This window comes from Martes martes (genome assembly GCF_963455335.1).
Source record: "Martes martes genome assembly, chromosome: X".
NCBI lineage: Eukaryota > Metazoa > Chordata > Mammalia > Carnivora > Mustelidae > Martes > Martes martes.
In genome coordinates, this window is record NC_137897.1 from 8,694,156 (window position 1) to 8,764,910 (window position 70,755).

General features: G+C 47.4%; 2 protein-coding genes across 3 annotated transcripts in view; both read left to right on the forward strand.

Annotated features, from left to right (window-relative positions):
- Window positions 1–3,326: 3,326 nt before the first annotated feature.
- Window positions 3,327–39,365, forward strand: PRPS2 (phosphoribosyl pyrophosphate synthetase 2). 2 transcript variants are annotated; one of them, XM_080831318.1, is made up of 7 exons: window positions 3,327–3,505; window positions 11,399–11,582; window positions 27,161–27,259; window positions 27,980–28,104; window positions 34,047–34,220; window positions 35,137–35,296; window positions 36,978–39,365. In XM_080831318.1, the coding sequence occupies exons 1-7, from the start codon at window positions 3,384–3,386 to the stop codon at window positions 37,068–37,070; spliced, it is 957 nt and encodes a 318-aa protein (XP_080687444.1). In that variant the 5' UTR covers window positions 3,327–3,383; the 3' UTR covers window positions 37,071–39,365. The 2 variants fall into 2 exon arrangements, with proteins under 2 accessions (XP_080687444.1, XP_080687445.1); XM_080831319.1 differs by lacking the exon at window positions 3,327–3,505 and adding an exon at window positions 4,112–4,128.
- Window positions 39,366–69,671: 30,306 nt separating this feature from the next.
- TLR7 (toll like receptor 7) overlaps window positions 69,672–70,755 on the forward strand; it is a gene marked incomplete at its 3' end in the record, with an annotated part of 3,144 nt that continues 2,060 nt past the window's right edge. The window contains exon 1 of the mRNA XM_080831317.1: window positions 69,672–70,755. This exon is cut by the window's right edge and continues 2,060 nt beyond it. Coding sequence (XP_080687443.1) covers window positions 69,675–70,755 — 1,081 coding nt within the window. The 5' untranslated portion in view covers window positions 69,672–69,674.

Here is a 70,755-nt window from a genome sequence, read left to right on the forward strand (position 1 = left end):
TATGTGGCTTGAATTATACTACTTTTGGGCATCACTGTTCTGGAGAGAAAGGACTGAGTTCAAAGGCCTGCATTCTGATTCCCTTGCTGCCTTTTACTAGCCATGTAACTTTGGGCCATTTCTTCCATTTCTCAGCCCTAGGGTAGTTGGGACTAAATTCATTCTGCAAATGTTGAGAACTCTTACTATATACAAAGATCTTGGCTAAATGATGTGGGGACTATACAACGTGAAACTGTTCATGAACTCAAATCAGTGTTTCTCATAGTAGTCCTGTTGATGAGTCAGTGAAGTGAGAAGCCAACAGTGGAAATATCTTATTTTTTCCACTAACATTTTGTCTTAAAATAATGATTATTTTACAATATGGCCAAAATCTGAGATCACATATACACATGGCATATGTTCTCTCCATCCTGAGTCTTGAGTCTTTCTTTGTATGTGTGGTCCATTTTCCTGGAGGCTCTCTCAACTCCACATTCCGTCCAAGAAGCGCGCTGTGGTAGACCTCTGGTGGACTAGCAGACCTGGTTTCGATGCCCGTATGTGGCCACATACCATCCTGATGCTGGTTTTGCCACATAACTTGCTTTGACCAGTGGGACATTGGCAAATTTGATAATACCAGAGGCTCGATAAGTATTTGCTCATCTGAGTGGAGGAAAGGGACAGGAGTGCGTTCAGACAAGTGGTTATCAAGCTGGTGGGATTTTACTCCTTGGGGGATATTTGGCAATGTCTGCAGAGACCCGATTGTCATAGCGGGTCGGAAGGTGCTATTGGCATCTCGTGGGTAGAGGCCAAGGATGTTGCTAAACATCCTCCGATGAACAGGACAGCACCATCGCAAGGAATTACCTAGCCCAAATGTGGGTAGTGCCAAGGCTGAGAAACCTGCTCTAGACCAGGGTTTTGTCACCACAACCTGGGTCATTTGGGTCAAAGATAAAGGGCTTTGGAGAGAAAATGTCTGCTCTTGAATGAACTCACCTACAGTGGTTCTTTAAAGCCTGCATATATATATATATATATATATATATATATATATATATATATATACCAAGGACAGGTTTCTGGGCAGTCTGCTACTAGTGATGATTTGATTTGATTTGATTTTTTTTAAGATTTTTTATTTTTTTATTTGACAGAGAGAGATATCACAGGCAGAGAGGCAGGCAGAGAGAGAGGGGAAGCAGGCTCCCTGCCGAGCAGAGAGCTCGATGTGGGGCTCGATCCCAGGACCCTGAGATCATGACCTGAGTCAAAGGCAGAGGCTTAACCCACTGAGCCACCCAGGCGCCCCTCTCATGATGATTTTGGATGATCCCAGTTGACCCTCAGCGTTCAAGCCTAGTACCTCATCAAAGTGTTGAACCAACAACCATTTGGTAAGTTTCCCCCACCTACATCTTGCTTCTCCTTGGTAGTATTGACATCATGGTTTGTGAGGATTCAACCCTAGCTTCCCAACCCCTGACCATTAACATACTCAGAGGCCAGGGGCTTTAACTTCTACTGTAAGGTAGAGTCCGTCAGTTTTGTTACCCAATTACCATGGCCTGCATGCTATCCAGAAGCCACTTTCCCCCTGAAAAGAACATGTATATAGCTTGTCTATGAGAAAAATTTTAAGGACATAAAAATTACAGTAAATATTATTAGTAGAAAATTTTATTAGGAGAGTTTAAAAATAATTACATTAGCAGACTCATTCAATAAAAATTTTAGACATATGGTTGAGTATCAGTATAAATCTCATTGCTATGGTAATTAACCGTAAAACACATAGGTAATAAATCATTGCAAGTAGTGTTGTGTTTTTTTTTTTCTTTTTTAATAATAGAGCACATACATGTCCCCAGGAAGAATGAAACAGGGCAGAAATGCTGCCAGAATTGGTGATTTGGGACAGCTTTTTGGTAAGCAGACAGATTCAGGAGTTTAAAGAAATACTCAATGTGCTAGGTGTCAAATTTGAAAAGTGCATGGACCCAGACGAAAAGTCCCAATTACATGAATAATCCCAGGAATCCCCCAAATCCCAGTTATACGAAATCAGTTACAGTGGGCTACAACCCGCCCTCAGGAGGACTTCGGTGTGGATGGAGGGCCAGCTCTTGGCCACGGTAGGTAAAAACTAGCCATTTATCTGGCCTGTTTAATCCGTTGTCATTGAGAAGCATGAAACTCTCCAGCATCACTAACATGCGGGTCCTCTGTTCCCACGTAATACGTTCCTTTCCCCTACATTTGATTTGTGCACAGGGCTTGGCTCCAGGACTGCATCTGCTTGAGAAAACCTTTTTTGGTCCAGTATGCAGGGAGGGAGGGAAAGGCAGCAGACTCCAGGGCTATGGAGAGCCCTGGCAGGGGTGGGGAGGGGGGGTGACATGACACCACCTGGTGGGACTGGGGCCGCTGGGGGTGAGGTTCCCGGGGTCAGGCAAGAAGTTGCAAAACTGGCCTGATTACCTAAAAATGAGGAATCTGGGCCTTGATTTGATCAAGTGTCACCATCACCATGGAGAGCAACCTTGCCCCTCCATCTGCGGTCAGGGCTCAGAGGGCCATGGGTTTCACGGCTTTTTCAAGGACACAGGGCCGTTCTGTAATTTAGGCATCAGCGAATTTTGATTAAGGACTAGATAGTCAATAATTTAGGTTTTGTGGGCCACCAAGCAAAATGGAGAGGTTATTATGTAGGTCCTTACAGAACGGGAGAAAACAAATTTTCACAATATTTTTATTGACAAAATATAAGAATTTAGTACAACATTTTGTAGTACACACAACTAATTAGAGGAAAGGGTTTTTTTTTGTTGTTTTGTTTTTTTGAAGGGGATACTATTTTTCTTAGTTGAGTTGCGAACGTGGTACAGCTGTAGATGACACAGATTGCAAATGCTCACGTGTAAGAACAATGTTTAGGTCTCTGGTACAAACAGCACCGTGGATGTGACCCGCGGGCCACAGTTTTAGAGACCCTCGTAGTGGCACACCAGTCGTCTGCAGTGGGGGAGGGGGGGCTGCTCCTGGTTGCTAGGCACGTCCGTCGCCTCTTCCTGCACCCTCCCTCGGTGCCCAGTTAAGCTGGTACATCGGCCCTCCCTCTCCAGGCAGGGCAGAAAGGTCAAAAACGGGGCCCAGAGCGCTCCCTCTTCAGCCCCTCCTCCCCCGACTCCGCCCCCTCCGGCTCCTCCTCCTCCCGGTCTCGCCGCGGCGCTTTCCCGCGCCTCCGCCCCCTCAGCTCCGCCCCGCCCCGCCCCCTCGAGCCCCGCCCCGACTCCGCCCCCTGCAGCTCCCTTCCACTCCGCTCCTCCTTTGGTCGACAGCCGCGCTTTCCCGCTCGCGTCGCAGCCTCCGGTGCCACCGCCGCCTCCGCCATGCCCAACATCGTGCTCTTCAGCGGCAGCTCGCACCAGGACCTGTCCCAGCGCGTGGCCGACCGGCTGGGCCTGGAGCTGGGCAAGGTGGTCACGAAGAAGTTCAGCAACCAGGAGACCAGGTGGGGGCCGCGCCGGCGGCCGGGCCGGGCCGGGGAAGACGCCGGGCGCGCGGCTGCGGGGCCGGGCGGGGACCGTCGCCCGCCCGGGACCACTCCGCGGCCGCCCGCTCCCCCTTCCGGGGCGGGACGGCCACGACGCGGCCTCCGCGCCACCGCTGCGGCGCCCGGGAGACGCGGAGGAGGGCGGCCCCTGGCCCGGAAGGGCGACCTCGGGGCGGTCACAGCGTCGAGGAGAGGTGGGCGCAGGCCGGCGGGAACCGCCTCGGTGCCGGGCACGCGGCGAGGGACGGCCCCGGCTGTGCCCGTCCGGTTTCCCCGTCCCCTCCAGGCTGGTCCCAAACCCCGGGCGTGCGAGGGGCGGCTCCGCCCACGTCCCCAGTCCCGGCTGCGCCCTGCCTTCACCTGGGGTCGTTCGGAAAGCCGCTTCCCCTGCCCGGCCCGCAGCTCCGGAGCCCCACGGCTGGGTGGGAGTCTGCGTTCTCAGAAGCTCGCAGGTGACTCCCCAGCAGCCCGGGCGCCGACCTCTGGGTTGAGCCGAGGGGCTGTTTGTGCGGAGGGTTTCAAGAGCGCCCGAGCGCACGTGCTGGTTCCCGTGGGCTTCCTCTCATTTTTCTGCCTCAAAGGTGATAGACTTTTGGTCGTGTTCGTAATTGTGGGACTCTGCTGTGTCCAGCGGCAAGGCCCTGGCCCCGCGTAACCGCTACCCGTGTCTCAGGTCCAGGCGCCGTGGTCGCCTCGGTTCAGTGAGGTCAGACCGGTGCCCCCCCCCCCGCCGCCCCGCTCTCACCCCCCGCTCCCCTCCCCCACCACGAAACGGACAGGGGCTCCGTTTTCCACCTGCCTGAGTCCACAAAGCTCTTTGACCGGTTTCAAGTGGGTCTCCTTTTTAGCTCTCTCCCTCCAGCGTCCAGCACTGTACGCAGTTACTGATCATTTTTGTGTCTGGCAGAGGTCCAAAGCAACCAACACTTTGAACAAGTGGTGAGGGAACAATTGGTGTGAGCTGCCAAAACGCAGCAAACAACATCTCTACTTTCCACCATTTCAGAAATGAACTTGAAATGGATCGTGGACCTAAATGTGAAGCCTAGAACGAAAGATTTGTAGAAGAAAACCTGGGTGACTTTTGGATTAGTCAAAAATGTCTCAGATGCTAAGGAATTAGAGTCAGAAATATGGGGACGGTGGTGTTTGTGGAGTCAGCTTTATAGGATCTGGGAAACCCTTCTTTCCAGTGGGAAATCACTATACATACATAGTCCCGTTGATAATGTAAGTGAAGAAACGTTTGCGAACGAGTAACAGGTGCTCTACCTGCCGGGAGTCCTTGATCCCAACGTTTCCGCTTTGCGGAGTTTAGTAGAGAAGTCTGGAAGCATGGTGGCGGGCTCAGGAAAAGGCTAGTGTAGAGGGGCTTCAATGTTGTAATATCTTGCCAGTCCTATTCAAGTTTCAGTAGCCGTAGGAAGAGTGGGCTACTAGTTTTGGTTCAGGAGGTGGCGTCGTGTAAGTAAAGGAGAAATTTCTGCGTGAAGTGGATTTTGAAAGCAAATACGTTGTTGCCCTTCCCGGTTCTCTCCGTGCAGCGCCCTCCTTTGTTGCTGGAGCATAGTTAATCTCAGAAGTCCATTGCAAAGTCATTGTTGGATTTCTGCTCAAAATACTGTGTGTACCTTTGAGGGAAACTCATTCGGACCTTGAAGTACGATTGTATGTTTAACTCAGTTTTATTTGGTTTTTGAGTATTTTATAACGACCACCTGCTAACTAGAAATCATGAGGTCTCAGAAACCACTCAACGTGACGTCTGGGAATTGCTTGTATAGTTATATTATGTATTTTTAAAATTTTGTGTTTGCTTTTTTTGTTTTTTAACCATTCACTCTTCAAAGATTTTATTTATTTAGTTATTTAGAGAGAGCAAGGCCGTGCTCCAGAGCTCACGTGAGCAGGGGGAGGGGCAGAAGGAGAAAGAATCTCAAGCCGACTCTGAGCTGAGCCCAGAGCCCGACGCGGGGCTCGATCCCCGTTCCCTGAGATGGGGACCTGAGCCGAAATTAAGGGTCAGACGCTTAAGTGACTGAGCCACCCGGGCGGCCCTATTTTGTTTTTTAAGTAATCTCTGTGCCCAAGGTAGGGCTTGAACTCACAACCCTGAGATCAAGACTCAAATGCTCCCGACTGAGCCAGCCAGGTGCCCCAACATTATATATATATATATATATATATTTTTTTTTAAAGACTTTATTTATTTGACAAAGAGATACAGCAAGAGAGGGAACACAAGCAGGGGGAGAGGGAGAGGGAGAAGCAGGCTTCCTGCTGAGCGGGGAGCCCGGTGTGGGGCTCCATCCCAGGACCCTGGGCTCATGACCTGAGCTGAAAGCAGGCACTTAACGACGGAGCCACCCCAGCGCCCCTGTATGTTTTTATTTTTGGAATATAACAGGTTAGCTTCCTGACTTTTTTCTCTTTCCCATGAACTGTGTAGGTCCAGAGGTTGATTTTTACAAACAGTCCTCTCTGTACTAGGTATTGTACTAGTGATCCGGTTTTTACTGTGTGGTCCTAGAGATGAGAAACGGGGTAAAAGGAAGAGAAAATTGATTTAGTTCGAGTAAAGCTTCCTGAACCTCTCCCCAGAGCCAGGACGAGAAATGTGCTTTAATGTCTCCTGGTCATCACTCCTTCCATTCCCCACTTTTTTGTTTTTTAAGTTTTGATTTTTTTTTGTAATCTCTATACCCAATGTGGGGCTCAAACTGAGAACTCCAAGAATCAAAAGTAGCACGCTTATCCAACTGAGCCAGCCAGGCACCTCTTCCCCGTTGTTCCCCACTTTTTAAAAAAAATGTTTTATGTATTTATTTAGGGGCACCTGGGTGGCTCAGTGGGTTAAAGCCTCTGCCTTCTGCTCAGGTCATGATCCCCGGGTCCTGGGATTGAGCCCCGCATCGGGATCTCTGCTCGTCGGGGAGCCTGCCTCCTCTTCTCTCTCTGCCTGCTTCTCTGCCTACCTGTGATCTCTGTCTGTCAAATTAATAAATAAATAATCGTTTTAAAAATGTTTTGTGTATTTATTTATTTGTCAGAGAGAGAGAGAGCGAGAAAGCACAAGCAGGGAGGCAGACTCACGCCCCCCCCCCCCCCCCCCCCCCCCCCGCCATGCAAGGAGCTGATTGCAGGATTCAATCCCAGGACCCTGGGACCATGACCTGAGCTGAAGTCAGATGCTTAACCGCCTGATCCACCCAAGTGTCCCTCTTTCCCCACCTTTAAAACACCACTTAATCAGACACAGGGGGTCCTGAGTTTCCCTTCTCATCTCTGAATCACTTTATTGGTTTTTTTGTTTATTTTTAAAGATGGTATTTATTCGTTTGAGAGAGGGAGCGTGAGTGAGCATGAGTAGGGGGAGAGGGACAAGTAGACTCATCTCTGAGCATGGAACCCAGCACAGGGCCCCATCCCGGGACCCTGAGATCATGACCTGAGCCACCCAGGAGCCCCTCTGAATCATTTGAAATATGCAGAGAGATGTTTCTGCACGGGCTTCCGTAGAGACGGCTGAACTTCCACAAGAAAGGTGTCTGAAGGTCTGTTGTAACATTTTATCCTGGTCAGTTAAGCTGCCCACAGAGTGGTTAGCCGTACTGAAAGACCCAAAGTTTTGGTTTTCTGTTGTGTAACGAATCACCCCAGAATTTAACCGCTTAAAACAGCGATTGTGTATTTGACTCGCAAACGTGCAGTTCGGGCAGTGCCCTGTGTGATGGCGTCTGGGACGGTCACCTGGGGCTGGAGGGTCTCCTTCGAAGGTGGGCCGCTCACATGGCCGGTAAGTCGGTGCTGGCTCCTGCCCGGCAGCTTGGTCAGGAACCTCAGGACCTCCCCGCCCCCGGGCTGCTTGAGCTTCCTTATAGCGTGGAAGACAGGCAGTGGCCCTGCTGGTCTGGTAAGCTCTGGGCCCTGAAGTTGGGGCGTTGTCACTACAGAGTCTTCCCAAATCCGAGGGAAGGGGAACATGGACTCCACTTTTTATTTTTTCTATTTAGAGAGCGTGTGTGCATGCAAGGTGAGTGTGGAAGCAAGGGAAGGGGAGAGGCAAAGGGCGAGAGCATCTCAAGCAGACTTCCTCCTGAGTGTGGAGCCCGACGTGGGGCTTGATCTCACAACTCTGAGATCATGATCTGAGCTGAAACCAAGAGTTGGATGCTTAACTGACTGAGCCACCCAGGTGCCCCTAGACCCCACTACTTTTTTTTTTTTTTTTATGATTTTATTTATTTACCTGAGAGAGAACGCACGTGAAGGAGGAGAGGGAGAAGCAGGCTACGTGCTGAGCAGGGAACCCGATGCGGGGCTCGATCCCATGATCCTGGGATCATGACCTGAGCCAAAGGCAGATGCTTAACCGCCTGAGCCACCCAGGCGCCCCTAGACTCCACTTCTTGGTGGGAAAGTTTTTAAAGCATCTGCAGCCATCTTTTAATCACCACACCCATTCATTGTTGAGTCAGATAAACTCACCTGCCTTCTTATTTCGGAATCTGTGACGATTCTTCATCTGAACAGCAAAAGGATGCTGCCTTCTGGCCACAATTTTTAAAAGACCCTACAAGAAAGATCAGTCGTGATCATCTTTATGAGTAGAAGCAGGAATAGCTTTGGGGAGAAGAGTTGCCATGGTGATAGGACTTTCCATCCTCTGCTGGACTGCTAATCACAAGGGGACAGAAGTTCCTGAAGAAAAATAGGCCAGAGAAGCAGGTCTTAGGGGATAAACAGTCCTGACACCAGACGCTGGCAGGTTTGTTCTGTAACAGGCCAGGTAGTAAATACTTTGGGCTTGGCAGGCCCGTGTCCCCTCTGTCCCCGCTGCATCTCGTGGCTGTGTAGGTTGGAAGTCTGTTACAGGTTGCTGCATTCCCTTCTGGAGGCTCTAGGGGAGAAGCCATTCGCTTGCCTTTCTCAGCCTGGAGAGGCCGCCAGCAGCCCTTGGTCTCTTCCGTCTTCAGAGCCAACCATGCAGCACCTTTCTCCCCCTGCCTCAGACCTCCTCTCTCTCTAACCTTTCTGTCTTCCTGTCCCATTTAAAGGACCCTTGTGATTACATTGTGCCAACTTGAATAATCTCCGGGAAATCTCCCTGTTTTAAGGTCAGCTGGTCAATAACCTTCATTCTAGCTCTGCGATTCCGCAATTTCCAAATTGGCCTTATTCTGCAGGTGACAGGATGTTCACAAGGGAATCGCGGTTAGCTCCTTAGAACTCAAAATAGGAGGGGGCATATAGAATTCTGTCTCTCTCTTCATCCTCTTTCCATTCATAGCAGAGAACGTAGAAAAACAGGACCCCCCGTTACCAGAACTCACTTGCAGATCAGTTCGACTCGAAAGACTTCATTTTTGTGTTCCAGTTAATTCTAGTTGAAGTCGGGTAGAAGCGTTTGTGGATTCAGCATACTGCTGCATGGCGTCCGAAATGTCGACTCATTTTAAAAGTTGTTTTAGAAATAGTTGGCTCTGTTGATAAAGCAGTATCATTGGGTATAATTGGCTTCTGATAGTAGAAGAGATAAGGGTAATTATTTATGTGCCTCACTTGTAATTTTAAAGTCAGAGTCACTCTATTTCTTCTCAGGGTGAGCCCATTTGCAGTCTGTCTCACTGTACTGTGACGTGCTTTCCTAACCATCATGCCAGGCAAAATCATACAGTAAAAAGCACAGGGTTTATGGGAAAATTGGGGTTGGGGGACCAGCACTCAAACTTCTTCCGTAACTTGCTTTAAGAAGATGGGAATACAATAGAAAGGGTGAAAACGCTACACATACTGAAGGTTTAAACAATAGTGGGGCACCTGGGTGGCTCAGTTGGTTAAGCGTCTGCCTTTGGCTCAGGTCATGATCCCAGGGTCTGGGGATCCAGGCCCACATCAGGCTCCCTGCTCAGCAGGAAGCCTGCTTCTCCCTCTCCCTCTGCCCCTCCCCCCTGGCCGTGCTTCCCCCCCCCCAATAAATAATTCTTTAAAAAAAAATACATAAACACTGTAGTGAGTATGACACGTTCCACTGAAAAAGACCTACAGCTTCCTCGTGGAAGCGGGTCTCGGAAGGGCCATAGCTTTGGGGTTCTTGTGAGGCGATGGGAGGAGGGTGATCCGAAGGCATGTGGGGAATGGTGATACCAGATGTGGATGGGTGTGGCTGTGGTCCTCGTGGGGAGGGTGCGCGCACGCGCATGCGCCAAGTATTTCTCAGTGGTTCCATTCAGCTGGGGGCAGTGCAGTTTTCTGCCTTCTCATCTCAGGATGAAAGCTGGTGTGGAAGCAAATGCAGAATTTGTATTATGCTCCAGGTATCGATTGTGGAAAAACGTAGCACAGCCGAGGGTCTCCTTGGTTCCTGGCACTGCTCTGGGAAGGACCCGCCCCAGCACACAGCAATATTTCCCTTTTCTTCCCACGGGAAGGCACGTGCCAGGGATGAGCTGGCTCGCTGTCGTCTTGAACACTCATCATTCTCTGCCCGAAACACAGGTTTTCCAACGTGCAGTTTTCAGAGACTTTTGAAGCTCCTCTTTACTCTTTCTCCAGAAGCTACTGGAGGATGCCAACCAGCCAAACGAAGAAGTACAGCAAGAAAGAGGATACAGGAAGTGGGGAATTGAGTGTGGGGGGAGGGATGGTGGGATTCCCCGCACTACCCCGGGGGCGGCACCTGTGCAGAGGCGGAAGGAGAACCCGAGGCAGCCAGTGGTGGGAGAAGACGCGGCAGGACAGTGAGCTGGAGATGGTGGGAACGTAGATGGTCAGGCCACTGTTTCCACTGGAATTTGTCTTCACTACTTAGAAAACTTAGCAGGTGAAAATGTAGGGCGATAGACTACAGGGAAGACAGATCACCGAAAGCTATGTGTAAGGGAAATCTAACCTTGGATTGAAGTTTGCTTTATGGCTCAACTGGGAATAGCCCTTACAGAGTTCCAAGTAGCTGTCCTGTTTGGTTCGAAGGTTGCTCTGCGTCGGGATGGTGGTGAGACCCGAGCGCTGCCGGGGCTGCGGGTGATGCGGGTGCGGGGTGTATGGGGGTTAGTTCGCTCCTCATCTTCATAGCTAGACGTCAACACGCGATGCCGGAAATGCAAACTCAAGATGAAGCCAGAGAAACGAACTGATGGAGACTTGACGATAAATGCCCGAGAGGTGCAGCCAGAGTTGACGTGGGTTGCCTCTGAGATGTTTGCTACAAGCCTTACAGAATGACGAGAACTTTTTAAGTAGTGCGTTTATGTAACTTTAATAAAAGCAAAGCTCAGTATACTATTTAGCAGAAAGAGGTTAATATGGCAGGACTGAGATGTATTTCCGACGAGAGTAGACGATCCCCTCCTATATGAGAAAGCGCGGCTTGCCAGGGGGTCCTCAGCAGGCCTTTGGGAACCTTGTTTTTGCCAGGGTTCCCGCCCTTCCCAGATAGGAGCAGCTCGCTCTGCCTAACTGTGCGAGCGATGTGTTTAATGTGGAACCCCTGGGGGTCTGGGATCTTGGTCCGGGCCAGGCAGATGGAGCCCATGGGACCCCCCAGCTGCACCCCCCCCGCCCCTCCCCCCGGTATGAGCCTGGGCACTGATAAGCTTCCGTGGTGGACAGCACTTCGGGCATATTGTCACCGCGCGTGGCTGGGGGGGTGAAGCTTGCACCTGTTTGCCCGCAGAGTTTGATCCTCGCCCCTTTCCCTTTTCCCTTTGCCCATTTTGTTCTGCATCTTTTGGCCGTGGGAGGTCCTAGCCACGGGTGCCACTGTACGGCGAATCCTTGCCCCACAGTCGTGCTCCAGGGGACCTCCGAGAAGCAAGCCTGCTTCACCATTAGCGCTTTTTCTTTTCCCAGTGTCGAGATTGGTGAAAGCGTGAGGGGTGAAGATGTCTACATCATCCAGAGTGGCTGTGGGGAGATCAATGACAACCTCATGGAGCTCCTCATCATGATCAACGCGTGCAAGATCGCCTCGTCGTCCAGGGTGACCGCCGTGATCCCGTGTTTTCCGTACGCCCGACAGGATAAAAAGGACAAGGTAGGAGGCTTGCGTCCCGTTGGCAGAACCTATTCTGGGGTAACATCTACGTTTTCTCCCCCTTACGTATTACCTTAGAACATCTGGGAAGATGTTTGCTTTCTCTTTTAATGATCGAGTAAATAAGCCTTCTCATCTGGGCTTTTCAAAGGTCTGTCTTTGAACCAGCCATCATGTTCATATTTACAGATAGAGATACAGACAAGGCATGTGTTTCCAGGCGTTATGATAGCATATAGCCCTGGTGATGAAATTGTTGTGTATCTTTAATGGTGGTGGATGGAACTGGACCCCCACCCCCCCGACCCCTGCGTGAGTACGTTAAACTGGGGAAGTGGAATCCGATTACTGGGCTGAATCAATGCTAGTATTTTGGTTGGGATTCTGTACTCTAGTTTTGCATATGTTGCTATGGGGAGAAAATGGGTAAAGGGCCCAACCAGATCTCTGAATTGTTTCTTACAATTGCATATGAATCTACAGGTCTTCGAAAAGAAAAACATTCATTTAAAAAATACACTGCTTTTTGCGGGGTTGGGGGGGCACCTGGGTGGCTCAGTGGGTTAAGCCTCTGCCTTCGGCTCAGGTCATGATCTCAAGGTCCTGGGATCGAGCCCCACATCGGACTCTGTGCTTGGCGGGGAGCCTGCTTCTCCTTCTCTCTCTGCCTGCCTCTCTTGTCTACTTGTGATCTCTCTCTCTCTCTGTCAAATAAATGAATAAAATCTTAAAAAAAAAATAAAATAAAAAATACACCTCTTTTTAACCTTTCACGAAGAACGAAGTTAGTATTGTTGACTTTTTCTTTTAGCAACATTAGCACTATAGAAGGCTGTGTGAGTTTCTAGGAGAAATTAAAATAGTCTTTGCCTTGGGGCGCCTGGGTGGCTCAGTGGGTTAAAGCCTCTGCCTTCGGCTCAGGTCATGATCCCAGTGTCCTGGGATCGAGCTCCGCATCGGGCTTTCTGCTCAGCGGGGGGCCTGCTTCCTCCTCTCTCTCTGCCTGCCTCTCTGCCTACTTGTGATCTCTGTCTGTCAAATAAATAAATAAAATCTTTAAAAAATAAAAAAAATTAAAAAAATAAAAAAATAAAATAGTCTTTGCCTTCGCAAAAAATCAGAGAAGTTGGGATTGGAGGGGCACTTTGGAGGGGATTATATTGGTTTGCCAGGGCTGGTGCAGCAAATCACCATAAACTGGGTGGCCTAAAACAACAGAAGCCTGTTCCGTCACAATTTGGGGGCCAGGCATCAGAAAACAGGGTGGCATCAGGGTTGCACTCCTTGTGAAGACTCTGGCGGGGGTGAGGGGAACCTTCTTTGCTTCTTCTGGTTTCTGGTGGCTCCTGGCATTCCTTGGCTTCTGGTAGCATCACTCCCATCTCGGCAACTTTCTTCCCTGTTTCTGTATGCCCTTCCCTCTTTTTTAAAAGGATGGTCATTGGATTAGGACCCACCCTAATCTGGAGTAATCTCATTTTGATCTTTACTCTCTAGTCCTATCTGTAGGCACCCTCTTTTTAAATGAGGTCATATTCCAAGGTTCTGGGTGGATGTGTTTTTGGGGGCTATCACTCAAACCGCGATAGCCATCTTAAACTGTTAACGTGCTTTCTGTCTTACGGATGGCTAGAGGCTCATCAGGTTCTCCACGAATCCTTCCAATGGACAAGACACATGGCTGTTCTGTGATGTGACTAATCATGCCAGACGTTTCCCCCAATACACCCCTGTTTATCTCCCTAATTCATTTTATGAAGCAACACACATTTCCAAACAGCACACAAGATTCCCTCCTATACGGAAAAAAAAAATCCCTTTATAAATTTGAATTCCTGTACCAAGATCCCCCTAAAATTTAATGCCTCTTCCAGTGTGGTTCCCATACCCCATGCTGAACACAGCTGTCAGCTAATTTCTCCCTAGAAATTGGTCTCCAGAACTCCATTCTGCAATTAAGTTATGATTTACCCTGCATGGATTAGACCGGGTCGGCAAACTTTCTGTAAAGGGGTGTACGGTCTCTGTGGCAGCAGCTGAACTCTGGTGTATCTCAGAGACACAGGTGATATATAAATAGTGGGTGTGGCTGTATTCCAATGAAACTTTTATGTGGGGACAGTGAAACATGAATTTCATGTAATTGACACGTGCCGTGAAATGTTCTTTTGATTATTTTTCCCCCTGGCTGTTCAGTCATGTAAAAACCATTATTGGCTCATGAGCAGTATGCGCATGAGCGTGTGACTTTGTGACTGTGTGTATGTATCACTCGGTGATGGAGCTTTAGCTAAGGGCCCCCAAAACCTTTAGGTCACATAAGTTGCCGTGAAGCACATAACCTCCCCCTTGTTATTCAGGAAGCATTTTTTATTCTAACTTGGTTGGAAAGTTTTCTGTGCATTTTTATCTCCAGAATTTCTATTGATTTTTGTCCCATCAGCACAGTCTGTTGTTCCGTTTGTGTATGTCGTAGCCTTGTAGTACATCTTCACTTCTGTCCATGTCCTAAAGGAGCCAGTGATACTCTGCGCTTTCTCTTTCGTGTAGCAAGAGGCTTAGCGAGTTCTGTATTCTGTCATTTGCCATCAGGTTCTCCTTTCACTTCTAGTGACTTTGGCATTTGGTGCTCAGATAGGGGATTGTATCTTCTTGAGTAACTGATTCCTTTTATGGTTCCATGGCCCCGGTTCCGGGCCCACTGCCCCGGGGAGGGGAGCCCTAACTTCTCCTTAGCCGATACCAGTGGACACTCTTATGGTTTTTGTTTGTAGGTATCCAGTCTGTTTCCAGGGTGGCATTTTCAAACTTTGTTGCTCATGTTTTTTCCTAATGAAGTCTTTGTCCTGCAGAGAAACTAGCCCTGCTTGGCCCTGGCCCTTGATGGGGACCTGTCTCCCGCCTTAGGGGGAATGTGGCCACTGCTGGCCAGCACTGTCCCCTGCCACCCTACGCAGCTCCCCCACGAGCCGGCCGTGCAGCCGCGGCTTCTCACCAGCTCTTTGTCCTGGTTCCCACTGGCCATCATTGGGGCGGGTATTCCTTTCAGGGCCCTTTTGAACACCTGTCTTTCTTTCCTTTCCCTCTTTGTGAATCATTTTGCTCTAAGTGTGTTTCTTGGAAACAACCTGGTAGCTGTTTTTGTGTTTAACCCGCATCAGACAGTTCCAGACTTCCGAGCTTAACTGCTGATGGAGGAGATAAGACGTTCATTGTCAACCACGCAGGGAGGTGGACGCAGGGTTGAGAGGCCACACAGATAGCAGCAGAGGGAGCCCTGAGGGCAGAAATTGTGTGGCTTATTGTCAGAGAAAACTGGTGAGGAGAGAAGGAATGGTGGAGGGCTGTGTTCAGTTTGTGTCATTGTAGTAAATGACTAAATGGGGGGTGGGGTAGGGTGGGGGGGCACTTAGAACGACGGAAACGTTGTCTCACCATTCTGGGGGCCAGAGGTCAAAACTCACGGTGTGGCAGAGCCAGGTGTGTCTGGAGGCCTGGGGGGGGATCCTCCTGGCCTCTGCCGCTTGGAGAGGCTGCCGGGTTCCTTCGCTTGAGGCCACATCCCTCCAACCTGTTTGTGTCTTCACGTGGCTTCTTACCTCTGTGAAATCTCCCTCTTGAAGTGCGTGTAACAAGGGATCTAGCAAGTGCTTAAGAGAAACGGCCCGAGCCTGTGAGCAAACTGTGTTTATCAGTAACTGGGCTGAGCTGAGACCCAGAATGAGGGGAAACCCTTCTTCCCCCTTTGTGCTCTGCTTAGGTAGGCTGAAGGCCGGGCAGTGTTGGAATGTGACAGGATGGCATGGGCCACACTTGCATCCCCCACCCCCCACCCCCGCCCCAAACCTGGGTTTCTCTTGTCCTGTTCTTTCCCGCAGGACGGTGCAGCCTGTGATGTCTGAGACACAAGGAAATCCAGGGTAATTGACCTTTTCAGAGTTACATGCAGAGAAGCTCAGAAAAAGCTAGAGGCTTTTATTCATATTCAAAACCTGCTTCTTTGGGGTGCCCGGGTGGCTCAGTTGTTGGGCGTCTGCCTTCAGCTCAGGTCACGATTCCAGGGTCCTGGGATCGAGCCCCACATTGGGCTCCCTGCTCGGCGGGAAGCTTGCTTCTGCCTCTCTCACTCCCCCTGCTTGTGTTCCCTCTCTCGCTGTGTCTCTCTCTGTCAAATAAATAAATAAAATCTTTAAAAAAAAAAAAAAACCTTCTTTATTTTGAATCTTACTGCTTCTTCTTAAGCAAGCCCCGCACATCTGTAAAATTTTATTTTTGGCTTCATTGGTATGTGCAAGAAGCCAGGGCCTAGTTCCGGCAGTGAAGGAATGGTTTCATAAATCATGACGCGTCAGCACATGCGGTGCCGTCCCGGAGAAGGGACGGTGAGGTAGTATGAGTCGTAAAACGCATCGTGTCGCGTTGCCTGAGCTCCGGGGTTACAGCTTTGGAAAAAGTGGACTCAGGTTTGAATTTCAGCATCATGATTCACTCAGCTTGTCCTTTCTTTGTAACGGTAGCTTAAACTCTGTGTGTGTTTAGTTTTCTCATCTGTAAAGGTAAGGATAGCATTTGCTACTATTTCTGACATGCCGTGCCTACAACAGATACATGGGTGGGCAGACTTTTTTCCAAAAAGAGCCAGGTGTCAAATTTTAAGACTTGATGGACCACCAGATCTCTTCGACTAGGTCAGCTCCACCATTCCGGCACAAAAGCAGCCATAGATGATATATAAGCGAAGGGGTATCTGTTTGTGTTCCAGTAAAGGTTTGTTTATGGATGCGGGGCTGGGAATTACTTTTTTTTTCCTTAATTTTTTTTTAAAGATTTTTCTTATTTATTCGACAGAAAGAGAGAGAGAGAGAGAGAGAGAAGAGAGAGAAAGAGAGGCAGACCCCCTGCAGAGCAGGTGTCCATCCTGGGGCTTGATCCTAGGACCCTGGAATCATGACTTGAGCCAAAGACAGACACTTAACCGCCTGAGCCACTCAGGCACCCCATCTTTTTTTTTTTCTTTAGGATTTTATATGTTTATTTGTGAGAGACCACGAACGGTGGGGGGTGAGAGCAGAGGGAGATGGAGAAGCAAGCAGTATGTGGGCTCGATCCCAGGACCCTGGGATCATGACCTGAGCCTAAGGCAGACGCTTGACCAACTGTACCACCCGGGTGCCCCGGTATAGGAATTTCATATGCTTTTCAAATGTCACAAAACGTTCTTCATTTGTTTTTCAGCCTCTGAAAAATGTAAAAGCCATTCTTAGCTCACAGGTTGTACAAAAACAGACCACAGGCTGGGTTTGTCTCATGGGCCGCGGCTGGCTGATGCCCGCATTGGTTGGCAGTCAGTAATTGCCAGTTCCCTTCCCTGGTACAGACAGTGTGACGTGGGCAAAGCTGGAAAGCATTAGTTCTGAGAGGGTACAGGACTTGTAGCTTTTTTCCCCCGATCATTTTCAAGGTTATGTTCTTTTCAATTATTTCAATTTCAGTGAAATATTATTTATTGAAATTTCAATTTCAGTTATTTCAAACAATTATCCAATTGCTTCATTTGGGTTTTTAGCTGGAAACCTTGAGAACATTTGTCCTGACGTTGGTTTCTCCAATATTATAAATGTGTAAAGCTCATCCAATGTACATTTCTAGCAGGATGGCACCCGATACATTGAATAAGACCTAGAATATCCAGAGAGTCTTTTCACGATTGGGCTGGCTCACCAAATGTTTGATCTTTTTCCGTGTTTCATCTGGGGAGTTGAACGTTTTACTTTTGGTTACTGTACCTGGATGCCACCTTTGTGGAAATGTCATATAAATTATTATCCTGGTGGCTGTAAAGTCCATTAATTTGCAGATCCTCTTTCCTGCAGGAGTCAGTTGGGTCTTGAGCCAAAGTTATGGTACAGAACACAAATTCGTAAACAAGGTCTGGAGAAGGAAATCAGGAAGTATGAGTTTAGACATTACTTGGGGTTTGGATCTCAGAAGCGGGACATGCTGGATGCCACAGAGGAATGTTTTGGCCAGATATAAAATCAGAGGAAGAGCCCCAGTTTGACGCGCATTGAGAATCAGATTGTATTACAAAGAAGTCTCAGTGATCAGTTTGTTCTTTTAATTATCCTGAAATCGTGTTAGACTGACTAATTCTCGCAGTCACCGAGGCAAATCACTAAGCCTTGAAAATGCGATGGGATTGAGAATCTGTTGTTGAGTATTTACTGAAGAGCTGTGGTACGTAGGGTACCGAGCCGTGTGCTCCAGAGGATGTGAAAATCTCCAGAACCAGTCGTTTGCCCTTGAGGGATGCCTGGTCCAGTTGTGAACTATGATGTCCGTACACTTCACGTCTTCTTATGTCAGTCTTTCAGCAGATGGCCTGAGATGGTCCTTAGCAGTAGTGGCCAAGTGCTCAGCCTACGACGCAGTGTCCCTTTAGAACAGACTGACCATTTCTCTCGGGAGTTCTCAGAGTGTCACAACGTTTGGAGATTTGAACCAGACCGGGAGGGTCAAATGCAGTGTAGCCCAGCAGAGGCATGGGAGTGAGACTGACATGTAGGTGTAGACGACAAGGCTTAAATTGTTCTCTAGAAGAGGAAGAGAGCGGGCCCGGTGCAGATGGCACGGAGAACCTTTAGAGCCAGCCTGGTTGGGGTGTTCTTTTTTTTTTTTTTTTTTAAAGATTTAGTTATTTATTTGAGAGAGAGAACACAAGTGGAGTGAAGGGTAGAGGGAGAAGCAGATTCCCCGCTGAGCAGGGAGCCCAGTGCAGGGCTCCATCCCAGGACTCCAGGATCATAACCTAAGCCAAAGGCAGGTGCTTAACCAATAAAGCCACCCAGGTGTCCCAAAGTCGGGGTCTTTTTTATCCCAAAGGCAGTGTGGAACAGAACAGGGAGTTAAACAATGAAAACATGAATTATAGGTTGTAGTTAGTTGAAAAAGTTGAAAAATGTAAAAAAAAAAAAAATAGAATATTTTCCCACAATTTCACTTTCTGGAAACAGCTACCGTTAACATCTTGGGGTGTTTCTTCTCATTCCTTGTGGGTTGGAAAAAATGTGTGCGTGTGTGTGTGTGTTACATATGTGTTACTAACCTTAAAAGCAGAACTGCCAGTTATTTTACCAGCAAAAGGTAGGCTTATTTGAGAATTTAAAAAAAGCATCAGCGGGTCTGAAGGACGAAGGAGAGGGACACTTGAAGGAGCAAAGGGAGAAGTTAGGAGGGCTGTTATGAACTAAAAGGCCATTGGAGGAAACTGGGAGTTTGAAGCTATTATAGTGGCTTTCCATCTGCGGAGCTGTTGTCAGGAATGAGGAAAATGTTTCTTCCTCCTGCTGGAATAGCAAAGTACTAGAGTAGTGTCCACATGCAAGGCCAAGTTTCCCTCTTCCTGTTGGGTCTGCAATTGACTAGGAGTGGAAGGGCGTGAGTGCTCCCCCTCCCGGAACCTCCTGACTCCATTTTAGTGAGAATTGCCTCACTAATATTCTTATTCCCCCCTTTAGATCAACAGCTTTCCTTGGAAGTGTCACTGATCAGCAGTCAGGTTCTTTATATGCAGTGGTTTTCTCTCTCTCGGTGCCAGCGAGGACCTTTCCTGGTGGTCGCGTCTCACGTGGGAGGGAAAGTGCGCAGCAGTTGGAAAGCGTTTAAGCCACAGCGAATCCCAGGAGCGTTAGAAGAGACTAAGGCCCAGGCATCTCCCCTCGGAAGTCTGTCTGTTCTCTAGACTGTGAGCACGGAGCCAGCATCGCCTTACTGGGCGTGTTCTTTGGGCAAAAGATGGAGAGACAACACCCAGTCCAAACCAACAGCACAGAACCAACTGGATGTTCTCAACCAGAACCTAGGTCTGAAAATATTTATTGGCTCTTACTTGGATTTAGGGAAGAAAGGTTTCTCCCTCTGAGGGCCATCCCAGAGTAACGTTTGCCTCCTGAAATGGCTAGGAGATAAAATAGCGAACTAGCACGAGAGCGCGGTGCACGGAATAACCCAGCACGTTTGGGAAGCCATGGTACACGGAGAAACGTGAAGCAATGGTTAAAACAGACCCTTTTGGCAAGGACATTTTAAAACACCATTATCTCAAAAGCGCTGTTTAGAACCACGTCGGTTACCACTAATAGTCTGTAAAGTTGCCAATTCAGAAACTATGAATTCGGATAAGAATCCAGGGCCCATTCCTAGCTGAGATAAAAGAAAGACTTGTGAATTCAGAACCTTGTCGCCCTTTGGAAACGCTCACCGGCTCCTAATGAGGCTGTTCCTGTTTGAAAAGGTTTCCCCCTTTCGGCAAGAGATCGGGCAATGCAGGTCAAGGGTGTTTTCTTGCCGCCAAAGAGATAGAAGCAGCGACCGTGAGGAAGAAGGTCTACAGGCCGGGTCCGGAGAGCTGGGGAACGCGGTCTCTCCAGGTGTTGTGTGTTTCAGTCCCAGGGATCTTGACGCTCACGTCCTCCAAGGGCGAGCAGGTCCGGTCAGGGGGTGGTGTTTGGTTTAGAGGGACCAGATGGATCCAGGAGTCTGTTCTCAAGTTGGGCGGCACAGGGGTCGGTGAGCCGTTCCCGATTGGGGCCTTTCTGGCGAGGTTGAAGGATCTTTTTGGAGGTGTCCTTTCCGAGAGACAAATTCTCCAGGTTGTGAAGGGTGATGACGTAAGACTTGTGTGTCTGCTGGGAGTGCACAGTGAAGGTTTGGCTCTACCAGAGAATGGTGATTTTTTTTTTTTTTTAACAGAAGCAACTAGACCTTTATGATATTGAGGAGCTCTCTTTGCATCAGGTGTGGGTCCAAAGAGGCAGGGCCAAATGCACAGTCGTCCTGGGACTGTCTCCAAGGGCGAGAGTGCGTGAGTTCCAAAAGCAGGAAGATCTGCGATCTAGAAGGACTCGTGGCCATGCCTTGGGCCCAGGCATTTGGACTGTACACATTTTGCCACTTGAGTCTTAACGGTGTCCTTAGTGCATTCGAGCAGCCCTGAGGATTAAGGACGATGTGGAAAACATTTATATGAAGCTAGCCACAGTGCCTAGACTTGGAGAAGCATCTGACCAGTAAAGCGGGGACCCCGGTCACTGTGTAGTTCAAGAGGGGTTCCCCGGGACAGAAATCATTTTTTCTGCTGGAATTTTAGCCACAGAACAGGCACTGGCATACTTATAGGGGAAGCTTCAGTCCAGTGAGAAAACTGACAAACCATGATGAAAACATGCTTGTATCCATGAAATCTAGTTGCCAAACCTCCAATGGTCCGTTGGGCAATTTAATTAGCCAGGCAGATTAAGATGCGGTGTGGAGAGGTTTCCCAGGATTGTATTTTGGACAAGTGGAACAGGCAAAGTAGACATTTTCTCAGCCTTTGTAAAATTTCCCATCAGTATTGGTTCATGAATGCTCCATTCTGTCAGTAGACCCATGGTTTAATGCGCGTACAGTTGGAAGTAGTGGGAATAGTGGAATTTCTGGTAGGACCGGATGGTTATTTGGTCTAAACCCGAGCTCGCTTTCTTTATCAAAGCAACAGTTACAAGATTTCCAGTATTTTTTCTGGGGCTAATTGTTGTGCACCTCTGGTCAATTTTTCTAATTTGTCCTTTGAAAGAACGTCCCCCCTTTGGAACACACCAGGGCTCTGGCTGTCATTCTCCTTGAGAGGAGCATTTTTTGGTGGAAGTATCAGCAAGGCGATGTCCTTGAGTCTGGAATGTCTGGGAACTTTCAGAGCCAGAGCTGCCGGCAGAAGCGTGGCACCCAATAGATTTTGGACACGGGAGCCGTTTTTAATCTTGTCCCCATTGGAAGTAAGGAGACCCGGTTGTTGCCGCAACATTCCAGAGTCTTGAGCCACCCCAGAGGCACACGGACTGTCCGGACTGTCCATATAGGTGTGTGTGGTTTCGCCTTGGGCGAAAGTAGAAGCTTGAGTAAGAGTGTAGAACCCAGCCTTGTTGTAGCGGAAGTGGCTAAAGGTAAAGGGGACAAGACTCAGTGACTTCAGAGGGAGTGGGAAGGGCACGCTGCCCAGCGTGCTGGTTGCCGGTTTGGTCCTGTACGAACCGTCAGTAAACCGTGGAAAGTCTGCGTGGGTCAGAGGGGTCTCCTGGGGATTGTCGTGGGCAGTCAGAAGGCGGTCTTCAGCGTGAGGCAGTGTGAGGGGGTTCGTCAGCGGAAGGGGGGAGGCTGGCAGAGTTAGGGCCATCGCCGTGAGAAAGAGTGACCCTCGGAGGAACAGGGAGTAGGAGGGTGTCCCTGGGGTGAGGCGCCTGGTTGCGTGGAACAGGGGCATGGTTCGTGGGACCCGTGTGACTTACATCTGCAGTGGCCTTAACTGTGAGGGCAGTGGCAGGAGTGGCTCTGAGGCCAAGGGCGGATCCCTGAGGAGCCACTGGTTGCTGGCCGGGTCACCCTCCGGCCTGATGTTTGTGGGTGAGCGCTCGGGGGCATTCCCTAAGCTCTTGTATATGAAGAGAAAAAAGGCAGGTCAGTAATTAGGATGTCTAGGGGGCAGGGGCTTTTGTTAGGCTTTGCTTTCAAGCCCCAAAGTCTGTGTCATGCCCCTGTTTCCCAATAATAGGGTTGGGTTTGTCAGGTTTGAGTAAAGGGCGTAGAGGCTGGGCGGGTAGAGAGAGGTTTGGAATCCCAGTTCCCACAAGAGCCAGCCAGTCCGAGGAAGCCTCGAAACTGCCTCTTAGTTCTAGGTTCTGGGACATTTAGGTTCCCTCGGCGTCTGCTCAGATCCAAATCTGGTCTGTGTTCTGAGATCGCGGACCCTACATACCAAACCGGAGTTTGGACAAAGGACAGTTTTTCTTTGGAGACTTTGATGTCCCCTTAAGGCCAAAAATTTTAGCGGGTGGGTGCTGTCTTCTGTGAAGAGGCTCGAGAAGGGGGACAGAAGCAAACTGCATATTGTGACAAAGTAGAACCTGCCGAAAACTCTGGATCCCCTCAATCCGCTTTTAAGGTTTGGGAAAAGTTAGGAAGGGCTCTGTGTAGCCCTGGGGCATCACTGGCCAGGTGCATTGCCTTTCTTCCCGAGGGGTAAAGATACTGGCTGTCCTTATCAACGGGGGCACTATGAAATGCACCACATAGGTCAGTTACAGTGAAGCATTTGCTTTCGGCGGGAATGGGTGTCAGTCAAAGTGCCATCAGAGGTAGCATAAAAAAGATGCCGACGGGTGATTTATTTCCCCCAGTTGGCTATTTTGGTTACTACTGTCAAATTCTAGAATTATTTTCCTCTTTTGCGGGAAAGCAGCTTCCAGCATATTTTTCTAAGAAATCTGGGCCCAGTCGATGAATAGGCGCAGAGGAGCCAGGGAAGAAAGCAGGTGCGTCTCTTAAAGGGCCTGGACAGATGGGAGCAGGTTCAGAGACAGGAGCCTGTCGAGACCTATCAGAGGCCCCCCACTCTATGAGCCATTTTAGTACCCTGAGGCGGGGCCTGCTTTACAGCCGCAGTGTCAGTAAGGGCAGACACAGACTTACCCCAACCTGGATAGTAGTTTCTGCAGGCTGCTTAGAGGGAGGATTGGGAAAAGCCCTTGTAGTTTCCTGTAGCCCCGTTGTATAGAGCAGATGGAGTCACTCATGTCAAGCAGGGGCCCAGGACACCCATCTTGAGGACCCTGGAGACTCTGATAACTCCTAGGGGGTGTGACTCGCGGACCTCTTCTGCTTCTGCGCGTTATGGTTTCTGGGGTTTCAGCTGATGCTGGGCTTGCTGATATCTTGTGGCTGCAGTGCCCTGAACTGCTTGCGTCATTGCTTGACACGAGTGACTCCATCTTGCTCTCTACCCCTGTCCTTGGGAATTAGGACGTTGTAAGACGCCTGAAGCTCTTATATTGATAACAGTCTTTTCCCAGTGTCCTGGTTCTTTGAAATAATAGCAGAAACTACTCTTCTGGTTTTGTTTAGGGGCCTTCATTTGCTAGAGCTAAACATCAAAAATTTTAGCCGTCTTTCCCTTAGGTGCGTTATCTAGGGTATGAGCAAGCTAGTTTGCCAGGTTACTCATAGCTGAAGTGGATGTAGTTTCTCATCCCATCCTGGCCCTTTTAACTAAAAGGGAAGTTGGAGTAGTCATTAATAAGCATAGAGTTAAATGTTACCTCGACGGATTCACCGTCCAAACGGAGACCAGAATCTTCTTTAAAGACAGTTTGGAGTTGATTGTATTAATCATGAACAGATTTCATCAAGTTTTTGTGTGTAAGCCTGAATTTTGTTCCAATCAACAGGCTTACAAAAAGCCATTATAACTGTTCAGTGGAGATTTCCAGTGAGTTTTCTAGCATCTTGCCAAAAGGTAGGGGTCTGTTTCTAAATCCTGCTCAGGATTTTCACACTGGGCTAGTTTCGTCCGGTGTTTGGCCTGGCCCTCACCAACAAGCATGTGCACTAGTTGATAAAAATCTGAGAAACCAGGGTGGTAAGTTGGAATAACTATGTTAAATTCTTCAGCAAACCTCTGGGGTCCCGGTCATTTCAGGAAACTCTTTTAACCATGGCTGGAAGTTCAGCCTTAGTTCAGATAACATAAGAAACTTAAGGGTCAGTTTAGATCCTCAGAAGACTTAACATTAAAGGGGCACTTTTTAACTGGTTCGGGAGAGGAGACAGTGGAGGAGCTTCTGAGGAAGGGAAGGTTTGGCAAAAGGACTAGAAGGAGAGCACAGGAGATGAGAGGGTACAGAGACACCGGAAGAAGATGGCGTCCAGGAGGCGGGGCCTGAACACAAGGTGGCTGCCTTGGACCTGGGGGCAGGGCGAAGAGGCCTCAGAAGCCGGTTTTTCTTTTTAATCGTTTGCCTCGTTTAGTGTATAAAGTGTATCTCGGAAAGAGGCAACTTCAGATTCCTGATAGTGTTTCGAAGCTTCAAAATACCAATTAAAATAGAAATCCCATTCAGTTTGAGAACCGTGGTTGTTGTCCAGTTCAACTTGGAGAAAATTAAGTTCGGAGAGATTGACAGTTCCCCATAATGGCCATTGAAGTTCTAAATGACTTCTGGTTAAGCCAGTCCATTTATTTATCAATGTGCATGTGGAGGGACCATAGTTTTTAAACATAAAACCGGCTGGAGTCCCCGTGGAGGGGTGGGGGGCGGCGGCATGCCCTCAGAGCATTTTGATGACTGGGTCCTGTTTCTTAGAGGTTTTTCTGGAACAGCCTAGTCCAGAAGGAATCAGATGAAAGGCCAGCCTGGTTCTGCGAAAGGACTTTTGCTGCCTCCATTCTGGCCTGAGTCTGTACTTTCTAATTAAGTTTCCCTTGCCAGCTTATCTCTTCCCGCAGGCCAAAGACCCTGAGGGCACGGCAGCCCCTGGGAGGAACCGAAATTACGCCCTCCAGCAGTGGGCTGCTCCTGGCAGGCCAGTCCCCCGCAGTTGACCCCAAGGCAAATGATGGATCGATCTGACTTTCGCTGCCCACCTGCCTGTCCCCACATAACCTTTTCCCACATTTTCCTTATATACACCCAGACCTTTATCTGGCACTTTGGAGACCATCTTAGAGACCCTGGTCCCGCTGTCTTCCGGGGGGAAATAAGTTCCTGTCCTGTTCCACCACCACTCCTTTCTCTGCCTTTGGATCTTGTCAGCGGCCGGTAGCCAAAGCTGGTTTATGTGGGACCCCTGGGACCCCAGCTACGGTTTCATTAGGAACAGTCCCGTTCCTGACAGGAAGCAAACCGGAAGCTCGCACAGTTCCATCGGGAACACTCTGAATTGTCCTGAAGGTCAAAGGAGCGGTCAGAGATACAGACAAAAACAGAAAACCCCAAAACCGAGGGCTTACACAGATCCCAAGTAAAGCCCAGAGAGCTTAGACACAAGGCATGAAGCTCAAAATCCTAGGAGAACGCTTCCCCTGAAAACCCCAGGGTCATAGATAAGGCAGTGAGCCCCAGCAGCTCCGGGGGTACCACACCTGTTTGCTCACCAGCCCCGGGGCCTCTCTGGATCGCATCTGATCACCAAGTAATGCAGATCTTGAAAGTAGACTCTGCCAGTTACTTTCCCAGCAACCGATGGGTTGGTTGGGAATGGAAGAATCGCAAACAAACAAGGTGTGGCAAGACTGTAGGCAAGGCGGAGGACGGCAGGGAGAGGTAGGCTTTTGAAGGAGAGAAGGGGGAGGTTGGGAGGGCCGTTAGGAACTAAAAGTCTCTCGGAGGAACCTGGGAGTTCAAAGTGTGGTGGCTTCTCATTGGCTGAGCTGTTCCCTGGGGCCCACGAAAGCACTTCTTCCTCCTGCTGCAAAGGCACAGTAGTATCCTTGCGCAAGGTCAAGGACGCCTCTTCTCTTGGGTCTGCAGTGGACGACGAGTTGGGAGGGCATGAAAACTCCCCCTCCCGAAACCGCCAGACTCCCACGAGTGAGGGTTCCCATTGCTAATGTTCACAGTAGATTATAAAGCAGTAGGTTTCTGTTTGTTTGGTTTTTTTTTTTTTTTATAAAGTATGGTGTGTTAAGAGAAGATACAAATGATCCGTTAACATTATGGCATAATTCCTTCCCGTGTACCTTTTTACATGAATATACGCGTGTATTTAATAGGGATCATGTTATTTCTTACTATTGTGAATGAAATGTCTTTTGTTTCACTTTTGAGATGTAATTGACATTCTGTGAGTCTGAATGAAATCTTTTCAGCTTGTATGTATATATTTTGGGGTTTGGTGTATGAGAATATTACTGTTTACAATAAAATGCTGACCTCTTTTCCCAGGTTTCGTCTATGTCTGTGTAGTCTCTTAATTTTTTTTTTTTTTTGAGTTAGACCGTTATTGTCCAGGGTTTATGATATAGAAGCTAAAGCTGCAGAGAAGTTACGTAATGTTAAAGAGGAGACAGCGTCAATAAATCACCTCGTATCCCTTCTTGAAACACCAAATTCTTGTTCCTGGTACAATGTTCTTTCTTCAGTCTGGTTTTTGTTTAATTTGTGATGCCACATGCTTCTAGCTGCGGCACATCAGTTCTTCCTGAGGAGGGGCTGGCCTCTGCGTCCCTTCCCAGCATCCCCCCACCCCCGTGGTCTCGGACCAGCGCCTGTGGCCACGCTGGGCTTCTTTCAGTCCCTGGATGTGACCTGTTGGCCTCAGTGATGTCACACGTGCTGCTCTTTCTGGAACACTATTCTCCCCTCCGCTGACCACACCTTAAAAGCAGTTTCCTTAAAGGGGCCTCTGATGACCCGTCTCTTTAAACTCCATGCGCGTCATGCTCTCCTCTCTCTGGGACCTCTCGTTCCTCACCCTCGTCACTCTTTGCGTAATACAGATGGCGATGTTACGTGTGTATGTTTGGTTTGCTTCTTGGATATTTGTTCTTTCTACCCAGCGTCAAGCATATTGTCTTGAAACAATATATGGAAATAGTAAATGTTGGGTGAATAAAATGGAACGAGTATCTTTTGTTAATAATGTAATTTTCTTGCAATTAATAATAATTTGAAGTATTAAAGTTTTAAATGACTTAGGTTAATTTTATTAATGTTATCTCTTCCCTTCTCTTTTCCTGTTATAAAATCTGTGTCTTTATTTTTTAGAGTCGTGCTCCAATTTCGGCGAAACTAGTGGCCAACATGCTCTCAGTCGCCGGGGCCGATCACATCATCACCATGGACCTGCATGCCTCTCAGATCCAGGTTCCAGCATTTTCTTTCTCGCCCTTGGTTGTGACCAGGGGCTTAATGGGAGTGGTTAAATCCTAAGTGCGTTAAGTTAAATTGTTCTCGAAGTGGGTGACATGACTCGTGTTTGAGTTTGTATGTGGTTGCTGTCTTGGATTTTCACCTTTACTGAGCTTAGAAACAGAGTTTAACAGTTGTTTCCACTGTCTGCCACCAGTGCGTCCAAACAGTTGTGGAGGAGGGGGAGTGGCTTCTTGGTAGTAAACTTTACAATTCCATCTCCATTTCTCGAAGGTACTTAGAATGGCAGGGTTGCCGTGTATGTGTTTTTGACCTCCTTCCTAACTTAGTTCCTTCATGTATAAAACAGGCCCCGTTACACTACACCTACTTGGTGATACGATGCGGAGAAGCATTTGGCTTTCAATAAGGTGCTTAAGACACAACAGACCTCTTTTCTCCCATTCCCCTGCAAAGCCATTCTCCTGTTGCTTAGAACACAGGCAATCCTAAGAGACTAGAACATGTCTGCAAAGATAATGATTGGACTGACCTAGGCGCCCGGAACATACCTGTCCTTTTTGATTTAATTCTATTAAAATTCAGAAAAGGGAGTCTGTTGAAAAGGCTTCTTTTGAATAGAAAATTCGAATTTTACATAGTGAAAGAGGGTATCTCGTAAAAAAAGCAAAAACCCAAAAAACTCTGCAGTGTGACACTGACTTCTCCCCTTAGGGATTCTTTGACATCCCGGTGGATAATTTGTATGCGGAGCCCGCGGTCCTGCAGTGGATTCGGGAGAACATCGCCGAGTGGAGGAACTGTATCATCGTTTCACCTGATGCCGGGGGAGCCAAAAGGTAGCCCAAATGCACAGTGGTTTTTCTTTTTGTTCTTTTTTTTTTTTCTTTTTAATGCGTTAACTAAAGAAGCATGTTTTAAATTACTTAACGCTCTATTGTGTAAATGGACGAGGACGGGGACTGCAGCCTTCGCCCGCAGAGTAGAGAGCGGTTCTCTAGGTGAGCATGTCATCGTTCACGCAAGAAACACAAGCATGTGTTTGTTTTCAGTGGACGTGTTTTACTCGAGGTGTTACTTTAAGGTAATTTTTTTCTAATGATAAGAGCAATGAGCCTAACTGGAAAAGAAGGCTTTTCATTAACGACGCAACGGACTAAGCCAGTCCTTCCTACTACAAACCCCTGACAGGGGAAGCCAAAATAGAACAGAGCTTTCAAAAAGAAATCTGTGTCCGTAGAGCACAGGAAAAGGGGGGAAAAGATCCAGAGCCGAGAAATAAAAAAGAGCTGAAAACCCTGCTTCTGAGGCCTGGGTCGGGTATGAGATTCAGGAAGAGACTGCTGTTTTGGTGTTAACTGCCCACACAGAGGTCTCTCGAACAGTCACCGGACTCTCAGATGACTGAGCTGGGCAGAAACTGACATGGTGCCAGAAGCATCAGACTGCGGGCGCCCGGACTGGCACCAGGAAGCCGTGCCGAGCCGCCAATCTAGCGGGCTTCGCGGACTTGGGGAGTGAAGGAGCGGTCAGTACCGAGAGTTCAGGATGCACGGTGAGGACGGTAGAAGGTGGCTTCCATACGGGCCGGACGCTTGCGGACTCCGCGTGATCTTGTAGACCTGGGCAGCGGCCATCTGGGAGAGGAAGACTGGGTGGCGTGGCACTTTAGTGCCCAGGTGTAGGGGTCTCCGTCAGGAAGGGAGAGGGACAAGAGACCTCTGACTGTCAGTCGAGCGCAGACACAGAGAAGCTGATTAATGGGCCGTGAGAGTATCCAGTGACCGTCGGGCTTCGGGATGTCTTTAAAATGCAGCTGCCTCTTTGGCTCCCCTGTCTGCCTGTAGCCTGGCTGAGGGGCTTAAAATCGAACTTAAAAGCTCAGGAGTAGCCCAGAAAGCTGTCACTGACCCACTCAGGGAAGCGGAGGTCCTGATTCTTAGAAGAGCCCCGACGAGCGATAAGCGCTACGCTGCCCTCTGGAGGGCTTGCTGGGGACGAAGAGGTGGGGCCTGGCCCCGGACAGCAGCAGGAAGTGGCTCTTGCCAGGAAGGAGACGCAACTGCATCAAAGGCAGTAGCACAAAGTTGGGAGGCAAAGACCCAGGCCGGGCAGCGGCAAAACCCTCTCCCGGGACCTCCAGGTCAAAGCGCACGGAGTGTCATCTGTCTGTCCGTCTGTTGGAAACGCTTGCCGTTTACTTGGGACACTTTAGTAAGTCACGCGGTGGACTCTGCCTTCAGATACGGTGACTCCAGTGGCCCGATCGAAGGGCGGAGGCGGACGAGCAGGCCAGAGGTAGGTGAGCCCGAGACGGAGCTTGTCGTTAGTGACGGTGCTCGTGAGACATGATTCGCGTCCGACCCTGCTGTTCTGCAGCTCCGTGGAGTTCGGCGCCTTCCCGGAGCTGTGCCTGCAGCAGCACCTTCCCCCCCGCCCCCGTTCCCGGACGTTTTCCTCACCGCAGGGCAGACCCGTGCCCGCTAGCCAGGCGCTCCCCGTTCCCCTGGCCGCCGCTGCTCTCCTTCCCGTCTGCAGACATCGCGTGTGCACGGCTCGTGCAATACGCGGTCCCTCGATTTTAACCAGGAAAAACTACTCCGGCAGCTAATAAGCCAAAAGAATAATAGATGCCACAGGCTCTTGTTGCTTTTTCTTTTTCTATCCCGACCCTGTTTTTTTAATATATAGTCTCAGCCTACGCATCCTAAAATTCGCGGAACTTCAAATTGGGTCATGTTCCCCATCTCCCTCTTTAGGCACCTCCGTTCTTCCCAGCGTCAGAATTCTGTTGTTCAGACACCTTTTTAGTTGACACAAGTGGTAATCTGCCGCACACACCTCTTCCCTGTGCTTTTTTTTTTTTATTTCTTTTCAGCGTAACAGAATTCATTGTTTTTTCACCACACCCAGTGCTCCATGCAATACATGCCCTCCCTAATACCCACCACCTGGCTCCCCCAACCTCCCACCCCCCTGCCCCTTCAAAACCCTCAGGTTGCTTTTCAGAGTCCATAGTCTCTCATGGTTCACCTCCCCTTCCAATTTCCCTCAACTCCCTTCTCCTCTCCATCTACCCTTGTCCTCTATATTATTTGTTATGCTCCACAAATAAGTGAAACCATATGATAATTGACTCTCTGCTTGACTTGTTTCACTCAGCATAATCTCTTCCAGCCCCGTCCATGTTGGTACAAAAGTTGGGTATTCATCCTTTCTGATGGAGGCATCATACTCCGTAGTGTGTATGGACCACATCTTCCTTATCCATTCGTCCGTTGAAGAGCATCTTGGTTCTTTCCACAGTTTGGTGACCGTGGCCATTGCTGCTATGACCATTGGGGTACAGATGGCCCTTCTTTTCACTACATCTGTATCTTTGGGGTAAATACCCAGTAGTGCCATTGCAGGGTCATAGGGAAGCTCTATTTTTAATTTCTTGAGGAATCTCCACACTGTTCTCCAAAGTGGCTGCACCAACTTGCATTCCCACCAACAGTGTAGGAGGGTTCCCCTTTCTCCACATCCTCTCCAACACACGTTGTTTCCTGACTTGCTAATTTTGGCCATTCTAACTGGTGTAAGGTGGTATCTCAATGTGGTTTTAATTTGAATCTCCCTGATGGCTAGTGATGATGAACATTTTTTCATGTGTCTGGTAGCCATTTGTATGTCTTCATTGGAGAAGTGTCTGTTCATGTCTTCTGCCCATTCCCTGTGCTTTGGAAGAACCATCCTCGTTCCGTCTTAGCTGTGATTCCACTTCCGTGCTCTTTACAGCTGAGCGATAATTCCACGGTACGCATACATCCTGACTCCTTGACCGAGTCCCCTCGTTCCTTGCCGGAAGGTCCTGTGCTGTGTACTCCTAAGCACGGTCCCGCAGCACTGGCCTGACTGCGTCTGGAGGACGTTTGCACACAGGAGCTAGTCCTAGAAGGGCAGTTGCCCAGTCCTAGGGCAAGAGCCATTTTGGTTTGCATGAACAGGAGCAAAATTGGGTCTTTTGGAAAAGGTAGACAGGTTGACCATCCCAAGCACGAATGCCAGTGACTTTCTCCCCAGGCCTGCTGCCCTAGCAGTTGGGTGGACCTTTTTTACTTTATAAACCAGATAGTGATGGCATGGTACCTTTTCTTGTTTATTCTGGTTGCTATGGACAAGGTCCGGCATGTCTTTTCCCTCTTTTCCATGAGGGCCTGGCCATACCTTTGACTGCTGTCATGTTGGCTAGAGGCCTTTTCCTTTGGATCATTAGGGGTTTATTTGCTTTTTTTTTTTTTTTTTTAATAATTTTATTTATTCGACATTACAAGCAGGGGGGAGCAGTAGGGAGAGGGAGAAGCAGACTCCCCGCTGAGCGGACAGCCCGACACGGGGCTCGATCCCAGGACCCTGAGATCATGACTTGAGCCAAAGGCAGATGCTTAACCGACTGAGTCACCCAGGTGCCGTGGATCGTTAGAAGTTCTTGGAAGACAGGAGGCTGTGCCTTTGTTCCGTGCGGGTGTAGTGCAGATACTTCCCCAAATTCTTCGTTTCTTTGTGTATTTTTATGCTCTGCAAGACTTTTGGAACATTTCTTCTGTTGTCATTTATCTCTTCGTGTTCTGGCTTCTGGGTTTAGGAAAGGTTCACCCATCTCTCAATTTCTCTTCCATGATTTCATCTATTTCAAGACAAATTGCCTTTTTCCTCTTTAATGTTCCAATTTTTCTTGCATCTGATAGTTGTTTTGGATTAAAGAGTGAAGAGGAATCCAGCTTTTTCTCCCCCAGCCATCTAGTTGTTCCAAAACTATTTATTAAATAATCTATCTTTTCCCTTTTGATTTGAAACACCATCTTATATACCAAAGTCCCCCATCTACTTGCCAACCCTTGTGTGTGTGTGTGTGTGGTTTTAAGATTTATTTATTTGGCGGGGGTGGAGGAGGGGAGGGACAGAGGAAGACGGAGAAAAGAGAATCCTAAGCTGACTCCCCACGAGCAGGACCCTGAGATGGTGACCTGAGCCAAAACCCAGAGTCAGATGCTTTAACCAACTGAGCCACCCAGGCACCCCAAGCCTTGATTTTAAAAGTGCAGAATCGGGGCACCTGGGTGGCTCAGTGGGTTAAGCCTCTGCCTTCGGCTCAAGTCATGATCTCAGGGTCCTGGGATCGAGCCCCGCATCGGGCTCTCTGCTCAGCAGGGAGCCTGCTTCCCCCTCTCTCTTTGCCTGCTGTTCTACCTACTTGTGATCTCTCTCTCTCTGTCAAATAAATAAATAAAATCTTTAAAAAAATAAATAAATAAATAAAAGTGCAGAATCAACTAACCGGAGTTAGTGGCCAGCGCCGAGATGCTTTTTTTTTTTTTTTTTTCAGATCCCCTTCAAGACTGTCCCCCTCAGCCACCCCCGCTCTCTCTGCCAGCAAAGCCAAGCTTTTTAGGAGTGGTTCTTGTGGATTTTATTGCCACCTTCTTTCCTTTTTCCGCAAAGTTTCTGCTACACGTCATTAGCTTCTTCCTCTTCTGGGGTAAGCTGTTCCCCAACCGACAGAACCGCTGCACAGGTGCCCCGTGATACATGCAGCGGACATGGTCAATGGCATCTTTGCTCGATGCGGTGGAAGTCATCTCATCAAAGAAGATGGGCATCAGACCCGCTGTAACCCGCTGCCTTACTTAAAAGCTTTGAGGCTTGACTTGCTGCAGGTAAAAGGATTGCCACAAGAGGGCACTCTTGGGTAGTCTCTGAAGCTCAGTGGGGCTGACTGCTGAAGGCAAAGTGAACCAGGAAAAGGGAGCTCACCCTTGGTGTAAACGCGGAACCAGGCTGGGAACTTGGTGAAACGGATTCAGATCGAACGTTTATTGTTTTCTTCTGGAAACAATGGAAACACATGTTGAGAAGAAATGGCAAGGAAACTGTATATTTTGTTCTAGGTTTTTCTGGGTAAGATCCTGACTGATACTGGGTCACCATCATCTGGCAGGAGTATATGTTGAGTCTCGCATACGTGGAAGGGAAGAGCTGTGGCCAGACGCCACGGGCGCACTGAGACGTCTGGCCTGTCCCCTTCTCCCCCTGTTGCCAGCCCAGCCCTTCCTGAGTGGGCGGCTTTGGAGCGTTTGCCGCAGATGAGCAGAGAAGCTCACGGTTTACTAGTCCCAGGGCCTCCGGTGCAGGGAAGCCTGTTCTCCTTCGCTGTCGTGTTATGTGGATTTGTGAGCCGGGACTTTTGTCCCCACTGGCTACGCCACAAACTGAGCGAGTCCCAGTTTCTAAATAACTTGATTTAAATTGTCTCTTGGTGGTCTTTTTTTCCTTATTGGCTTTTCATATATACTGTATTTTCATGCTGTTAAACATACAGCTGTTTCCTTATGCTTTTTTTACGTTTTTACTTAAATTCCAGCTGGCTGACATGCGGCGTCACGTCAGTTTCGGGTGGATAGTATGGTGATTCAACACGTGTCTCTGATTTTTTTAAAAAGTCGCACGAACACTAACAGTTGGCGTATGGATTTCTCAGTCTGTGGTTTTAGCCAGTTTTATCCAGGCTCCCGGCAGTCATCACCGGCTGCCACGAACGCAAGGCCACGTCAGTACACGTCTCTCGCCGTGGCTTGCTTACTGCGCATCCCAGGCCAGGCCTGGCTTTCCAAGTGAGACCCGATGACCTCGCTCTCTTGAGTGTGGTCGGTTAACTGCCTTCCCGGAATACAGCGTTGAACGACAAGCGCTTTTCTTCATAATGACAAGATTTGACACGTCTCTCTGTGTCTTCGAACAGGGTCACCTCCATCGCAGACAGGCTAAACGTGGAATTTGCCTTGATTCACAAAGAGAGGAAGAAAGCGAACGAAGTGGACCGGATGGTTCTGGTGGGCGACGTGAAGGACCGTGTGGCCATCCTCGTGGACGACATGGCTGACACATGTGGCACCATCTGTCACGCCGCAGACAAGTATGAGGGATGGTGTGGGCAAGTGTGAGGGCATCTCATTAGGAAAGGAGAAATGGCAGCTTTTAAAAATTGGGCCGGTGTTTCCAAATTATCACTGGCTGCTTGCAGAAGGTCTTTCAGACCAAAGGACGGTCTAGGCCCATTTCTTTTTTCTTGGTAGGAAAAAAACCCCATGGACCTTTATGGCCTGGTTTCCCCTTTCAAGAACGAGCTTTCCGTGTATTTAAAATAAAGGGTCAGAGAAAGGTGCTTCCCCTAAAATAGCACAGAAGGCGAGAGGCCATCTTGCGGGCTCCTTCGGGTCTTTTCTTCCTTGTGTTCAGCCTTCCCTCGAGCCTCCTCAACCCCTGGCTCCAGAAGGATTGAAGGGTTGAGAGCGGGGCTGTGGGGAGTGGGAGCCGCCACCCTGCCAGGCGCGGCCGCGGAGCACCTGGGAAGGGGCCGGCCGACTTGAGATGTGCGAGGGGCAGACCGTGCCCACTGGGTTTCCAACATAGTATGAAACAAAAACATGCGAGCTGTGTCACTAATGGTTCTGTACTGACTATAGCTCAAAATGATGATAGTCTGGCTTTCTTAGTTTAACCCCGTGCTTCTCACCCAGGGGCCGTTTTGGTCCCCTGGAGACATTTGACAGCCTCTGGAGACGTGTTTTGGTTGTCACCAGTGAAAGGGGAAGAGAGAGTCCAGGGATGCTGTTCAGGAAAGAATTATGGAGGCCCAAGGCCAAGGTTGACACAAAGAGTTTTGGCACTGCGTACCTCAAAAGGTTCTCTTTAGGTTAATAAATGCGAGAGAAATTGGTTTTCTGATTTTCTTTATGGAACACACTTTTTGCTTTTTAAATCACACTTAGGGGAGAATGTTTCAAGGGTATTTGTTCTTTTTTTTTTTTTTTCCTTCTTCTGTTTTACAGGCTGCTCTCAGCCGGAGCCACCAAAGTTTATGCTATCCTGACACACGGGATCTTCTCGGGACCAGCTATTTCCCGAATAAATAATGCCGCCTTTGAGGCTGTTGTCGTCACAAACACCATTCCGCAAGAGGACAAAATGAGACACTGTCCCAAGATTCAGGTACTCCTATATGGCAGGCAGAACCAAGCAGCGCGGAACATCCCTCCAATCCTGAAAACAGCCCCGAGTCTCCCATGGGGGCCTGTGGCCTCCCCTAACCCAGGGCGCGATCCCCGCTGGGTCCGAGCGAGGCTGGGGCCAGCGGAGGTCCAAGTTAGAAACAGTAAGCCCATCAAACCACACCAGGAAAGCAGTTGAAAACGGGCCAGGCTAAAGCTGAACAGCACGGCCATATGCCCCAGGGGTCCACCTCCGGCTCTGTACCCCCAGACTTGAAATCAGGCGTGCGGATGAAAGCTTGCGCGTGCCTGTCCGTAGCAGTGCTGTTCGCGGGAGCCAGAAGGCGGAAGCGGCCAGGAGCCCTTCCGCGGGGGAGCGGACCGCCAAGGTGGGGTCCGGCCAATGGAGCATCCCTCAGCCTTAAAGAGGAAGGATAGTCTGGCATAGGTGACAACGTGGGTGAACTTGAAAACTTGGTGCTCGGCGCAAGCGGCGGGCCGCAGAAGGACAGGTGGCGTCCGAGCCCCCTTCTCTGAGGGGCCCGGAGCAGTCCAGTCGAGAGGTGGAAACGAGAGTGGTGGTCGCTGGGGGCTGAGGAGGGGAAGCTGGCGCTTGACGCGGGCAGAGGTGCCGGCTGGGATGCTGGAAACGTTTCGGAAGTGGGCACCAGCGATTGGCCGCACGGCACTGAGAATGCGGTTAAATGGCGGGGTGAATGGCAATTCTCACGTGGATATGTTCCCAAAATTTTTTTAAAAATGGAGGGGGGAAAAAACAGGCCGTGCTAAGGACATTTAGAGCTTTGCCCCTTCCTGCCCTTCCTGACTTGGGAGGCCGTTGGAGAGTTGGCGGTGATCAGATTGTACCGACGGCCTGGAGCTGTGCCGAAGGGATTTGAGCCCCTGTTTTGGCTCTATGCTGCAGGGAACCTTGGCGAGTCATTTGATCGCTAAAAGCCTTCATTGTCACCAGCAGAGCAAGAGGGTGGAGCCGGGCGACCCGCTTCGTGATTCCTGACCCGTCCAGTGGCAGCGAGTTTCACTGGGCACAGGGCAGGGGCGCAGCATTGGAAAATGGTCAGAATAGTTTTGTCTTCGATTTTCCTCCCTGACTGACGGTAGTTGCAAATCTGCAGACTACAGCCCCCGGGCCCGGTCTGGCCCACCACCTGGTTTTGTAAATAAAGTTTTATTGGAACATAGCCGCACTCATTCGTCGATGTATTGTCTGTGGCTGTTCTCACACTACAGTGGCTGAGTTGAGCCTGGCCCTCCCAACTGAAAATACTACCCCTGGGCCTTCACTGAAAACCTAGTGCGCTGACCCCTGAGTGAGGTGATCTTAAGTGACGCGGTCACTGCATTTTTGGAAACCAAGAGAGAGGAAAGCCTTCCATGTCATGATTGAGTAAAATTAGACCAGAGACACCCCAAGAAAAGGACGTCTCTGGCTAACAGGGACCCCAAGAAAAGCCTTTGACTGTGCCCACTGGAAGTCTCGCTTCCCCAGTCCCACGCATGTTGGTAACTTGAAGATCAAAGCGGGGGCGCCGGAGGAGGCGGTTGGTGCTCGCATGTCTGTGTGCTGGAGAAATTGTTTCTGGGCTCTGTGGCTTCTGTGTTTTTCGCTAAATACGACTGAGGTGTCCCACTGTGCTCTCCCCTTTTCTGTTGGCCTGCAGGTTATTGATATCTCGATGATCTTGGCAGAGGCAATCCGGAGAACACACAACGGTGAATCCGTGTCCTACCTGTTCAGCCACGTGCCGCTCTAGACCCCGGACGCGGAGCGCGGGGCCGGCCCACTCGTGCGTGCTCGCCTGACTTCTTAGTTTTAGGACTCAGCAATTCTAGGATATAACGCAAAAGCATCCCATCTTGTATCCTCCAAGACGCGTTGTTTCCCCCCTTCTCAGGCTCAAGACCATTTCTTTCCAGTTTGGCGAGGGAGGGTGGTGGTGGTTTGATCCTCGTGAGTGAACTGTTGTTAATGAGATACGTTTCGTCATCCCGACTTGTCCCGACAGGTGACCCTCTTCTTTGTTTTGCCAGTACTTTGAGGCCACAACTTTCAAGTATGGAATTCTACCACCGAAGTTCATAGTTTATGTATTTCGAGGTTGCCCAAGGCGACTTCAGAGTAAAGCCTTCTGTGTAAATAAGGATAATGCCTATGGACATTGGGGTGAAACCCTGTATACAGAATTAGCCTTTTACTTCCGAGGGAACCTTAGAAAATTGATAATACCCTGAGTTTGGTTTTACTTTATTTTTTTCTTTTTAGTAACCAGGATTCAAATAAACCATTGTGATTATTCTTAATTTGACCAGAATTTAAGCAGCCCAAGATGGCCACTGACACATTTACTTTCTGATAAACATGAGACAGCAGAGTCAGTCCGTATTTTTTTTTATTGCCCCTTCTGAAAAACACATAACTCTCACTTACCTGAAATGTCATGTTCTAAAATTCCAGAATCATGTGCAGCGGTAAATCTGATTGAGGAAGTGTCAAGATAGACCCTTTAGGCTCACTGGGGCCACCCATGCTGTGCTCTTCCTGTCCCGCCGTCTCGTTTTATGGCCTCTTGTTAGATCCGGCTTTTACTTTGCCTTTTTTCCAATAATTTCATGTTGTGGGTTGCCGCCAAAACAAAGACTCCCCTAAGTCTCCTCAGATTTACTGGTCTGTTCATTGTTTTTGACATAATAAAAAGGTGAATTTCTGTTGAGTACCACCAAATGCATATTTAAACATGACCTCCTTTGTTTTAATATTCTTTTGCCTTTTGTAATCAGGAGTAGCAAGTCTACTAGACTACTGATGATTTTAACTAAAACCATTCCATGGAGAACATGGGTAAGCAAGGCCTATGGAGAAAGTAGAGATAAGGAAGCGTTCATTGTTTTGTGACGGTAACATTCCAGTGGTGGCCCAAGAGCGATGGTGGAGGCAAAGCTTGCTTTATCCACACTGTGGCCCTTGACAGCATCCTCCTCGGTGAGGTGCCTCCCCGCGTGTGGCAAAAGAGAGATTTGCCTGCATAGACAGGGCCTGGGAATAATAACAGTCCCTCTCTTCTGCTGAATCTTAAAACTCGAAGAGAGGAAATTGATCTAAATTTTGCAGGTGGCAAAACCAAATCCAGAAGTCAGTAACGGACTTGAACAGCAATCCTTAAGGTTTCAAACTTCACTACAGCGGAAATCGAGGTCAAAAAATATCGTTTGGGTCATTGCAGAGATGAACGTCCTGCTGTTCCTTAAAATGGATTTTGAGGAAAGTGGTATTCTAGCCTGGTAGAGTTGCCTGTGCAATGTGGATTGACTCTTTCTAGGCAGAGTTGACTTGATAATGTAAAGAGCCTCCTTAGATGTATGTAATTTTTAGTTTTGGCAGATGAGGAATATCTATTTCTTGTAATTTCTGTGCCTAGACCAGTGAAAATGTAGTTACAAACACGCACACGTAGACAGCCTTCGCATACAAGCGTAGACACATTAACATGACTGAAAAAAGTTGATTTAAATGTGATCCTTTTCTCTCAAGTCTAAGAGCTAGTTTCAGAATAATCTTCAGATAAAAATTTGCATGATCATGATTGAATTAACAACTGCTTCTCTCTTTTAGTCTCACTTTTTGTTTTTCAAGTAGTTCTGATACATTAACTAATTCGACTAGACTTGGCCACACACAGCGGCAACGTAGACCCCCTCGAGTACGTGATGGTTTCAGTTCAAGAAAGATGATGAAGGGGGCCTCGGGAGTGGCCCCATCCCCAGACTCGCTAGCCCTTGCTGCTTGTGTGCGAACCTTAAGCGAAACCACCAGATCTCTCGGTTGGGTCCGACTCACGTGTGTGGGGCCGAGCAGGGGAGCCGCAGAAATACACATGCCCCAGAGCTGCTCGTGCTCCGGCCAAAAGTGTGTTAATCCACGTGCAGATGCTCCTGTTAGAACTTGCCTCTGTTCGGATGCAGTGCTTACCTGGGTTTAGGATATAGGATTTTAAGGTCGTCGAACACTGTACTAACACATTTCAATAAAATCGTGCTACTTCTTTCTGTTATAGTTTGTGTCCTCATTGCAAAGTGCTGAGTTTTGATGGGGTTCCTGAACGTGTGTGCCACTTCATGATGCTAGCCCGACATATAAAATTACAGAGAAGCCAGAAGTTAATTGAAGTCAGCTTTTCTCCATGATGAAGGTATTTCGGGACTGACCAGCAGCCTTCCTTGTCCCAAAGGGTACCAGCTGTGCCAAGTTGATCATTCTCGATGTTGCCTATAAAAGTCAGAAATGGCACAGTGCACTTACACGTTAAAGTAGTAACAGTCTGCCCGAGAAGATCACCGTTTAAGACCCAACGTGATGGAATGTACAATTACACCTAGTAATGCTGTCACACCCCTTCCGAAGTGTTTCATTTCATCTCGGCGTGTCCTTAGCCAATCTACGGCTGACCTCCAGGGTGGACAGGCTGAGTGGCGAAGGGAAAGCAAATACGAGGGTACAGAGGGCCGAATCGGGCTGAGGAGATCCTATAGGGCTTTGTGAAGGGACCGCCAGTGTAGATGAGGATTCGTGGCGAATGTTCCACAACCGATGGCTGTATTCCCGCTGCGACCAGAGCGGGACAGCATAGGGCATTTGTATGACGTGTTTGAGTGAGGATGGCCCGTGAAGACGGAAGTTAAGGGCTGGAGTGGGTCACCATATCGTTCATGTAGAGTGTGTGAAGTCAGCGGGATCCCTCCTTTTTACTAGGAATCTTCATCTTCCTGATTTATTTCCCCGTAGCCTGAGAACACCCCCTCCACCTTGTCCCCGCCCTTGCTTTCCAGAGCTGTGTTCCGATTGCTTTGTTTTACTGTAGCCTCTGAACTGTTTTCTCCCCCTGGAAAGCAAAGCGCGCGATGCTCAAAAGCGGGTTTCGCCACTCAGTACAGTCAAAACAGCAACGAAAGCTCTTTGGGAGGGTTGCTTCACGTCTCGTGCCTCAGTTTCCATAGATGGGAAATGGGAGAACAGGACCTCTATCGGGCGATGACGAGGATTGAATGAGATCTCCATACGGTGCTTAGAACGGAGTGTTTTGTACATTAATCTCACCTTTTAGAGCAGGCATCTTAAGTCTTCCCTCTGAAACGATAAGTAGATGTGAAGCAGCAAAATTTTCATGCATTTTTGAGATGTTAAGCCGCGTGCACGTGTGGTCTAGTCACAAGCACCAGCCCCTCACCCGGAGGCACGTAGTCCTGGCGTGTGACCGTCTCTGTCCGCGGCAGCGTTCGGTGGCAACAAATGATCGTGTGTTGAAAAATCCCTCCAGTGGCTGTAGAGGTGGCGGGGAAGAATGGCCTACAGTAACTGACGTGCTCTTTTGGTTGTGTTTACGCCAGTGAATCCTTAGCTGGGGGAAAAGAGACAAGCCGCCCTTACCACTTATACTGGGTACCGCTTTCGGTTGGTTTTGTGCTGGGATGGAGAATCGAATCGGATTGTTGTGAATGGCCTCGATTGATCATGGTCACGGTCTCTGTTGTTGGCTTTGGCAATCTTGCTGCGTAATCAGAGATACGGGAACACTTGATTCCAGTGACCTTGCGGGCTCCAGCCTTGGCAGCCAACATACAGAGGATCCCTGTGCCGGAGCCCACGTCTGGCACCACCTTGTCCTTCAAGGGGTGCAGGTTGTGAAACACAGAGTTTCTGTACCCACGGGCGTGGGCCTTATCTTCCAGCATCTCGTGAATGCCGAGGTGAACATAGGAATGAAGTAATCCTTCTTAGACTTCATATCCTTGGCTTTGGGCTTCTCGCTGCTTTCTGCTTGGCCACGGGAGACCTCCATGATGCAGTTCGTGGCCTCGGCCGCCACCACCCTCGGCTGCACCTGCTCCTTGTCGTCCCCCGCCCCGCCCCTGCCCCAGTTCACACTGTTCTAATGGCAGAGTCCCACGGCCAAAAGGAAAACCAGCACAAGTCATTTTGCTTTTTATTTTTTTTACATTTTAAAAGAGCAATAAAAAGAGACGGGCAAAGCGAAAGGCTGGCATGCTGTGGACAGTGTCCGAAACGGGGAGCGTGGCGATCTAGAGCCTGGTTCCTGATAGGCCACTAGCAAGCTGTGTGACCTTGGGAAAATGTCTACACCGCTCTAAGTCTGAGTATCTGCCAAAATGAGAGGGCAGATGATTGCTAAAGTCCCCTGGGATAGGGGTTTTCATAGGCTATGCTATCTATTGTAGATTTAGTGGGAATAGCCAGTAACTGAAGGTGGTGCTTCCCAAGAGGCAAAGAAGATTACATCCCCATCAGGCGAACCACCTGTTTTGGTTGGCCGGGAACTTTCTCAATTTTAGTGCCATAAACCTTGTACCCCAAGAAGCCCCTCCATTCTGAGCAAACCAGCATGCTTGGTCACCCCCATTCTGTCTTCTAAGGTAGATGGTTCCGGATCCCCAGTGCTTGCCTCAGCTGAGGAATCCCACAAGCGTGGCTCTGATTTTGTGCCAGTTGCAACAAAAAGCGGGCTATACCACAAGCCCGACTCGGTGCCAGTGACCTGTGACATCATGGTTATTACAAAATACCTTGTCAAGTCACTATAGAAGTCAAAGAGTTGTAGTCACAAATAAAGGAGGAAAAAGGGAGGCGCTTCTAGAAAATGCATTTGAAACCCGGTGGGATGGCCAGTCCTTGGTACAGCTGCTCTCAATCCCCTAAGTGGTCCTTAGAGATCCCGGGGCACTGTCCAAGGATAAGGCAGGGTGTCCCGAATGTTCATTTTGGTGTATATTTGCTATAGAATGAACTCAGGAAGTGCCACTGACGTGTGCTCATCTGACCAAGGAACGGACGCTACATTTGTTTAAACCCCAGAATATCCTCTGGGCCCAGGGCTACTGAGCAGTCTCCCAGCACCGCAAAGGGGACAGACCCCCGTCCTCAGCCACGGTGTGCTCATCTCCCCGCTGACTGCGTTCAGAGCCTTCGAAAGACAACGCTGGGTGAAGACAAAATTCACAGACAAGGTCCTACAAGTTAAAGAGTGTGTGGGGAAAACCCAGATGGCACAAGAAGGCCAGTTTTTGATGAGTCACTAATTCCTTCCTGCTTTGCATCGGTGCGGTCACGAACACGGTTCTGCCCCTGCTCGTTTGAAGCTGTTTTGTTGTACGCACACAAGTTCGGCACTGTAGTCGATCTGAGAAATGCACTTGCTTCCATGGATTTTGATTGGACACGATCATTTATTTGGGGCCAAGGCCACCGTAGCGGGGGGTGGTCAGAACGAACTGATCACAATGCTTTTTCCCCCTCCCTGTTTGTTGCTATATCCTGCTTTGGTTTTGTGTACGTTTGATGGTGTTAAAAAAAGGGGGGGCGTCTGGGTGGCTCAGTGGGTTAAGCCTCTGCCTTTGGCTCAGGCCATGATCTTGGGGTCCTGGGATCGAGCCCCGCATCGGGCTCTCTGCTCAGCGGGGAGCCTGCTTCCCCCTCTCTCTGTCTGCCTACTTGTGATCTCTGTCAAATAAATAAATAAAATCTTTAAAAAAAATCTGAAATCAGAATCCTTTCTATCTTAAGCCCACCGAGGCAGCCACACTCAGCATTAAACGTCAACAGAACAACAGTTAAAAACCGCCTTTAAGATGCTTTATTGTTTTAATAGCCATTTCTGCCGCGCTTCTGCTGTGAAGCCCTTTTCCCCAAGTTTACTAGCTTCTTCTCTTGATCACATATTTTCCCCACAGCCAGTTTTATCCCCAGGAAGGGCCTCAGGGTCCCTCCCTGAAAGAGGCATTTCAGAATGGAGGAACGGGGGCAGGGAAGACCAGAGGTGAGGAAGGAAAATGGGCGGGGGGTGAGTTTGGGGGAGGTATGGGGGGTTTGCTGCGGGAAGGTGGGGGAAGCTGGATGAGGTACTGAGGACCAGCCTTTCCCTGGGCTCAGATGCCTCTCCTCATCTGAAGGACAGATCTCCTCTGCTCCCTTCTTTTTGTCCCTCTGTCCCTGTGGCTGTTTTATTTCCCCAGGAGAATTATGTCAAGGTTTCTCCACCTCAGAGCACTATTGGTATTTTGGGCTGGATCATGCCGTGAACTCTACCCAAGAGACGTAAGTAGTAATGCCCCCCCACCCCCCCACCACGCACACACACAATTTGTAACAACAAAAAGCATGTCTCCAGACATCGCCACATGTTCGGGGAGCGGGAGGAGGGCAAACTTGCCCCTGGTCGAGAACCACTGTTGGATTCCAACCAGAACCTTCTTCCATGATCCTCTTTCCTGACATTCATTCAAGCCAGAATTCCGGAGTAGATCCATCCTGGCTTCGGGACCAGTTTCAAGTTAAAAAGCATTCTGGAACAAAGTGAGTAAGGCAATGACAATCATCGATCACTTAAGAAAATGAAGCGGCATTGTTTTGGTAGGACTTGCAATTAACACCAAAATAATCACAGTATCCTTTTGACGCAGGGCTATGCACCCGGATCCCTACGTCTGGCAGGAGTCAGGTGAGATTTCAGTAAGTCACTAAGTCATTCGTTTTCTCAGTTTCCCCTAGGAATGGTTCCAGCCACAGGATGGGTCACCAGCGATGGGGTTTTTTCAGTTTTGTTTTAATCAAGAAACTGAGGAAGACACAGCGACCTTCAAAGAGGTGACTGAATTTTAGTCTGACTTCAAGTGACCTCCAGAGAGCAGTTTTTGGTGCGCCGGGCAAGTGGCGGGTTTCCTGGCCCTTTGGTGATTTTTCACCCTGCTTGAGAGACCGGCATGAAGATTAACGGTCATGCCGAAGGCCACCGAACTCCTGTGCGTGGACATGGCCACGTGTCTCCGTGCTTAAACCACAGTCTGTCACCTCTCTTGTGAAATGTCACGGAATTGATCAGAGTCTGGAATGAGATGGAACATTCGAGACCAAATGAGTCTCCTCTCATTTTACAGGCAAGGAAACTAAGGCTCTAAGGGATGAAGTGACGGGCTCAGTAAGGCCACGCAGGTCCTTAGAAGAAACAGGACCTCTCACTGCTTTGACAGAGAGGAGATGTTTACTGAAACGCAGGCCACCTCTGATGACTAACCACTGTGTCATGAAGGCGCACTTTATCGTTAAGCCTCAGAGCAGTGAGGAAAAGCACAAATTATGCTGTGCTAGCCGCCGTCAACCTGAATGCTTGCGTCCGTAGATTTGGTGGTTCACCTTCTTTCTTCCAGAACGTCTTCATTGTACTCCCCGCCTTTGCCTGGTCCTTTCTCAGCATCATACCAACATGGGGAGATTCCAAATAATGGCACTGGGTCATGAATGCTTTTCAGATAATGGTAATTTTGTAGGACAGTGGTTCTCCAAGTGTGGTCCTGGACAAGCAACATCTCCATCACTGGGGACCTTAGGATAAAGGCCAATTCTCAGGCCCCATCCACCCATATTGTATCAGAAACTCTGGGTAGAGGGGTGTGGCATGCATGGGGGGGGGCAACCATGGGGGTTCAGTACACCAAAGTTTGAGAACTACTCTGCAAGGCCAAGTTTTCTAGGATGGTAGCTGGCAAACTTGGTGGCATATTGGAACCACCTAAAGAACGTCAAAAAACACTGGTCAAAACGAAATTGATAAAAAAAAAAACGTGTCATCATGTGTGGTGGTGGAGGTTAAGTAGACTTACTGTGGTGATCATTTCTCAGTATATACAAATATCAAATCATCACATTGTACATCTAAAACTAACATAATGTCATATGTCAATTACTTCTCAATTTTAAAAAACAATGAAATGGGGGCACCTGGGTGGCTTCGTTGGTTAAGCGTCTGCCTTTCACTCAGGTCATGATCTCAGGGTCCTGGGATCCATCCAGCCCTGTGTTGGGCTCCCTGCTCAGCGGGGTGTCTGCTTCTCCCTCTGCCTGCCACGCCCCCTGCTTGTGTGCTCTCTCTCTGACAAATAAAAAAAACTTTTTAAAAAACAAAACAACAACAACAACAAAACTAGTGAAATTGTTGCCTGGCCCTTGCCAAGGTAGTGATCCCTGTGTGTCATGGAGGGGAAGATCCCCACCTGCTTTAATAAATGTACTTCTGACTCTGGTAAGTTAGTCACATTTCATTGTCCATCATTGAACTCTTGTATTTGACTCAAAAGTTAGGCCTGCTTTGTAGACATTTGGAGAGAACAACGGTTTTCGACTTATTTGACGATTCAAATGTACCTAGAATAGAAGTTCGGGGTGTTTGTGTCACCTGAACTGTCATTGCCAGATACTTAGTTTCTTGGGGTACTTGAGTTGCTTCTAATGCTTTTATTTTATTTTATTTTTTATTTAAGAATTTATTTATTTATTTGAGAGAGCATGAGAGAGAGCATGAGTGGGGAGGAAGGGGCAGCGGGAGGAGTGGGAGAAGCAGGCTCCCTGCTGAGCAGGGAGCCCGATGCGGGGCTCAATCCCAGGACCCTGTGGCCATGACCTGAGCCAAAGTCAGACGTTTAACCTACTGATCCACGTAGACGCCCCTCTAATGTTTTCATTTTATGAAGAGAAAAAGACAGTGCTGGTTTTCCAGGAACACAAAGTAGAAGGTGATGCTCTTATATTATTAATATTCCATTGGTGAAAGTACAGTTATTACCAAAAAATATTAAAACAAATAGTACTTAATCATTTGTAATAAGGGATTCAACACACAGTGCTTAATACCTAATTAATTACCAATGGTTCTATTAATGTGAGACTCTCCTTTAGGAGAACAGAAGGAGGGAAGCTACAACCAAGAGAAAAGTCATTGAAGTAGTTTTATTTAACACCAGTTTTTTCAATATCATTGGTTAGGTTAAGAACAATAAAACGTCAATGAAATCATGGTTACGTTTTCAAATCTGAATTCCGTAGGGCAGGCCACAGGCTGGAAAGCCAGGCAGGATTTCTATGTTACAGTCTTAGGGCAGAATTCCTTGTCCTGTGGGAAATCAGTTTTTGCTTTTAAGGCCTTCAACTAACTGGACGAGGCCCACCCACGTTATCAAGGACAATCTCCTTTGTTTAAAGTCAACTGATTATGTAAAGGTTAATCACATCCTCAAAATACCCTCACAGCAACATCTCAGGTGTTGTGAATGATGGTGCTTCCAAGTCAACCAAATCATCAGCAAATCCCAAGTGAGTGTCTTTCCATCGTGTCTCGCTACTAATGAAGCCACTTGTGGGGCTATGGAAACCCCATGACCAGACAGACCACTGGTTGGAGGCCATTACATCCATAAATAGCCTTTTCTCTTTTAACCACATCATCTACCCCATTATTTGCATCTGGGGCCTTTTTTTTTTCCAAAGCATCTGACCCTTTGGAGTCATCTGGTGAACACTAATACTTATAGGGAAGATTTTTGTTACACGAATTTGCATATCCTGTCGAGGACATCTTCAGAACACTTTCATTTCAAGGTGAAATGAAACTTAGAGGACTAAGCAGCGAGACACTTGGTATTTCAGTTTATGGTGGGGGGAGGGAGAACAGAAGACAAGGTTAATGATGATACTGGGGCTTTGCAATGAATTCTGTAGACTGTGTTCTCCTACCTCTCACAGACAGCGGGCTCACAGTATCAGCAAATTTCTAACAAAGAATATTATTGGGAGACAGTCAAGGTTGCATCTCACTGAAGGGGTTAAAAGTTCAGGCTCGTTAAAAAAAATACCATGATTCTTGCCATTAAACTCCTCTCTCCCTTTTCGCAAGCAGCCCGTGACTGCCAGCATCCTCGAGGGGGAACAGCAGAAATCGGGGAGGGGGTGGGGAAATACCTACCCCTCGCTCCCATGCTCACCCAAATCAAGAAACTCGCACAGAGAAACGTAAGAAGTCATACTTCCCCGTGCTGGGAACTCAGCATTCAGAGGACTGGAGCAGTTTGTGTAAAGGGACTTACTTAGGTTCCCTTCAACTTTGAGAGAGTATGTATGACAAAGTTTCTGTGGAACTGCTTTGATGCCTGTGTCAGAGTCAAATGGCTGGACAGGGACTGCAATGTGGGGCTTCTTGTCCCCAGCCGAGGGCTTGTTTCCCCGCTGCGCTGGATGTTAGCTCGAGTCTGCACTTGCTTTCCCTGTCAAAGACCTAATCCCAGGAGTTCTGCAAGGTTTAAGTCGCTAGATTAAAATACGACAATAAACCAGGGCTGCGAGATGAAATCCGGGATACCCAAGTAAATCTGAATTTCAGATAAACAAGAAATAATTGTTGAGGATAAGCCTGTGCCAATTTGCTAAATGTAGCAACCCTGCACGAAGCCTTAATGATCCACCAAGGACCACTCCTGATCCTCTTTATTTCCACCAAAAAGGAGAAAAGAAAAGCAATCAGACTTAGAAAACCAAGTATGAGGCATCCACCAATGAGAGGCCTGTATTCACGGGACAACTTGAAGCAGTCTGTCTTCAACGTCCAGTAATTTCTCTTGAGCTAACGAAGCCACAGGGGACTGGACCGGCAACGTGGCCATCTTCTGTGTCATCACTCAGCCTCTGGGGTCGTTGACAGTGAACACTTCAGCAGAAGGTCCTTCGTAGTTCAAGGTTAGTTGCTGCACTGCCGTTCGTAATGGCGAAGATCTGAATCAAGCCACATGTCCATCGATAGAGTGATGCTCAGACAACTTGTGGGATATCCAGAAACGGGATGCTTTCTAGCTGTGGGAGAAGCAGGAGGAAGCTCCCCATACATTCCCAGGGGCAGAAGGCGTAGAACTCTAAATGGCAAAAGCAAGAGAGGAATAAAGTATTTGCTAATAACAAAGTGTATTGGGACCCAACCCAAGTTCGGCTGGCCTTCGTCCCAAAAGGCCATCACTCAAGGGACTGGTTTAGAGTGGGGAGGAATAGGAGAAGTTTTTTTTTTAATTTTTTTTTTATTATTCAGGAGTTCAGCCGCCTGGGGAGAAGGCAGACCTTTGTTCAAAGACCAACCCCGGGGTTTCTGCCTGGCCCAAGGGTTCTCAAAGAGGCTCAGGGTAGTTCATTGGCAAAGGGAGTGCAGTGGCCTGCCACATTTCTTGATGTCGTGCAGAATCCATGGTACCAGCTACAAACGCTATCTCGGTGCTCAGGCTAGAGCCAGCAGTGACCGGTTTCTGCTTCGTGATGTGCAGAGGACCTGGTTCTTTCTGCAAGGAAGGGCAAGATCTGTGGACACACAAAGGGAGGTTAGTGAAATCCTTTGCGCGACTTAAAGAAAAACATTTTGCTACAAAAGTAGCTGGGCTAATCAGAAAGCCAAGGCTGCTTCTGAAAGACAGGCTGGCTTCTGTGGCCTGGGAAAGTTCTGGTCGTTCACTACCTGAGGCAGGGGGTCTGCAGATAGAAGGAAACTTGGGAAAGATGAGTGAGTGAGGATAAACCACAGGCAGTGGCTTCTTGTGGAGAGGGGTTAGGGGTGGGGTTGGAATCAGGTTGATGGTGCATCAGGAGAGGGGACAACGCAGCAGGCTCTAGAAAGGCCCACTTTTAAGTTTGGCCTTTGGAATCTGGAGACTGGGATTTTGAGTGGGTTCTCACCATTCCCAGAACTGATAAGAGTGGCTCCCTGCCACTCAGCTGTTTTTGTGAACACTGTGATGTATGTCGAACACTGGCTGGCCATCCAGGAGCCTGGAATGTTGGCATGTGCTAGGTAGAGGGTGCCTACGTGAGCAGTCCCCCACAAAAAACCCTGGGCACTTCATCTCTGAAGGGAATTTCCCTGGTAGACAATATTTTATGTGTGTCTTGTCAACTGGTTGCCAAGGGAATTAAGTGCTTCCTGTGAGCCTCCCCTGGGAGAAGATTCTAGAAGCTTATGTCGGGCTTCCTCTCCGGCCGTTGCCCCATGCACATTTTCTCTTTGCTGTCTTTGGTTTGTGTCCTTTCACTATAAAGAATTGTAGCTGTGGGTAAACTATATGCTAAGTCCCATGAATCCTCCTCGTGAATCATTAAACCTGGGGGTGACCTTGGGGATCCCAAGCACAATTTCTCCCCCTCTATCTATAAAAGTTCTGTACTGCATAAATGTATACTATCTATTAAAATACAAAACAGAAGTCCTTTATATTTGCCTAAGAGCCCCATCAATCTATCTCCCTTCCTTCCTTTTGTCCTTTTTCTGTTTCCTGTATATTAGGTCTTGCCTTATGATCATGTGTTTTCTATTAAAAGTAAAGAAAAAGTTAAAGTCCTTGCCTTATATTTGCCCAACTAAAAGCCCCATTCAAAATGTTCTCAGAGAAGGGTGCCTGGGTGGCTCAGTTGGGTGGGCATCCGACTCTTGATTTTGGCTGGGGTGGTGGTCTCAGGGTCATGGTCATGAGCAGGCTCCCTGCTCAGTGAGGGGGCTGTTTCTCCCTCTGCCCCTCCCCCTGCTTTCTCTCTCTCTCTCTCTCTCTCTCTCTCTCTCAAATAAAGCCTTTAAAAAAAAAAAAACCCAAACCAAAAAACCCAAAATGTTTTCAGAGAGAGGAGTGGGTGGGGCTGGGGTTGGGAGTTGGGGGAAGAGAGAAGAAACCTGAAAGGAAGGAATATAACGTATTTTGCTGCCTTGATCTCTAAGGAGACAGAAAATTCTTGTAGCTTTTAAACGGCAGTGTTTGGGGTTTTTTTTAGTTTTTGTAAAACAAAAAACAAACCAGAAAAAGCCACTTTTTCCCAGCTTTTACACCTTAATGTTTCAAAATCTTAGGTCTTTGTTCCGGAAGAATTTGTCCCTCTTTGTATATAGGAAATTGTCCAGCACATAACTGGAAATACAGGTCTATTATTCCGGAGAACATTTTTGTCATAGAGCTTAAAGTTACCTTCGGGTGTGCTATCATACATCAAAAAAAAAAAAAAAAAAAAAAGGTTTTGTATAAAGAAAGAGTGTAAAAATTTACAGAGACACAACCAAACTCACTGTGTGAACACTTGAATGGCTCCTGAATGGGGGGGGGGAGCTATAAAGGATGGTTTGGGGACACGTTGGGGACATGTGAATATAGAATCAACATGAGATGGGATTATGGTATTATTGTTAACTCTCAGGTGTCATCCTTGTTTTAGGAGATACAAGCTTACCTGCTTAGGGTAAAATGTCATGTTGTTTGCAACTTTCAAATGATTAAGAAAACAAATATATACATATATACATATATATCCACAAACAGAGAAAACCAAAGGGACCCATGCTTAACTGTCGCACACAGACTGGGTCGTATAATTCCTTCCACTCTTCTCTAGAGCAAGATCAAGTTGGGCAGAAAAAGAAAGATTTTATTTAAACAACCAGGCCGGGGCGCCTGGGTGGCTCAGTGGGTTAAAGCCTCTGCCTTCGGGTCAGGTCATGATCCCAGAGTCGGCCCCTCATCGGGTTCTCTGCTCAGCAGGGAGCCTGCTTCCCTTCCCCTCTCTCTGCCTGCCTCTCTGCCTACTTGTGATCTCTCTGTCAAATGAATAAATAAAAATCTTAAAAAAAAAAAAAGTAAAAAAAATAAACAACCAGGCTACTGACATAATTGAAGTTAAAGTGGAATGATTTTAAAGAATATTAAAGAATAACATCCATTATTAGATATTATTAATAATATTTATTATTAGAAAATCAGTAATCACTCTGCTACTGAATTCACCACATTGATTTAAGGAGGACTTAGGATCTCTTGAATTTAAAAAAAACCATAGGCTTTCTTCACGCTCGACGACTAGACAAGTGGCACTTAACCAAACTGGGTCATTTAAACAGCTAGTGAAACTCAACAGATGACTGGTGACTTCAGTTGATTAATCTGTGTCACCATCGTCCTCTCAAGATTAACCTAATTGATTGAATTGTCCTTGTGCTCACGATCACTTTCATCTTCATCATCATAAAGCTTGATTTCTTCAGCACCCACTATGGACAGGATGTTGGGGAGGACGCTTCCCTAACTCGCAGGGTCTGTAGTATGGTTGGAGGGCGAGGAGATACAAATCAAAAAGGTCAATACAAGAAAGCCTAATCAATACACCACACACCAGTATCATCATTTCTCAGGATCTTACCGTATGAAACCTGGAGTTGTCTTTGCTGATCACAAAGCCTCATCCCTCCCTGACAGATGAGAGAGTAGATTTACTTTTACGTAGTCAAATATTTCAGTGTTTCTTTTCGGACTCTGAGGTTGCTTCTGTTGGGTTTTTGTTTGTTTGCTGTTGTCTTCTTACGTGGAACAACTTTCTCATTTAAGATTGTAAAAATCTCTCTCTCTGGTTTTTTTTAGTACTTTAAATGTTCAAGGTCTTACATTTAAATTTTTGAAGTGTCTGAAGTTAATTTTGATGTAAGAAACGGAGGTAGGACTATAGCTTAATTGTTTGTAAACTTTATTAAGCCAGCCGCCCAACATTATTTTAATAATTTCTTTAGTCATTGATGGGACTTTAAAGTAACATCCCATATGCACCTCTTTGCTTAATTCTGACATCTCCTCTCTTCCATTGACGCGTTGGGACTGCGCTTTCGGCAATGCGGAGTTATAATGCATTTATAGATCCGGAAGCGAAATCCTCCCTTTGGTACCTTTCCAGTTAGAAGTTACCTGCCTGTTCTCGCATGTGGTCTTCACCCAGTCAGGTCCAGCGCCTCATTTCTATAACAAATACTTACTCTATGAAAGGAGATGACACTGGGGACATAAGTGGTCAAATTGGAATACCGAATCAACACGAGATGATACAATGGGGTTATTGTTCATTCTTTTAGGGGTCATCCTTATTTTAGGAGATAATCTTAATCTTTGGGATAAAGAAGAATGCCCAGCCGATTTCCAAAACGCCTCCCGTTTCGAGTCAGTCTGGCAAGTCACTCGTGGTATTTGGTTGAGGTCACACAGCATTTATAAATCAATTTAAGCAAGATTTCCAATTTTTTACAGCGTTGTGGACTCTACCCTAATGGCGAGCTGTTTCTCTTCATTTATTTACAGCTCCTTCACGGACTCCAGGGTCCAGGCAGGCAACAGCAGCACGCGCAAAGAAAGAAATCGATGAATTTAGCAAAGTGTCTTTTAAAGACAGTGTAGACAGGATTCGGGGCAGTCAGGGCAGGTCTTCGCAACCCCAGGCCTGGAGTGGCAAGGGGAGGGAACAATCAGCGGTATCTGGAAAGAGTGCTGTCAAGGAGAGCGTCGCCTGACACGGAGCGGGATGGAAAGGTGGGCAGAGTGGACCTGGCGGCAGGTGGAAAGCCCACAGCCTGTGAGGTAGAATATTCTAGTCTCCTGCCTTCCTCCTACCTCCTTCGTTCCTAAACGTTCTTCCCAGGGAGTTCTGATTTTTGTTACTGTTTTCAGTGGGATCTCTCCTCCTGTTGTCACTTGGGATCCATCATTTACATGTGAGACAACGATCCTTTTGCACATGTTGTTTGTACAGCAATTTGGTCTGATAAGACAGTTGATGTTTCCCGCCTGTGTAACTATTGCTTACCTGCTTTGCATGTCAATTTCAGTACTCGTAAAAATATAATACTATGGTTACTTCTTATTTATTTATTTATTTATTTATTTTTCGTATTTGACGAGTTAATGCATACAAAGCAGTTAAAACAGTGCCTGGCTCGTAACAACCCCCCCCAACCCCCGCCACCCCGGAGAGATCTCTATTTCTATTGCATCTAGTCTTTTTTCAGCCGATCTGGTGACTTTTCAGTATATTAACCCTGATCACTATCAGCTGATCTCCCCACACCAACGTGCATTTTTCAAATTCTCTCCAGGTGGACGAGGCGGACTCAAGACCTCTCTACGTAACGACCGATAGTTTGACTGCCTGGTGAAAGGATGCCATCATCGGCAAAGAAGGGGACAGTTCTCGCGAAGACCCCGCTTTGAGAAGCAAGGCTTCATCTGACACGAGGCGACAAGGGCCGCTGACCTATTCTACTGAAGTGAGTCAGCAGCTGGAAGACCTGCCCCTGCTTCCAAACCAAAGGGGCCCTTTTGATGGTGGGGGCGGGGTGTGAAGACAGAGCGAGGTAAATTTAGACCTGTCTCTCTGACATTGTGGAGCAGTGGCTCTCAACCTGGGGCTCGTTGGCCCCCCAGGGGATATTTTGCAATGTCTGGAGACATCTGTGGTCGTCACAACTGGAAGGGCAGTGTTTCTGGCATCTCATGGGGAGGGGTCAGGGGCGCTGCTCAACATCTTACCAGGCGACAGAGAATTATCTCCCCAAAAAGGTCCAGAGAGCTGAGGTTGAGAGGGTTGCCCATTCAAAGAAGGAAGGTCCGCCTCCAGGGTTGTTTGCATTTAGACAAGACATTGCCCCAGTTACAGTGGTAGAAATAAGAGGAACCTGGTGCTTCTGCAAACCTCCTGTCTGGGGTGGTTTAACAGTCATGCTCCTCCCCGCCCCCCAACCTTGTCCTCACACTGGGAAGCCCTCCGGCTGGTAGCGTGGACCTTCTGGGACCCCATGGTCCCTGAGTACCATCTCTTACCTCCGAAGACTCCAGACATAGAATCACTCCATGCAACCCAGAAAGGTATTTTTCCACCCGTGGACAAATTTGGGTAGTTTAATTAGGCGTGTGAGCCATTCTGAGGGAGTGGGGAGGGGAGGAGAGGGAACCCAAATCATATGCCGAAAAAAAAAATTTTTTTTTAATCTAAAGAAAAATTTGGTAGTCTAAAATGTCAATTCTTTGAAGATAATGTCAGTTTCATAATATTAGAACTGGTTTTCTGGAGTCTACCTCTAGTTTACATAACTTTGAGGAAGTAAATACTATTAATGTCTGTTTCCAAGAGCACATTTTTCCAGCGACATCCCAGTGTGTTTTTAAGCTACAGTCCTTTAACCTCTCTGCAATGTAAAATGCAGTGTTTTCTCTTTATCTTAGTTGATGCTGTTGGATTCATCGCAGGCTGAACTTGACGTCTTTCCTGCTCTGCTCTCTGCAACCAGACTTCTCTATTTCTCTGTGGAAGAAGACTAAAAACGGTAAGGACAGCCAAGAGATTCCCTAAAAAAGTGTTCTCGGTCATCTTGGTAGGAAGAACTGAAACCAGCTGGCCAGAGAGATATTTAAGAATTTGTATTTTAGTTATTAGCAGGGTGGGGGTGGGGGAATCTTCTTCGTCATCGATATTTCATAATCAGGCTGAATCATGGCATTATGTAAATTCAGATTAATCGACACTTGCTCTGTCCAACTTCCTTCAGGAGTTAATGCGAGCTGTGGTGGGAGGAACAGATGTTTGAATTAGGGAAATCGCTTCTATGGCCTTCATTCGTCCATCCGATGTTCCGGGCGTTGAAACCATACAAATCACTGAAGTTCCTTTGTGCTTTTTCCAGCCTCTGGTGTCCTCTGAGCGAGTACATATGTGGGGGGGGGGGGGGGGCGGGGGGGAGCACCTAGGACCAGCAGCTCAGGAGACCCGTGCTGGCAAAGAGACCAGGGGTGTTGGTGGACAGTCGTGACGGCTTCAAGAGCAAGCTTTGTTCGGGAACTGTTGGGGGGCCAGGGGGAGAGGCCTCGGTGGCGAACTGGAGTAGGGTAGCTGTGGGTGGATGGAAAACGGCAAAGGCAACACATCCGGGGTGGGGGCGGCTTCTGGATAAACCGACTGGACGGGATTCTTGCTGTGAGCAGGCCAGGGAGGTCAGCGATCACCTGGAGGAGGGGAGGGGCCGAGGGATGTGAGCAGGTATCAAGGATGATCAGAGATCAATGGTGAGGGATTCTTGCTACACTGACCTGACTGGACTGAAACTGGGAAGACCGACCCAGAAACCCAAAGATCAAGGCCTGGTGACTGCGAGGAGCCCAAGGCCCGAGCCTCACCTTCTCTGTTGGGGCAGAACATTCTAAGAACCTCTCCAGGCGCCCTTCCAGGGCCACCAGGAGGCTCAAGTCACAGAATACGTATTCAAGTTCTTTGCAAGCAGTGTGAGCTATTAGGGATGTCAAAAATTAGTCAGAAGAAGACATCGGCGGCCTTTTTCTGAAATTATTTGTCACCCAAATGAGCCACGATGGAGTACATTCAGCGGGAACCCCTGCTGATTTCTAGATCTGAGTGTGGGCCCCAAGGCTCACTTTGTGCCTGAGGCCGAATGAAGGATTAACCACATGCTGGGGGGGGGGGCTGTATTGCAAAGGAAACAACTGCTTATAGTTTCATTTCCTAGAAACTCAGATGTCTATTTTTATGCAAACCCATGCCCACATCTGCCTTTGGCCCTTGAGGGGTGGCATGAGGGCGCTGGTAACAATAGAGAGTTGTCAGGTTTACTGACCCCTCGCTGTGTCGCCAGGCATCATGCCAAGGGCTTCATGCCTAAGGTTCTGTTTCAGCTTCAAAGCAGCCCTGTGAGGCCCGGACGAGGCTTCAGGAGGTTTTAAGAAGCTTGAGTGGTCTCAGCGGGCAAGCCCGACTCCGGGAGCCGTGCTCGAGCCCCTCTACTCTGCGCACCTAGACCAAGCCCGTCACTCAGCGTTACCCAGGAGACACTCAGAACCTGTGAAACTCCATAATGATACCTTATTCCTGATGAGTAAAGGAGCACTTGGTAGATCTTTCATAAGAAAAGACTTGGAAACAGTTTTCAAAAAAAGAGCTACAAGAGGCCAGGACACACAGGGAAATGACTCAACCTTATTAATAGTTATAATTCCTGTCCTTTGATATGGAATCTCCACTTCTAGAATTCTTTTTAAAGACATGATCAAGGATGTGGCCAATTATTTATCAAGGTTGTCAGTGCGGCATGGCAAAGAGAATATCTCATGCCAAATGTTGGGGAGGGATTACTTAATTGTGGTCCCCCGTTTAATGGTATGTTATACAATCATCAAATCATGTTTTAATTAACTTTTAAAGATTTTATTTATTTTATAACAAGCTTGCGAACAGGGGTGCGGGGGGTGGGCGTAAGCAGAGGGGAGGAGAGAGGGGGGAAGGGTCTCAAGCAGGTGCTTACTCGATGTTGGTTAATCTGGGAGCACGGTTTACATGAACACACATGTTACCTATTTTTCTTAGTAGTTTTGCAAAGGAGCCCCACATTCTGACCATTTTACTGTTGAGAAATCAAGGTGCTCATGAGGTAAAGTGACTCACCAAAGTCCAAGAGCTCTTATGTGGCAGAATAAGAATTTAAGATCAAATTGTTCTGGGACACTTGGATAGCTCAGTCAGTTGAGCGTCAGACTCTTGATTTCCGCTCAGGTCATGATCTCAGGGTCGTGAGATCAAGCCCCACATCAGGCTCCACACTCAGTGGGAGAGTCTCTCTCTTTCCCTCTGCCCCTCTCCTCCTCCTGTTCGTGCTTTCTTTCTCTTTCTAAAATAAATAAATCTTTTTTTAAAAAATGAAATCTTTCCCCCAACAAAACCCTCGCTAAGGCTGGAATGCTTTGCACTATGTGAAACAGACAGCAGTACGGAGATCAGTATTAGAAAGAAACGTGTCAGTATGTAGCTGTGGCTAAGCAATTTTAAAAGTAAAAACATTCTGTTGCTCGTAACTATAGCAAATTTCTCTGTGGCCAAGCAAAGAGGTAATGGGAAATTTATTTACTAAATTAAGTAAGCCTGATCATTTCAACATTTGAAAAATTGTGCTAAAATTAACACAGTCATTACAGATGGACCCAGCAGTGTCTTTGCACACCAAGACCAGATCCCTCGTGTCTCCCAAGCTTGCCAAAGCTTAGAGCTGAGCGGCGTGTTGTGGCCACAGCCCATACCCTCCTTGCCGCCTGTGTTTGCACAGCCTACAAGCTAAGAAGTCTTTTATGTTGTTAAGTGATTGAAAAAGTCAGAGGAAAGGGGGCGCCCGGGTGGCTCAGTCGGTTAAATGTCTGCCTTCAGCTCAGGTAATGATCCCAGGGTCTGGGGATTGAGTCCCGCATCGGGCTCCCTGCTCAATGGGGAGTCTGCTTCTCCCTCTCCCTCTGCCCCTTCCCCTCTTTCGTGCACTCTCTCTCTCAAATAAATAAACTTTAAAAAACAAAAAAAAGAGAAGAAGATTACTATTTCATGACCCATCCCAGTTACGTTAAATTCAAACTTTAGTGCCCACAGTTTTATTGTTTGTTCAGATGTTGTCTCTAACCGCCTTCACACAACATGGCAATCTCCTTGCTGGTTGAGTAGTTGTGACAGACACTGGATGACCAGCAAAACATAAATTCTAACTGGCCCCTTACAGAAACATGTGCCAACGGTTTGGTGGTGGTTTAAGGGAAGCAAGCAGGCTGGATGTAAGGTCAAATAAGATTTAATATCTTCTGGTCTTTGGTGCTTGTTGTGATGCGTAATAGCCATCAAGCTGCTAATTTATCTAAGACTACTTTATATCTTTTTATTCTTTTATTTTGAAAACTAGGTCTGTTGGGCTAAAATGGTAGGAAATAAATGATCAAAAGTCTCTATTTTTAGAGTAAGTCGGTTATATCCTCATACTTTTTTTTGGTTATATAATGAGACTTTGACATTTATGGTAATTATACTTTACAGAGATTAGCCTATAATTAGAAATCTTTCAAAATTTGCAACAGAAAGGGGTGGTTATTTTGTCAAAAATTTATTAGGGTAATTCCAAGTGGGGTCTCAGTCTATAAAGCAAATAGAAAAAGAAGGAAATCAGAGGCTCCTGAGGTAAAATGCTTCACCAAAGTTAAGTTTAACTTCCTTATTCTTGGGGCTTGGAGCAAGGCTGAGGTGGGGCTCGATCCCAGGACTCTGGGATCATGACCTGAGCCGAAGGCAGACGCTTAACGACCGAGCCACCCGTTGTGTTAATGAAGCCTGTGTGGCTCCTAGGCTGGAGCCAGACAGCCCTGTGGGACCAGGGGAAGGAGCTACAGAGGTTGCCGGGGAGTAGAACCTGTTTCCGCAGGGTGGGGTGTCGGGCTCCTGATCTCACATAGGAATATAGGGCCTCGCTGGTTGGCTGGCTGGAACCACATGAGTTGACCTTGAGGGGAGAAACAGTTGTCTGAAAAACTAGCTTTCTGGCAGTTTCAACCTCATTGACCCCCTAGGGGCACAGTTTCAATATCAACGTGACAAAGGGTGAGTGAATTCAAATTCACAGGTTTCCAGCAAATGTTCCCCAACTCCTAGCCTCTTCCATGACCCTTCCTGATTATTTTCCAGCCAGGCTTCGCCTCTGGTTCAACCCAGCCCAGCCAGTCTCAGGATCCCCCAAGGGGAGATGAGACCCCTGGCTTCCCCGGCTGGCCTAAAGCTCCCACCACCAGAAATGCATTTTCCGATACCCTTTTCAACTCTAGGGCCACTTGGCTTTTTTTTTTTCCCCCTGTGTGATCCTGGAGCTGTTGTCCCCTGAAGCCTGGCAAACAGTAGCCCCAGAGGGCACCCCGTCTGTTGGCCTCCTGACCGGCTGGCTGGGTAAAGGAATGGCAGTGCGCATGGTGGTCATTGTTCCCAGGCCGCCGGTATCCCCATCTCAAGATGGATTTCCCCCTCCGTGACGGATGTGACTGAGAGGAATGAAATCAAAGCAGAGGGTAGCTCTGCAAAGCCTGTGAGAGAAAGAGCCCAAGGGGAAGGCAAATTACCTACAGAAAGGTGAGGGGCTTGGGGGGGGGTTCCTTGTTGCCAGTGGGTAATCACCGGTTTCCTCGTGTGCTCTCTCTGCGGCTGGGCCCCCCTGAAAACCCCTCCCTCACAGGCGTGGTGGGGCCGGGAGCCTCAGCCGCTGCGAGCTGTGTTTCCGGCTCCATGTGGCTCTTCAACATGGCGGCCACAGCGTAGCCAGGCCTCTTCCAAGGCTGGTGGCTCAGGGCCCTGAAGAAAGTGGGGAGACAGAGAAATCGAGAGAGAATGAGCACTAGGTGAGGTGAAAACCCTATCCCCTTTTCCATCCTAGCCTTGGAAGTCCCATGGCATCACTTCTGCTGCTGCTCTCCATGGAAACACTCAGAAAAGCCCGCCTGGGTTCCAAGAAGGATGGGAGATGTGTGAACAGATGTGTGGATTCTTACACTAGAGTTGAGATTTTTCTGCTCCTAGCTAGGGCCGGTCTCCCTGCTGGAGCACTAGGTCTCCCTGCTCTCCTGCTCAGGGTCAAAATTCCATTTTCTGTCCTTTCTCTCCAAGTTGTCATCCTTGTCATTGTCATCCTCATCATCATCGTGAATGCTTTTTGGTGTTTTGTTTTGTTTTGTTTTGCTTTTTTCATTCTCACCAGCCCTATAACATGCTGTTCTTTCTCTCATCCTAAAATAAATTCTTTTGACCCTACTGGCCCTGTGAACGCCTGCCAGTGTCATTGTTCCCCTTTACAGGAAATTTCCCAGAAATGTTTGCTATTTCCAATCCCTCATTCTTCCAAGAACTTTGAAGTCTTATTTTCTTTGGCGTCACCTTCAAAATATATCCCGTATCTGGCAAGTTCTCATCACCTACACCCTTGCCAGCTGGGTCTGTTGCTTGAAATCCCGCAGTAGGCTCTTGACTGGCCTCTGTCCTTCCGCCTTTGCCCCTCATTATCTGTTCTCCACACAGCAACCAGCATGAGCCTTATAAAATATAGGCCAGGCCATGTCGCTCTTCAGCATTCCACTCAGTAAAAACCACCATCCTTCCTTGGAACGGTCGGCAGGGCCTGGCATGCTTGGTGAGGGGCTACGGACCCCCCTCTTTGATCATCTCCTATCTTTCTTCTCCTCCCCTTGTTCCGGGCACACCAGTCTCGTGGCCATTCTTGCAAATATTCCAGCACAATTTTCCATCTTCGCATGAGACTTGTCCCTCTGGAATGCTTTTTCCCTGGCTAGAGCTGCCTGGTCAACTTCCTCCTTCCCTCAAGATCCTTGCTCACATGTTAGCTTCTCAGTGATGTCTCCCCAAGCCACCCCATTTATGGTCACAAGCCCGCCGCACATGCCTGGCCCCCTTCCCCCTGCCCTACGCTTTCTTTCTAACCCTTACCAACTGACATCCATAGGATGGTTACAGTTCTATATTTTTCAGTTTATTATTTGGAGAACGTAACCTTCGGAAAGAGCAGGAATCTCTTCTGTTTGGTCCGCTGATGTGACCCAACACTTAGAAGTGGGTACCTGGCATGTTGCGGGTGTCAATCAAAACTTGTTGAAATGTTCATTTTTCATAATTTCCTTCTATTGTTATGCTAAGGTTTTATTACTTGCTCTGGATTGTCCAAAATGTTTTTAAGATAAAAGCAACAGATGTTCTTTATGGAAAAAAAAAACCTCAAGGAATAGAGGATATCACATGTTCTTGCTCTCTCTCTCAAATAAATAAATCTTTTTAAAAAAAAAACTCTAGGGGCGCCTAGGTGGCTTAGTCGGTTAAGCACCTGCCTTCAGCTCAGGTCATGATCTCAGGGTCCTGGGATGGAGCTCCGTGTGGGGCTCCGTGCTCAGCGGGGAGTCTGCTTCTCTCTCTCCCTCTGCCCCTCCTCCCTGCTTGTTTTTTTTTTCTCTTTCTATCTAATAAATAAAATCCTTAAAAAAAAAAAAAAACAACTCTGGGGGTGCCTGGGTGGTTCAGTTACTTAAGTGGCTGCCTTTGGCTTAGGCCATGATCTCAGGGTCCTCGGATCGAGCCCCGCATCGGGCTCCCTGTTCAGCGGGGAGCCTGCTTCCCCCTCTCTCTCTCTGCCGGCCTCTCTGCCTACTTGTGCTCTCTCTCTCTTTCAAATAAATAAATAAAATCTTTAAAAAACCCAAAATCTCTAAATAGCACAATACGGAAACCTTACAATGCTCAGAATCCTTGAGCTGAAATGGAAGTAAAGCAAGACATAGGCTCACATGCCAAGCGCGTTGGCGGTAACTATATGAGGGAACTTGAAGAGGGTGGGTCAGCGTGGTGTGGGCTCTTGGTTCAGTCGCCTCTCTGGTCACTCTCTCTCCATCAGGGAAATGGGAATATTTACATGTCCTTTCAATTTCACTGTCAGGGCTCAGTGATGTAATATCAGTACCGTGTCTTCTTCAGCATCTGGCATGTAATAAGCATGTGATAAAAGGCAGCCGTTATAAAAACAAACAAACAAACAAACAACAATGGCTGATGGCTGTTCAGTGTGAATTCCACATTTTCCATTTTAACAAAAAGAGGTGACTGGTGTGAGAGGAGGACACCTGTGCATACAGAGTCAAACATTCCCATTTTAACCATGTTTAGCTCCCTAATCGAGCATCCAAATTTACCAGCGTATTTGTCTGTGTAATTAGCTGTGATTTGTAGCCAACGCTGAGCTTATGTCGTGGTGTATTCGGTTACTTTACAAATCAAATTACCAAAGGGCGCGTGTCTTTAGGCAGTTGTTGCCAAAAAAGCAAGCAAAACAATATAATGTGGATTATTTGTATCAGGTGAAAAAATAGGTCTGCCTCAACACCGAGTGAACTCTTTTTCAAGACTTTTTTTTGTTCATATATCTTAATTAATCTCTATATATTTATTTATTTTAGAGAGAAAGCAAGAGCACAAGCGTGAGCATGAGAATGAGAACGAGCAGGGGAGGAGCAGAGGGGGAAGGCGAGGGAGAGAATCTCTAGCAGACTCCGAGTTGAATGTGGAGCCCAACACAGGGCTTGCTCCCACGACCCTGAGATCATGACCTAAGCCGAAACCAAGTGTCAGACACTCAACCGACGGAGCCACCCGGGCACCGCAAAACTTCACATCTTTCAATCATCTTCTCAAGAATATCTTTTAAATTTGGAAGGCTCAAAGGGTGTTATTTCTCTTTAAAACATCTGGAAAGGTTTTGTTCATTGAGTCCATTTTTCTTTCCTCCTTTGCTTGATCAGAATCCAACCTCTCACTGCAGTTCAACTTCCCTTCGGCACCGATGGGAGAATGCGAACTCGCTGGTACCTCTGAGTTCCAGGCTCCTGGTGCAGCAGGCATGGAAAGCCAGGAGACCTCCTGCCTGCCATAGAGCATCACAAGGGCCAGCTGGGCTGGGGGTCAGCTATAGAGCATAGGCTGTGCTTGTTCCCAGGAGAGACAAGTGAGCTCTGCGCTCTCACTGGGGTTTCAGGTTCAAGGGAACAGAACTGAGAAAGAATCGAGTAGAAGACCTTGTGCAGTTTCACTTCCCATGGCCTTCCTCGACACTGTCGCCTTTCCTACTGTGGCACTTTCCCACTTTACCCCTTCCTTTTAGAAGTCCCAAGCCCTCCTGTTGTCTCCTCACTTCCTTGCCTCATTTCTGACCTTTGGAGTACTTTACTATTCATGATCATTCAATATGTGTCTTCTGTGGGATCTTAAGGAAGTTCAAAGCCTTGATTTATTCAGTAGCTATTGATCTCATGCTCACTATGTGGCAGGCATCATAATGATAGAGTACATGTAAAGACAAGCAAGGTTCTGGACCTAAGAGCATTCACCATCTAGAGGGAGGAATGATGCATTGACATGGAGCCTTCCAGAAAGGTGGTATAACAGAGCAGCCAAGGGTGCCAGCTCTGTGTCTGAATTATTCGAGTCTTTCCTTAGGCCGGTTCTGTAGGCTCTGCATTTCACTCTCCTCGTTGCAAACAAACCTATTTCTTAGAATTGCAATGATGATGGAATCATTTGTTAAATGCTGTTGCTTGAAATTGGTGCCAGTGAACAGACTTACAGGCTTTGTGGGCAATATGATTTCTTCTCATATTTGGCGATCTTGGGTTGAATTTCTTAGCATTAATTCTATGTGCAAGTTTAATACAGCCTAAGATTTTTGTCTAGACCAGGGGTTTGCAAACTACTGCCTGTGTTTGTATAGCTCATGAGCCAAGGATGGTTTTTACAACTTTAATGAGTAACGTTCTAAATGGTCATTTAAATATCCACATAATCATCTCAATTTTGCCTAGAGTATTTTCTCTCTGCTTTTCGCAGAAAAAGTTCGCCATCCTTTGGTCTAAAGAACGTTGGGTATTTAAATTACCATTTAGAATGAGGGGCGCCTGGGTGGCTCAGTGGATTAAAGCCTCTGCCTTCCGCTCAGGTCATGATCTCGGGGTCCTGGGGTCGGGCCCCGCATCGGGCTCTCAGCTCAGCGGGAGGCCTACTTCCCCCTCTCTCTCTGCCTGCCTCTCTGCCTACTTGTGATCTATCTGTCAAATAAATAAATAAATAAATAAAATCTTAAAAAAAAATTACCATTTAGAATGAAACTGAATTTTTAAATAACGTTTAATTTTAATTAATTTAAATTTAAATAGCTGCATGTGACTGGTGGCTATCATATTAGACAGAGCAGCTCCCCACCATTTTAAGTGTAAAGATTCTGTATTTTGTCAATGTTCCTCAGTCTCAATGTAATCAGCTCCCCAGAGGCTGTATGAGTCAAGGGGAAGACAGCATTCCTAATCAGATTCTTTGCCCTGGACTGGTTTCTGTTGTCTGCTGGAAAATACTTAATGGAAAAATGTTTGAAAAATGCATGTGAGCCCACACTTACGTCCTCTTAAGGCTGTTAAGGCTATTGACTCTGTCCATTCATCTGCTTTCATCTGGGGTAAACCAGGAGGCTTTTTCAGCCCCACAAGGCTTCAGATTAAGGAAGTCTTAATCAACTTTAGAGTTCTGGTGGTAGGCAGACAAAACCTCACTTGGCAGAGCTGTACTTCCTTCCATCCCCGCTTGCAGATGGCTGACTGCAGCCACGGCTCATGCCTCTCCTAAGATGGCCAAAAACAGTCAGAAGCCCTCAACATGCATCATCGTTCCCAATCTTGCCAAACCATTTCCCCTAAGAATAAGTCATGAGTCACGGTTGGCATTCCAAGGCTGTGCAGCCCAGTGACTGTAGTTAACAATACTGTGTATTTGAAAGTTGCTAAGGGAGTAGATCTTAAAAGTTTTCACCACAACAAAAAACAGTTGTAACGATGTGAGGTGATGGATGTTAACTAGACTTACTGTGATCATTTTGCCAGATATGTGTTTATCAAATCATCATGTTGAACACCTTAAGCCAATATGATTGTATCTCCATTAACTGTATCTCCATAAAACTGGGAAAATAAAACAAAAGTCACAGTTGTTGCGTGTTCTGCCTTCCAAGATGGCATGGGTGATAGCTATTTTGCAATGGTGTAACATGGGTTGCTAGCTTTCCAGCCTCTGACGTCTGAATCTGTCTTGCCCATAGCCTAATAACATCAATGTCACATATTTTCCATTCTTTCATGAGCAGCAGTTTACTTCCAAGTTCTAAATTCTACACTGACTGAAAGTAGGTTTACATTTGTACAATAGAAAGTCCAATTAATCCTGGCTTAGTATAACAACTTTGTGATTTCTCATAAGCCCCTAGAGGTCAGCTGTTCTGAGCCATTATTTATACTCTCCTCTATGAAATCGTGCAAGGATCTGGGCGCTCTGGCTCGTCTCCTTGTTGCTTCATCATCCCTATAGCACATTTTCCTTATTTGCAAAATTCAACATAGGTGGCTACAACACCCATATTACAAGAAGCCAGATGGAAGTAGACAGAAAGAAGGGGAACGGCCCCTCCGTTTAAGGACATATCCCAGAAATTGCACATCTCGCTTCCTCTCCCATCACATTGGCTTTAACTTAGTCACGAGGCCATGCTTAGCTGCAAGGGAGTCTGGGAAATAGACTCTATTAAAGGAGACTCTATCACTATGAGATGAAAGTAAGGGACAAAGATATGGAGAGATATTTAATTTGATGAGGATGATAAAAATAACTAATTTAAAGTATCAGAAAATACCATGTGGAGTAAGAACAATGTACAGTTAATCTCCACATACACAGCATCAAAATCTTGTCTAGAAAGAACTAATGGTCTTTCCACGTTTTCAGTTTAAATCCATACATTTTTTTGGTCTCTCCTCCTCTGTGTTTTGAGCTCCTTAAGGGCAGGGGCTGTGTGTTTACTGCCCCAGTAGGTATTCAATAAATATTTGTCAAATCAAAGAAAGAATATGTCAGTGGAATTCTGATTTTTTTTTAAATAAATTCTTTCTCACCAGTTACTTGGTATAATTCCTAGCTAAGGAATTTTTGGGGAACTTTCTGGTCCAGGTCCACTGTCTTGGTCCTGGACAGTTGTCTTGGTCCTTGGTGTGTCTCATATTGTTGTTTCCGGGTTCACCATTCTCTTGGAGGGGGCTCTTTTGCTGAGCAAAGTGGCTGCCTCATGAGGGGACGTGGGTAATGGAGTACCAAGCCAGGACTGGGAGCCCGTTCTTCCAGCCCTCAGTCCGAAGTGTTGTTTCACATCATGTATAATCAGGGCAGTAGCAGATGAGAAGAGGGAGGGAATACTTCTGTCTAGGTCGACCCCAGAGAGTGTCTTGAAGAAGGTGGGTTCGAACTGGGCAGTAGAAAGCAGAGCTCCTGAAACCTCTTTCCCCAGGGAATCCTCAGGTGAATAGACGAGATAGAATGTGATCTCTTGGCAAGTCTGGGGCTGTAGCCTAAAACAATCTACTCCAAGGAGAAATTTGTTGGAAGTATTTTGCTTTATTTCGTTCATGCATGCATTCACTCTTCTATTCATGTGTTTAGCAAACATAATGCAGCACGAATTAAATGCCAGGCACTGTTTTACACAAGGATACACAAAGCCTTGCTCTCTTACAGCTTACCTTCTCATGCAGGGTAGACATTAAGCAAATAGCATGCAAGTTATAAGCACATAAGCTATCATCGAGGTAATCTCTGATGGTGTTAAGGGCCATGAAGGAAATGAAGCAGGGTGATCTAGTAGAGCACATATACCTCTCTGCACTTCAGTGGACTCATCTATACAATGGAAATTAATAATAGAGGTCCACGGTTGCAAAATCCCCAGAATGAAAGCTTTGTTGTAACTCAGTCAATGGCAAACACATGACCTGAATTCATTCGGAAGTGAATCTTGATCAGAACGGAACAAGCTAGTTCTTTCCTTGCTTGAGTCCTTGTGGACTTGCTCACTGGCTTTTCTTGATTTCCCTCCCTTCCTTCCTTCCCCACTTAGTGTGGAGAATTCTTCGTTTCACTGCACAAATGTTTGTGTGTTTGATTATGGTATGTTGCCCTGGGATCCCGTAAGACTATTATATAACATGTAGATACATGTATCACATTACCTTCTAAGATCTGAAAAGTTCTTAGTTCCAAAACACATCTAGCCCCAAAGGTTTTGGGGAAGGACTGAGGATCTGTAGTACCATTTACATGTGGTTATTAAGAGGATTTCATGAGTTAATGTATTTAAACACTGAAAATGATATTAAGACTATAGTAAGTGCTACCTAAGTTAACAAAGGTTACTGTCACTATCACTAGTACTACATGGAAGGGTACTGGGTGAGCTGGCCAGAGGTCTGTCCGAATATGTGCTATCTGTGCAGACACCTAAGGGATGAGAATGACCTGGCTGTGGGAAGAGGAGGAGAAAGATAATTTCAGGAAGAGGGAACAGCAAGTGCCAAGACTGGATCGAATGCAGAACAGAAAACAGGCCAGATGTCTGGCATGTGGTCAAAGAAGGGGAAGGAGGGTTCAAGGTCATGGAGGTAGGCTGGAGTCAGAACATGCATGATATAAGCAATAATAAGGATTTAAAGTATAACAGGAAGTCACTGTAGTTCATGAGAGTAGTTTATAAAGACTACTCTCATGCCATTTGATGAATGGACTGTAGAGGACAAGGAGAATTAGGGGACTATTTTGGAGTATCTTGTGGTAGTCCAGGTAAGACCTAATGGCTAATGGAAGGAAGGAGGTGGTAGTAGACAAGGAGAAAAATGGACAGGTGCGAGAAAAAGTTTAGAGATAAGGAAGAAAAAAAGACTTTCTGATTAATTTTTCCTTCTAATTCATACTATGTCCATATGTAGAGGCTAAAAACGTCACAGTCGGGGCACCTGGGTGGCTCAGTCATTAACCATTTGCCTTCGGCTCAGATCATGATGCCGGGGTCCTGGGATCAAGCCCCGCATTGGGTTCCCTGCTCGGTGGAGAGCCTGCTGCTCCCTCTCCCAATCCCCCTGCTTGTGTTCCCTCTCTAGCTGCCTCTCTCTTTCTCTCTGTCAACTAAATAAATTTTAAAAAAAACCTTTAAAAAATTAAAAAATAAAATAAAAATGTCACAGTCATTGTTGCAGATCTATTAAGGGCAGGGTTCTGCACATCTCTCCCCAACTCCGCATTCAGTGATATCACAATGGCAGCTCACACTATGGGAACTGGCCGATGCTATAAATCAGGACTTCACAAATCAGAGATGTGGGTTAGGAGAGGACAGCCGGTTGTTAAACATTTCCAAACTCACCACTGTTCATTTTTCTATAACTGAACTGTCTTCATCTTAGAGCATCCACTTCCCCCCATCACAGAAATACTTAAACTAGGCGTATTCTGGAAACTCTGTGGTGGTGATTGGTATCACTTCCTGTTTTTAACTCTGCTAATTCAGGGATCCTCCCAGTTCCTCCCAGGAGCTCATCTAGGTTCGTGGGAGTGGGATCAGAAGAGGGCACCTGGTTCACACTTTGTCCTTTATTCATTCTGGCCCCCTTCGCAGCAGTACTTGTCACCTTCTGATACTGGGGTTCATGCACCCATCATGTCTTCTGACAGAAGCATAGCCAGAGATGGGGTCCAGGGTCTGGGATCCTATTATCAGGGACCATAAAGATAGCTCGCTCTGCTTCTCTCCTTTGTCCATCTTGACTCAACCACTCTTTCCTGAGTGATGAACATTTCTCCTAAATCTTTGACTAGATCGCTGCTCCAGGGAGATAGACCATATTTATCTAAGGGTCTCCTGCATACCCTGGCCTAGTACCATATCTTCCCAGGGATCTAAATACTCCAGATTGGGAGGTAAAGCCTTAAAGGAATTACAATTCCTAAATAGAATTAGAGAAAAGGAAAGCTGAGGGAAAACCTGCTTACTTACCTTTCTATTAGAGGATCTAAGGGAAGGAGGCATTTGGTTTATGAGATATCGATACAATTGGCTGATTCAGTCAATTGGGAGGACAAAAGCACTCACTGATCTAGAAGCCTGTTGTAGAGATACACACTAGATCATTCAGTGGATTAGCACCAGTTAAACCAAAGCCAGTGTTCTGGAGTAAAATATTGATAGAAATCCTGAAACTTGAGGCCATGTCCCTGGTTCAACCACCTTCTAAGGCAGGGCCAGTTCAAGTTAATACGGTGATGAGCAAAGCTCTTCAGCACTTCCCATACCACCTTTCAAGGTCTTTCTCCCCAGGGTCCTATTGTCTCTCGTGCTAAATCTGGTTACCGAAGAATCACCATTATGGGTAGGTTTCCATATGTCCCAGTTTGCCTGTGAGAGTCTTGGTTTTCTGCCTTTAGCTGCATAATTATTACTAGGTTCCCCCTTCCTTTCGCTCCCATAAGTATCGTCTTTGACCAGTCAGGACTCACCCAGCAGTGCCCGACTCTGCTCTCTTCTTTTCCAAATTCACGTAATGTAAAGCCAACGTGTAGGGAAAACGTTCATCCCCAGATCATCTTGGATTTCCAAAAACAGTCCAAGAGGAAAGCCAGCTCATAGAATGGCAGCGCCAAAATGACAACTGAGTGTCCTCGGTCAAATCAGCTAGTGGCGCTGAGCTAGGTCTTCATCTGTAAAATGGGGATAATGGCTCTCTTAATTTTTCTACTTACAATATTAAGAAGCTTGAATATTGTGAAAACCTCTTGCAGTGTGTGATAGAGCAGGCTTATTAGTGAGCAAACAGTAACTGCATAAAGTCTTTTTTTTTAAGATTTTATTTATGAGAGAGAGAGAGAGAGAGTGCGCACAAGCAGGGGGAAGGGCAGAGGGAGAAGGAGAAACAGGCACCCAGCTGAAAAGGGAGCCTGATGTGGGGCTTGATCCCAGGACCCTGGGATCCCGACCTGAGCCGAAGGCAGATGCTTAACCAACTGAGCCACCCAGGCACCCCTGCACTAAACTCTTAATGTGTCATTCTTCCCAATGATTTTTCGTTTTAATATTCCTTCATCCACCAATTTCAGACTTGGCTAGCTATTTGATAGCTCCTTTGTTGTACTATTTTAAATAACAGTGGACAGGAAAATGCTGCTTCTACCACCTTCAAAGCTATGGAATCGAAAAGCTAACATGCTAAAGGCTGAATGTGTAACTCGATCATGATGAATCCCTGTCGTGGGGCAAGTACAGTCGTGAGGGGTGGGGAGATGCCCTTTAGGCCTTTGAGAATAAGACCTGGGTTGCTTATTTGCAACTATAGCAAAACAGAGGCAGCAGATGGGAAATTTTAAATCTGACTCTTGGTATATTTTAGAATGATTTTGAATGATGGTGATTTGGCCTTTCTTATACTTTCAGGTGTTTCCAATGTGGACATTGAAGAGACAGCTCCTTATGCTTTTAAACATAGTCCTAGTTTCTGAACTCCTTGGAGCTAGATGGTTTCCTAAAACCCTGCCCTGTGATGTCAGTCTGGATGCTCCAAAGGCCCACGTGATTGTGGACTGCACGGACAAGCATTTGACAGAAATCCCTGGAGGTATTCCCACCAATGTCACCAACCTCACCCTCACCATTAACCACATACCCAGCCTCTCTCCAGCCTCCTTCCACCAGCTGGACTATCTGGTAGAGATCGATTTCCGATGCAACTGTATACCTGTTCGACTAGGGCCCAAAGACCATCTGTGCCCCAGGAGGCCGCAGATTAAACCCAGAAGCTTTACTAGACTCACTTATTTGAAATCCCTTTATCTGGATGGAAACCAGCTTCTAGAAATACCTGCGGGTCTTCCTCCCAACCTGCAGCTGCTAAGCCTTGAGGCCAACAGTATCTTTTCCATCATGAAAAATAACCTAACAGAACTGACCAATATAGAAAGGCTCTACTTGGGCCAAAACTGTTATTTTCGCAACCCTTGTAACGTTTCGTTTTTCATTGAAAAAGATGCTTTCCTGAGTCTGAAAAATCTAAAACTGCTCTCCCTAAAAGCTAACAATATCACATATGTCCCTACTACTTTGCCATCTACGTTAACAGAACTCTATCTTTATAACAATGCCATTGCAAAAATCCAAGAAGAGGATTTTAATAACCTCCATCAACTGCAACTTCTTGACCTAAGTGGAAATTGCCCTCGTTGTTACAATGTCCCATTTCCTTGTACACCCTGTGAAAATAATTCTCCCCTCCAGATCCACCCATCGGCTTTCGACGGGCTGACAGAATTACAAGTGTTGCGTCTGCACAGTAACTCTCTTCAGCATGTGCCCCAAAGATGGTTTAAAAACATTAAAAAGCTGAAGGAGCTAGATCTTTCCCAAAACTTCTTGGCCAAAGAAATTGGGGATGCCAAGTTTTTGTATCTTCTTCACAACCTTGTCCAGTTGGATCTGTCCTTCAATTATGAACTTCAGGTCTATCGTGCAGCTCTGAATCTGTCAGATG

Excerpts from the sequence above, each read along its gene's own strand:
- PRPS2 (XM_080831318.1), top strand. The coding sequence starts at position 3,384 with ATGCCCAACATCGTGCTCTTCAGCGGCAGCTCGCACCAGGACCTGTCC. Across the intron at positions 3,506-11,398 it reads TTCAGCAACCAGGAGACCAG|TGTCGAGATTGGTGAAAGCG; the intron begins GTGGGGGCCGCG and ends TTCTTTTCCCAG. Across the intron at positions 35,297-36,977 it reads GACACTGTCCCAAGATTCAG|GTTATTGATATCTCGATGAT; the intron begins GTACTCCTATAT and ends GTTGGCCTGCAG.